This window comes from Salvelinus fontinalis, chromosome 36 (genome assembly GCF_029448725.1).
Source record: "Salvelinus fontinalis isolate EN_2023a chromosome 36, ASM2944872v1, whole genome shotgun sequence".
NCBI lineage: Eukaryota > Metazoa > Chordata > Actinopteri > Salmoniformes > Salmonidae > Salvelinus > Salvelinus fontinalis.
The window spans coordinates 23,535,253-23,607,341 of NC_074700.1; the positions used below are offsets into that span (position 1 = coordinate 23,535,253).

Here is a 72,089-nt window from a genome sequence, read left to right on the forward strand (position 1 = left end):
CTACATCTTTCTATCTAATAACACCTTCCACCCTCCACTTCTACATCTTTCTATCTAATAACTCCTTCCACCCTCCACTTCTACATCTTTCTATGTAATAACTCCTTCCACCCTCCACTTCTACATCTTTCTATCTAATAACTCCTTCCACCCTCCACTTCTACATCTTTCTATGTAATAACTCCTTCCACCCTCCACTTCTACATCTTTCTATCTAATAACTCCTTCCACCCTCCACTTCTACATCTTTCTATCTAATAACTCCTTCCACCCTCCACTTCTACATCTTTCTATCTAATAACTCCTTCTACATCTTTCTATGTAATAACTCCTTCCACCCTCCACTTCTACATCTTTCTATCTAATAACTCCTTCCACCCTCCACTTCTACATCTTTCTATGTAATAACTCCTTCCACCCTCCACTTCTACATCTTTCTATCTAATAACTCCTTCCACCCTCCACTTCTACATCTTTCTATCTAATAACACCTTCCACCCTCCACTTCTACATCTTTCTATGTAATAACTCCTTCCACCCTCCACTTCTACATCTTTCTATGTAATAACTCCTTCCACCCTCCACTTCTACATCTTTCTATCTAATAACTCCTTCTACATCTTTCTATCTAATAACTCCTTCCACCCTCCACTTCTACATCTTTCTATGTAATAACTCCTTCCACCCTCCACTTCTACATCTTTCTATGTAATAACTCCTTCCACCCTCCACTTCTACATCTTTCTATGTAATAACTCCTTCCACCCTCCACTTCTACATCTTTCTATCTAATAACTCCTTCCACCCTCCACTTCTACATCTTTCTATGTAATAACTCCTTCCACCCTCCACTTCTACATCTTTCTATCTAATAACTCCTTCCACCCTCCACTTCTACATCTTTCTATCTAATAACACCTTCCACCCTCCACTTCTACATCTTTCTATGTAATAACTCCTTCCACCCTCCACTTCTACATCTTTCTATGTAATAACTCCTTCCACCCTCCACTTCTACATCTTTCTATCTAATAACTCCTTCTACATCTTTCTATCTAATAACTCCTTCCACCCTCCACTTCTACATCTTTCTATGTAATAACTCCTTCCACCCTCCACTTCTACATCTTTCTATCTAATAACTCCTTCCACCCTCCACTTCTACATCTTTCTATCTAATAACACCTTCCACCCTCCACTTCTACATCTTTCTATGTAATAACTCCTTCCACCCTCCACTTCTACATCTTTCTATGTAATAACTCCTTCAACCCTCCACTTCTACATCTTTCTATCTAATAACTCCTTCTACATCTTTCTATCTAATAACTCCTTCCACCCTCCACTTCTACATCTTTCTATGTAATAACTCCTTCCACCCTCCACTTCTACATCTTTCTATGTAATAACTCCTTCCACCCTCCACTTCTACATCTTTCTATGTAATAACTCCTTCCACCCTCCACTTCTACATCTTTCTATGTAATAACTCCTTCCACCCTCCACTTCTACATCTTTCTATCTAATAACTCCTTCCACCCTCCACTTCTACATCTTTCTATCTAATAACTCCTTCCACCCTCCACTTCTACATCTTTCTATCTAATAACTCCTTCCACCCTCCACTTCTACATCTTTCTATCTAATAACTCCTTCCACCCCTCCACTTCTACATCTTTCTATCTAATAACTCCTTCCACCCTCCACTTCTACATCTTTCTATCTAATAACTCCTTCCACCCTCCACTTCTACATCTTTCTATCTAATAACTCCTTCCACCCTCCACTTCTACATCTTTCTATCTAATAACTCCTTCCACCCTCCACTTCTACATCTTTCTATCTAATAACCCCTTCCACCCTCCACTTCTACATCTTTCTATGTAATAACTCCTTCCATCCCTCCACTTTTACATCTTTCTATCTAATAACTCCTTCTACATCTACCCTATTGTGGCGCCTTCACAGTTTGGTATCCACCCTCAGTTCATGTGAATACTAATGGAAACCAACAGTGCATTAGAAACAAATTAACCTTATTTGTAGCCTATAGCACATTCCATCCACAGGCTCGAAGTGAAAACTGTTCTTAACTGTGTGTGTGTGTGTGTGTGTGTGTGTGTGTGTGTGTGTGTGTGTGTGTGTGTGTGTGTGTGTGTGTGTGTGTGTGTGTGTGTGTGTGTGTGTGTGTGTGTGTGTGTGTGTGTGTGCGTGCGTGCGTGCGTGTGTGCGTGCGTGCACATACATGGCTGTGTGTGAGTTAACAGTACATGTTACTGGACTTGCCACCTTGTAAACTGATGAGATCCTCACCTAAGATATTAATTGAGTGTAACTCTATATGAGTCTGTAGAGTCTGTGTTGTTATGGCTAGCGGTCAGAGACTGTAGAGTCTGTGTTGTTATGGCTGTAGAGTCTGTGTTGCTATGGCCATTGGTCAGAGACTGCAGAGTCTGTGTTGCTATGGCCATTGGTCAGAGACTGTAGAGTCTGTGTTGCTATGGCCAGCGGTAGGAGACTGTAGAGTCTGTGTTGTTATGGCTGTAGAGTCTGTGTTGTTATGGCCATTGGTCAGAGACTGTAGAGTCTGTGTTTCTATGGCTGAAGAGTCTTTGTGCTATGGCCATTGGTCAGTGACTGTAGAGTCTGTGTTGCTATGGCTGAAGAGTCTATGTGCTATGGCCATTGGTCAGAGACTGTAGAGTCTGTGTTGCAATGGCCATTGGTCAGAGACTGTAGAGTCTGTGTTGCAATGGCCATTGGTCAGAGACTGTAGAGTCTGTGTTGCAATGGCCATTGGTCAGAGACTGTAGAGTCTGTGTTGCAATGGCCATTGGTCAGAGACTGTAGAGTCTGTGTTGCAATGGCCATTGGTCAGAGACTGTAGAGTCTGTGTTGCTATGGCTGAAGAGTCTATGTGCTATGGCCATTGGTCAGAGACTGTAGAGTCTGTGTTGCTATGGCCATTGGTCAGAGACTGTAGAGTCTGTGTTGCTATGGCCATTGGTCAGTGACTGTAGAGTCTGTGTTGCTATGGCTGAAGAGTCTATGTGCTATGGCCAGAGGTCAGAGCATTCTTAAATGAAGCTCCACTAAGTGAATCGTAAAAGGTTAAACGTTTTCCCAGTCTTAACAACCCCAGGTACACCCCGAACACCCTCTATAGGCCCCCCAGACAAGGTCCTTGATTCTGAGTGTAGATCTGTGTCTCTGTGTCTCTGTGTGTGTGTGAGTATCAGTGTTTTCTGTGTGGTCTGGCCCAATTAAATCCTCAAACGGAATACTGAATGGCTGTTGCTAATTGCGGGCAGAAAACAAGAGTCTCGTCCCCACAAATACTCTCCAACTTTACCCCCAACCCCCCCTTCCAACACCTACCGTCCCTCACTTCCCAATCTCCCTGTCCCACCCCCCCAAAACACCCATTGATCAAATCAAATTGTATTTGTCACATGAGCTATATACAACGAGTGCAGACTTAACCGTGAAATGCTTGCTTACAAGCCCGTCCCAAAGATGCAGACATACAGGGAGTACCAGTACCAGATCAATGTGGAGCTATATACAAGGGAGTACCAGTACCAGATCAATGTGGAGCTATATACAAGGGAGTACCAGTACCAGATCAATGTGGAGCTATATACAGGGAGTATCAGTACCAGATCAATGTGGAGTTATATACAGGGAGTACCAGTACCTGATCAATGTGCAGAGGTATGAGGTATTTGAAGTAGATATGTAAATGAACGTAGGGTAAAGTGACTAGGCATCAGGATAGATAATAATAAGGTATTTGAGGTAGATATGTACATGAAGGCAGGGTAAAGTGACTAGGCATCAGGATAGATAATAATAAGGTATTTGATGTAGATATGTACATGAAGGCAGGGTAAAGTGACTAGGCATCAGGATAGATAATAATAAGGTATTTGATGTAGATATGTACACGAAGGCAGGGTAAAGTGAATAGGCATCAGGATAGATAATAATAAGGTATTTGAGGTAGATATGTACATGAAGGCAGGGTAAAGTGACTAGGCATCAGGATAGATAATAATAAGGGTAATATAAAGAACAGAGTAGTAGAAGAATATTAAAGTGTGTGAGTGAGTGTGTATATAGTGTGTGCATAGAGTCAGTGCAGATAATCCGGCTAACCATGAATTAACTATTTAGCAGTCTTAATGACTTGGGGGTAGAAGCTGTCTCGGAGCCTGTTGATCCGAGAGCCGATGCTCCGGTACCGTTTGCCGAATGGTACCAAAGTGAACAGCTTGGGTGGCTGGACTCTTCGGCCACTTTTGGGATGACCAAGAATGTATTAGTATTAATGTGACACCTCCGGGTTGATGTTGTAACCATACAATCTGTGTCAATTTATGAAGGATGTGATGATTGGTTAAATTGTTGGACACAGAAGTCTACACACCCAGTGGGCCCCTTGGACTGTCTGGAATTGAAGAACATTTGTCTAAAATCTTTGAGGTGGAACTTGAACCTACAGATGTTTAGCTCTACGGGGGGGTGTTAGGGTCAAGGTTAGGGGAGGACTCTGTCTGTCTTTCTCCAGTGTGTGTGTGTGTGTGTGTGCACGTGTGTGTGTCTGTGGTCTGTGTGTGTGTGTGTGTGTGTGTGTGTGTGTGTGTGTGTGTGTGTGTGTGTGTGTGTGTGTGTGTGTGTGTGTGTGTGTGTGTGTGTGTGTGTATTAGCCGCACCATGGTAGAGGTGGTTGGGTTTAGATTCAGGATTGTGGGAGGGTACTATCTGTCTGTCTTTCCCCAGTGAGGGGCCACCATCTGGGGTCTTGTTTCTAGAGCAGGTGGGGTCAGCGGGCCCTGGTGGATCAGCCCCTTCTAACCCCACCTGTCAAACATGGACACCATTTGTTTTTACTAGAAATAAAACCTAATCTACTGGTTATCCCAACCAGACACCAGTGCCATGCATTTAGAGAGTATAACACTACAGCATTCTATGGCAGCCATGTTAGCTCACATTAATATTACATGGGGAATATTTAAATAACGCTATCTAACTGTATGTTTAGAATTAGAACAAAATAAAACATTCTAAAAAAATGGCCCAACTCTCTAAATCAGGGGTTCTTACACTTTTTCATCTCAAGACCCAAATGACCTACCTCTCACATGCCCAGACCCACTTTGGGTCCCGACCCATAGTTTCTGAAACCCTGCTCTAACTATATGCCCCAGCCATCTTAGAAGAATGTACCTTCTCATGTAGTTTCCTTTCCTCTGTCGCAAAATAAAGCTTTTTCCTTCACTACCTCTTTCTGTTCAAAGATATCCCTCTCTGTCATTCTTCCTCTCTTTCTTTCACTCGTTCTCCATCTCCCTCTCAAGACAGGTGTGTGTGTGTGTGTACGTGTGTGTGTGTGTGTGTGGGTGGGTGGGTGGGAGTGTGATCTCGTCATTGCATGTTGACAAATATTCACAGCCATTTATTGTTCCCTCTAAATCAACCCAACACCTCAGCAGAGAGGATACCATAGGCTATATAGAGAGGCTATATATCCCAAAGCTTTGGATTTCTATTAAACTGCCCACTTGTCCTTAACACGTGGTGTTGTGTTATTTAACTGTGTTATACAGCAGATAGATACCTTCAGATGTGTGGGTGGGTTGTTGTGTTTTAAATAAAGGTAGACACAGAGAGAATTGGATAGAGCTTGACCTGGAGAGAGAAAGAGAAGGAGAGAGACAGTGAAAGAGAGAGAGAGAGGGACAGAGTGAAAGAGAGAGCGAGAGAGAGAAAGAGTGAGAGAGAGAGAAAGAGAGAGGGACAGAGTGAGGGAATTCATGTCACGAAGGCATTGATAAGAGCTCCCCCCCCCCCCCCGCCCACACACACACACACACGCACACACACCCACTGTCCTTATCTCTGTGCTTTGTTTAGTTTTGATGGGGAGAGGGGGTTATTTGTTTACTTTCTGGGTGAGGGAGAGCATAACACACACACACACACCCACACTGATTTTCTTGTCAAAGAAAAAGGGACCGACATTTGACTACCCAAAGTAGCTGGGTAGGTACTGTAGCTACACGACTTTTCAGACAAATACTGACCAACAGCAACACTGCCTAATGGAACCCCTGACTAATGGAACCGCTGACTCATGAAACCCCTGACTAATGCAACCCCTGACTCATGGAACCCCTGACTCATGGAACCCCTGACTCATGGAACTTTCTGACTAATGGAACCCCTGACTCATGGAACCCCTGACTCATGGAACCCCTGACTCATGGAACCCCTGACTCATGGAACTTTCTAACTAATGGAACCCCTGACTAATGGAACCCCTGACTCATGAAACCCCTGATTAATGGAACCCCTGACTCATGGAACCCCTGACTAATGGAACCCCTGACTCATGGAACTTTCTGACTAATGGAACCCCTGACTAATGGAACCCCTTACATACAGTGTGCTAGTATTGCAAACCATAATGACAAGGAAAACCTTGTAACCCTTTGATAACCTCTATATAGCCTGTTATAACCTCTATATAATTATTTATAACATGTTATAACCTATAAGTACCAGTTTGTGCTATATGGTAATTGTGCCATTGTATTGTTGTGTATCGACCACCTCTTTTTTCCATTTGCATTAAACATTGAGTTCCAACATCGACCGTGTCCCTGAGGCATATATACCATTGTGCTTGGCTATACTGTTGTTTAGTAATGGCTCTGTCAAACCCAGTGTTAGGGCCAAGGTTGTGACGCAAATGTGTAAGCGTGTGTGTGCATGCGTGACCCAAAATCCACACCGTATTTTTCATGGTACTTTGATGGGAAAATCCAATCATATTGGTTTTTCATGGTTTCGACCCAACCCTGTGAATCTCTGTAATCTACCACATATTAACTGCTTGAGTAACATTGTCTCCCATTGAAATATCTAAAGTAATTACAATCAGCGCTGGTAGCCTACACTCTTAGGAAAAAAGGTGCCATCTAGAACCTCAAAGGGTTTTTTGGCTATCCCCACAGGAGGACCCTTCAAAGAACCATTTTTGTTCACAGGTAGAACCATTTTTGGGTTCCATGAAGAACCCTTTCTATAGAGGGTTCTACATGGAACCCAAAAGGGTTCTACCTGGAACCAAAAAGGGTTCTCCTATAGCGATAACCTTTTCTCTAAGAGTGTATCGGTTAAAGAGCATTGGGCCAGTAACCAAAAGGTTGCTTGTTCGAATCTGCCAATGTGCCCTTGAGCAAGGCACTTATTAACCTTAATTGCTACTGTAAGTAGCTCTGGATAAGAGTGTCTGCTAAATGACTATAATGTAATGTATCCATCAAGTCCCTTTTCGCTTCAACATTTCAGAAACCATCCACCCATCAAGCCCCTTTAAGTTTCACCATTTCAGACAAGGTTTACAAACGTTTTTACCCAAATGTCAACTTAACGTTGATTCTTACAACCCACACAACATTCTACTGTGTTTGTATGTAAACACACTCTTAAACGTACTTACTATAATTGATATATGTGGCTGTCTCACCTAGCTATCTTATCATAGCTATCTTAAAATGTAAATGTAAAATGTGAAGAAAGAAAGAAAATTATATATGCCAGATTTATGTTCCATGGATAGGCTAGAAGTGCTTGGGGGAAAATTCTGTGTCTGTTTGTGTGTTTGTACATTGCGATGCGTAATAACTCTCATGTTGTATTGGCGTTTTGTTTGTGCCCCTGTAAAACACACACATCTCACCACCCCACCTTTATTTTTCTTGTTTTCTTTTCTTTTTTTTGTCCTTGTAAATTTCCGTAACTCTAACACAAAAAGTGAGCTCTTTTAATATATAGAAAGAGCTTAACATTCTGACATGCACTTGTTGTTTCGTTTTTAAAAAATGTTTTCTTTTTAGCTAACAACACCTAACAAAGGCAGAAATCTGAACAGAGAAAGAAAAAAAGAAATGTAAAAAAAAGGAACAAAAATAATAATAAAGAAACAATCAACAAAGAACTTCTGAAAGCGTCAGTCTGTAGTGCGGAGCTTCATTTTCTAACAATATGCATTTCTGCCATGTTAGTTACTTTCATCATTACTTCATCTCATAATATACTACTACAAAAATACTAATCAAATACTACTACATACATAAACAGCCTGGACTTTTACTGTTATCATCACAACGTTAGAATGACTTCACAATAGCTTCTATAGTTAAACAAAGTTACTGTGTTTTCCACGTCTGTTTTGTCCTTAACAATGTTGCAATATACACTTAATAAGGATTATATGTTTGTAGATGTTAAAATTTCCTTGATTAAACTACTTATCCAGAGAACGGAGAGAAAGGGAGGTATGTTGAAATGTACACATGTTTTTACAGTATTACTACTACTACAACAATATTATATAAACGCAAGCAAAATTTAAAATATATTTTTATCAGTAAATACTACTACTAACCTGTTTGTAGCCATCACTTTATGATTATAAAGCATTCAAAAAATTGTATTCCATGTAAGTATATGGCTAGGTTTACACAAAAAAATCATCTACCCTGTGCCCCATACCTAAGTCTATACTTTCCCCACAAATAATAGTAGCACAAGGTTAATATTTATACAACGTTAATAATACTAGCGAACCTGTCTAGCTTTGACAACTTTAAAAAATGCATAACTCGAACATTAGGTCAAAACAGGAATAAGTACTGCCCTAGACAAAGTAAAAATGCATATCTTATTAATTAGCATCTTACGTATTGTCTTAAGACATTTCTTAGGTATTATGTTGAGTGTGTTTGGACTCTGTGTAAACCTAGCCACATGTTTCTGTGCCATACCCATCGTCACTCCCCAGCATACACACATTTTTGCATCCGAATTGGAGAAAAAAAAAACACATCCCATAGATCTCTCGTAGATTGTAAAGTAGTTTTTTTTAAGTATTGTATTTAAAATAGTTTTGCATCTGTCGCAAAAAAAAAAAATATGCTTCTGAAAACTGAAAAATAATAACAATCAAAAAGCATAATAATACATTTAAAAAACAAAAATGTTTGTTTTTTTCAACATTTAAAAAAAAATCCAAATCACCGCTTGAGAATAAGCAGAGAAAGTTGGGTATAAAATAAAATATTAAAATGAATAGAAGGACCAAGAAAAAAAAAGATAAATATTTTCCAGATTACCAACATACCTTTGAATGGCATGACCACTGTATTTACCACCTCGACAGACACACAGCTGTGAATCCAATAAGAAGCATCACTAAAATGATTTAAAACTGTAAAGTTATGAGATTAATAAATATACATCCTGTCTTTTATCTCACAGGATCTTGTGATTTTAGCATATATCGATCAGTGTAACCTGATTGTAGGTTATAACCTGTTATAACTGTGAGTCAATGACATATAGGCTTCAACACACAATACATTTTACACTGTACGTATATAATTGTGAAACTCTAGGGGATACTCAAAAGCTGCAGTCATATCAAGGAAAATGGGCTAAATGAAAACTCCAGAACCATAACCTTTGCTCTATGACCCTTGACCTTGGTGGTTCTGAGCAGGGGTCAAGGTCTGGGCATTTTCATCTAACCTAAGTCTATATAAGGTATGTATGTTTAATCAGACATTGGTCATTTAGTTGGACCGCTATAGTGAAAGCTTGGCAAGGTAAGTGTGAATATTTTTTGTTGTTGAAAAATAAAGTGGCCATGTCTTTGACCTCAGCTGTCTGTTTGTTTAATTTGATTATTCGGCATATCCAGATATATCTAATCTCAAAATATCTCTAATTATTGTTAAATCTCTTTCAGGATCAGCAGTTATTGGAATCAGTCAACTTTTGCACAGGTACATTTAGGAGAATTTGTATCGTAGGTCGTACAGAGAAGCTGTGTTTGGACCTTGTTATCATAGATAACCAAAGCTGATTCTGATAACAGTAGTATAGAGATTGACAGTTGGGTCTTTGCCGCGTTGCCTGGGAGACCATCTGAGAAGTCTTTGGTACGACTTCAGACCCCAAAACCCCCAGTGTTCAGGTGGATTCCACCTAATAAAGGGAATAATATCATAGTATGCTGTTTCTTTTCTTTACATGTTTGGATGTGAAGAAGAAAGAAATAAGGAAACGGAGTAAGAGTATTCACTCAACATCACCTAAGGAATGAATGTGCTGGTGGACTATTTGATCACAAAGCTCTAATACCTTTGAATTGAATTGAATGAAAACCCACTGAATGACCATGTCTGGTGTTACACAGAAATCTACCCCCCCTTCACATCTGGTGTTACAGAAAAATCATTCCCCATGTAAAACGTTTTCAGAACGTGGGTGTGGAGACGTAACCAGAATCAGTGTTTTACTGTTTGGTTTTTATCTTGCATATAGCATCTAAAATCTCTGTTCAAACATACAAAATTACAATATGCTGTGTCTTGTTTTCTTCCCTTCAGATGGATAGATAGGCTTTTAGGTTATTTACAATGTACACATGAACGTGACCAGACCACATATATTACTTGTCTGTATATGCAGGACAGTCAGATGATAATTTGGGTTGGATAACATGCACGTAGCACGGTTAGCATGATTAGCTATCACAACACTTGGGCTATATGCATGGTCACAGATTGATAGGGTAGAAGGTCCAGTTGCGTTTCTCACCCATCGAAATAGAATTCCTAGAACGGCCATTCCCATTCAAATCAACGGTAACAGCGGCCATGTTTCTATTCCTATGGTTTCTACCACTCCCATGTTCCTTACAGTATGTCACATCAACAGTAACATAAGAGATAATTGCACAAGAGCACAAATACAGTAGTTGTTCACAAAAGAGGCATCGGCATGGTGCAGTATGGCCAAGTAGTAAGATTAGATGTTTTTTTCTTTCACAAGGGTTTTTTCTTCGTTTTTCCCATAAGCAGGGCATTAAGAAGAACATACTTCAAAAGCATGTACCCACTGGTCAATTCCAGCTGCCTTTTCAGTTTTGTTTTGTCTTTCCAGTTTTATTTTCAGTTTTGTTTTGATGGTGGTTTTAGTTGAATTTATAATTTGACAAAGACTTTATATTTGTTCGTAGTCAGGCAATCAAGGGTTCATTTGTGCTTCTCTTCTTGATTCCTTTCCCAGGTTCAGACAAAATGGGGGCACAAAATGATCCTAATCTTTGTCATAGATTAAGATGTGTCTGAATACAGAGGGTTCAAAGAAGGAGAAATAAACAAATAAATGAATGGATGAAAAACCGAGAACAAAATGAAATATAAATTCATCAGCCCTTTCTGAAGTCGACAAGGCCATAATAAAACATGCATTAGGGTCGCTGTTAATACTCATTTAGAAAATATAGAGAAATAGGATTATGAAAAAAATAAATCTGAATGTGTTAAATGTGTTAAATGTGCAAGCGTGTGTGTGTGCGCGTGTGTGTGTGTGTTATATATGGTGCAAGTGCGTGTGTGTGTGTGTGTGTACATCTACATTACTTGTGGCTACTCGATCCCAATGACTGGACGAGACAGCTGCTTGAGTCCATTCCACGCAGTCCTAGATCCTTATTAAACACCCAGCCAAAACCACATTCACCAGCAGCAGCTTCCAACGGCCATAAAACCAGACAGTACTGTAGGTACCCATCTGTCTCTCTCCAAAACCCACAACAAGCATCTGAAAAACTCTCTCTCTCTTTCCCCTAACCTCACCCCCCTTCCCTCTTTTTCCTCTGCCCCTTCCCCCCATTCTCTCTTTCGCAGAGTTGTTGCCCCAAATCTCACCCTATTCCCTATGGGCCCTAGTTAAAAGTAGTACCCTACATTGGTAGCATGGTGCCATTTGGGACACAGGCAGACTTTCCATTCACAACCAGCTGAGAAATCTGTCTGAAAAGGGTCTCTGTGTCTCTCGCCGTGCAACCAGACACTGTGACACATCGACAGATTACACACACAGACACACACTCACATACACCCACACACACACACACACACACACGCACCCACACACACACAAAGCTGAAACTCTAGCTAACTGTCGTCGTAGCCTCTTAAATGTCACTGGCTAAGCAGTAAGCAGTTTAGGAGAGGAATAGACTCTCCTGGCTGTGTATAAAGTGTGTGTGTGTGTGTGTGCGTGTGTGTGAGTGTGTGTTTAAGGGGCCTTACTGTATCATGTATCCTAATATTAGCAGGTGACGGGTCTTCAACTCCATCTCATGTGGAGTTAGTCTATAGATATAAATACAAACCTTGCTGGCTCTCACCTCACCATAGGGGATTCAACGATAAGCCAAATGTATTTTAGCATGGAAAGGACACTGATTGTGCGTCCCAAATGGCACACTATTGCCTAGTGTGCACTATGTAGGGAATAGATGTTCACTCTGAACACAGCCTCAGTCTGCAAACAGAACAGCTTTAACTTGACTTCCTGGTTCTCTAGCTACCCATGGACAGCAGCTGTAAACACTGGTGACAATCTATCACTCACAACACTGACATTGAGACACACTGACTCTAGACCAGGGATCTCCAACGCTGTTCCTGGAGAGCTACCGTCCTCACGGGTTTCACTCCAACTCTAAACCGGCGAACCTGATTCTAATAAGCCAGCTGGTTAATAAGCTAAATCAGGATAGTTACAACTGGGGTTGAATTAAAAGCTACGGGAGGGTAGCTCTCCAGGAACAGGGTTGGAGAGCTCTGGTCTAGTCAGTGTCTCAATGTCAGCGTTGTGAGTGATAAATTGTCATCAGTGTTTTACACCTGCTGTCCATGGGTAGCTAGAGAACCAGGAAGTCATGTGCTCTGCCCTAGACACTAGAAGGGTACATAGTGTGGATACATAACAATGTAGTAGATATAAATAGTTTGACCGGCCTGGTCCTCTATTGTCATTCACCTCTCCCTACTGTTGCTATCTCTGTCTCCCCCACGTTTTTGTCTGAACTTTTACCCACATACTGTGCATGCTGGTTAAAGATCAGACTGTGGAGCTTCATAGAGTGGCTATAAAGCATCTTAGCTTGGCGACAAAGCTTCATATAATTTTTCAGGGTTCTGTAACCTACTGTAACCATCCTCCCCTGGTTTTGCCTCTTAGGTACTGCAATAAGAGACAGAAACTCCCTCATCTCCTCCTCCACAACACCCACACCATCCCTCCTTCCCTCTCTCTCCCTGACCTCTCCTTCCCCCATCCCCCTCATCTTTATGACCTCCACCGCCACCATTTCATAAATGAGGGATGAGGGTTTCGGTTTACTCTCCCCTTCTCCACCACCAAGCATAGCCATAACTACTATTAAGACTAGCCACTATAATGGTCCGAGATCAGTACGTACTTCAGCCAAATTTGTCTGACTATCATAGACAGAGGAGTTGGCTAAAACGCAAACAGATCTGGGATCAGGCTATGTTATCAATACAAGCTCATCTCTGAACTTCCTCCCATCTGTTTCAACCACGTCACCATGGCACCTGGCACACTTTCTGTCAGACAAAATGCTAAGAACTGTAGCACCTCTCTCATTCATCTACTTCATCTCAGCTCCAGCTGTTTATAATACTGTAGGTGTGTCCGTATTCAAAATGACCAAATATAGATTTAAAGAGATTACATGTTGTGGCGGTTTTAAGAACAAAGTGAAAAGCGGTGAGGAATTAAAATGAAAAAAATGGGATGGGTGGAAAACAAGGTATATAAGATGAAATAATTAGTATTTTAAAAAAGACACACAAAGAACCTGCATATATTTGTACAATTAGAGTCACAGCTAAATGATAACCAGCCATCAAATGAAGTACGGTTTGTACATCAAACTAGATCGATAATGTCTTAATTAATAAAAATAAATATTTTGGCGGGGAAAATATGATATTTATGTTTAATCAGCAAATACAGAACTAAGCATGCAATCAGATTCATAACGAGAAATTATTCAATAATAGGGCCAATCTAATGTTTGCTCCATAACCGTGGCTGATTAACATTGACCTTGACGACGATGACAGAGCGACAGAACACATCAGAACACAACAGCTGTTCAGTTAGAACTATGAATGACTGATGGTACATCCTTTCGGTTTCCCTCGCTGCCCTACTGCCCTCCCCGCCATTATCACAGCAGCAGAGAGCCAATGAATCGGCTGAACAAAGTGCTTACTTTACAGCCCTCAGACCGAGCTCCGACTCAATGGCAGCACAGTGCAGTAACAGTAACCTCATTGTGTTAAGAACCCCTCATCAAGGGAGAGCATTAAATACCCTCCTCCTGGTTTAGTATATTACCATACAGTATCTTTCACATGTAAAATGCATGTCACATACTAATACACAGTGCTTTAGGAAACCCTTAAATATAGACCCTGTCCATCATATCTATTCCCAAGGCTGTTGGTTCAACAACATTTTTCTCTCGGCTGTGTTTGTGTGGAATGGGGGACAATGGAGGAAGGAGAGTTCCCATTTTACAACAGTGGATGACTTGTACTGCTACATAATCTTTTAAGAGTGCCCGGAATTATTTAAATTCTGGAATGAGTCCGTAATTATCCGATTTGGAGCACTCTATAACCAATCAAATCTCCTTGGATCTCTACCAAACATTCTCCTTCGAGCTTTCCCTCAAACACACAAAACATACCTTCTGGAACAAGACAAAAGACACCGACAGTACTGCATCTTATTTCAACCTTTCAACCACATCCCCTTGAAATACTGTGCATATATCTGTATGTCAAATATAGAAATATACAATGTAGAAATATACCAGGTGACAGTGACAAACCACCAATTCACCAGACAACAATTAAGATAAAACCATAATGTCTAGTCCGTATGAAGATGGAGTGTAGGGGGAGATAGTCTTTGCTGGATGGGTATGTTGAGGACTGAGGCAGTTTGTACGACAACAACCTTGTCCCTATCGTAGTAGTGGATACAACATTGATTTGAACATGTTGTTGGGTGGGTAAGTAGTGGGCATTTGGGCAATAGATTGCATGGGCGTGGTGAGGCTGTGGGAATAGTTTTTTAGTTTTTAATACATGTCTGTGTGCATCATATCAAAGACTGTGTTCAACCTCAAACCAAATACCCTCCAACCTGTCGTATCCCTGGTTGGCTGTGGTGTACTGGTATCCATTTTAGCCATATGGTCTTGGAAAGCCATTGGATCAGTTGATCTGTGGACTCTGCAGGGTATATTGGCAGTCATACAATACAACACTGTGTGTCTGTGACCATGCAAAGTCCACTAACACCAACACCACCTTGACACTGTGGAATTCTAAAATGACATTCCTCACTCGCACTCAGATGCTTTTAACAACTGAAAGCTCCATCTTTACCATGGCGAGATAAGGAGAACACAAAGTAACAGTAGAACTGCTTTCCATTTGCCAATCGTGCAGACAGACCGTTCCGACACAGATATGGGGTGTGGACTGGACTGGAGTTTTTAAAATGTTAAACAGTATTCTGTCTTATCAGAGAGACAAATTAGCTCATATTCTCCCATCTCAGTGACCTTTTCTAAATACACTGAGCTCTATTCATTAAATGTCCAACCACCACCAAGGTAAATTCAAAACGACTATTCTCGTGTTGTGGCGTAGCCTACGAAGTCAAAATCTGAATTGTTCAAACCAGCTTTAAAATAATAGGGAGAAATTTAACTAGGCGGTTTTCTGAACAATAAGTTTAGTAAATCATCTGGTCTTGTGGGCACACACTAGCAGCAGGAAAGCACGCTCTCTAAGATCATTTACATACACCAGATGGTCGGCATGGATACGACAGTACATCCAGGGAACCTTACCTTTGACCAGCCAATAGTGATGTTTTAAACTCAGTGGCTTTAAATTGGTCTTCAATCTATTCATGAAGAGAGATGGAAAGAGAGAGAGGTTGTATGGGCTTGTGAGGAAAAGCTCCACCTTCCCGTATTATGGAGAATTTCTTAGAAATTATTTGATTGGGGGGGTTCATGTGGGGTTTCGTATGTTGTGTAGGGGAATGCCTTTAGAGACAAGGGTGGGGTGGTGTAGGAATGACTGTGTACTGCTTCTTCTCTTCACCACTGGAGTCAGGCCACTCACATCTTCATCTTCATCTTTGGCTTCCTCACGACTCGCCACAGCAAAAAAGGGGGGTCAGTCCATGTTTGCTTCTTCGATCGGTGAAAAAAAATAGGAAGTGCTTCTCAGAGAACTGAGAAAATCATTGTCAGCCTTGACAAAGCATTGGTTGGTTGTTTTGAAGAATTTGGAATCCGGTATATAATTTGCTTCATTCTTCATTCCACTTTCTCCAGGCATCTCATCCATCGTCCGATATCGATCCAGTCCTAAATCCGTCATTTATCATGGGTGAGTGCGTTCATCCTTTAGAGTCAGAGTCACTGATCAGTCTACCAAAAAATAAAAAGGTATTCTCTTCCTCCGTCCATTTCATCCTTTACAACAAGGTCCCTTTTACAACGAGGGCAGGTTGGAGTCAATGAAGTGGCCAGTAACTGATCTGTAGTGGTTTTAGTTTCAAGTTGGGGGTTGCAATGTAGGCTCGTTCAGTGCTACGTCGTGTCAAGGGCATCATGTCTTAAAGGGAACGTTCAAGAGCCGAAAGCTTATAAAGCTTCTTAGAGTGGCTATGAAGCTTAGTAGAGTGGTTATGAAGCATCTTAGAGTGGCTACGAAGCTTAGTAAAGTGGTTATGAAACCTTCGAGAGCAAAGGGTGTCCCATTTGCTTAGCTGAGCTCTGATCATGTCCCAAAGCGTATGAAGCTTCTTAGGGTAGCTATGGAGCTTCGTAGAGGGGTTATGAAGCATCTTAGAGTGGCTACGAAGCTTAAAATGGTTTCAGAGGGCTGTTTCACAGCATGTCTGATGACTGAGTCTATGTTGATGAGGGACTACAATTCAATCTTTACAAAGGTTGTCAGCTAATATTTGCGATGGTGAAATTTACCATGGAAATATTTCTCTAGCTACTGAACAATGTTGTTAATGTTAAGTCAATCAGAACTATATTAGTTATATTGTTTTAGTCTTTGTGGTATACTGTAAAGTAATAAGTACAGCTCCCTTTTTCACACTATTAGCAATGTACTATAGAGTAAGCTTGGATTGCACATTAAGTATTAGAAAGCCTCCAGAAAGCTTCTGCTGATAATATATTACCTCTTTAGATACTACGGTTGCATTCAAGTACACGAGGAAAAGTAACAATAAATTAGCAATATGATTAAGTGCTTAAAAACATAACAACTGAGCAATTGTTTAAAAAAATGAAATAGTTTTAAAAGCAAAACTGGCCATGTTTTAGTGTTATAAGCGTTCCGTTTCAGTGTAATTATAGCTGTTCCATTTCAGCCATTTTGTGTGAATTATAAGCGTTCAAATGCTCTGTAAGATTCACTGAAGAGCTATTGTTTGTTGGAAAGTATTTTGGGATTTGGTGTTGGATAGAATAGGTCCATAAGGATTTCTACCGTTACCATGGGAGTGATGCGTTCTAAATCAGTTATATTGTTATTTCTAAAAGTGAAACGACTCCTCTCTTCCTCCCGTCATCACTTGCACTTTAGCACAACAGCCCATATGGTTTCATAAAGTGCCTCAAGAGTTGTGCAGACTTATTTGCAATTCAGAATGTGTACATATTTATACTTTATATTTACATTAAAAAGATTGAAAGGCATGATATTCTCCAAGCTAGCTTGCATTTTTCTTTTTTTCTTTTTTAAAGGAACTAACATTAGCATCCTGTTGTTAAGAGCTAGATTTGTGTAAATGACTAAATGGTAAAAAAAACTGTGAGAAACTAATTCAAACTAATTAGTCAAAAGTATTTCATGTAGCTGCCTTTTTTTTTGTAAAATATTTTTGTTAGCGGTAGTGTTCAAATCAAACATATTGCAAATATAATGCAGCTTCTGAGGTGTTTCGCTATAGTTTCTTAGGGAGGTTGTTGCCAATCCTTCTGAAGTTTCTTGGGGAACTTTTCCATTTCATGAGGTTCATTCGTTCATTGGGTCTCTGGAAACTTTTCAAATTTTTTCATGTTTCTTCCTCCGTCTTGTCTCTCCTCTTCCTCATCCTCTTCCTCCTCCCTCTTCCTCCGGGCTACACGACATCCGACTCGACCACGCACTGCTCCGTGTATTCCTTCACCAGCTCCACATTCAGTGTCTGGCAACAGAATTCGGCCATGGGTTTCCACATGGGAGGATCCAGGAACATCTGGCACATGACGTGCCCCTTCAGGGTGGTGGCGTGGCGCCTCAGGTGACTCAGGAACTGATGGAGCACAAGGCCTATGTCCTTGCCAAACACGTCGATGTTGAGGTAGTACGTGTCCGTCCCAACTCCGCGAGGACCTCCGGGAACCCAGAAGGGGTGGGTGCACAGGCTGGCCACAGTGGGGGTGCAGCGGTCGTCCACCATCCAGTCGATGTCCTTGAATTAATCAATTCATTCATTTTATTTGAGAAATTTGAAATACATATAGAGCTGCTTCAGCCATGGGAGTATAACAATACATAAAAACTCATCAATGATTTAAAAACACAAAGTCTTCTGAATGTTTCCAGAATTTTGCAATCCTAAAGCATGATAAAGTCAACTGACTTATTTTCATTGTGTTCCTCCTGTGATTATAATCTTACCTTCTTCAGAAGAATGACCATGTTGCTGGGCACGAGCTTGAACGGCTGCCAGTCCTGGACGATGGTAGCGTTAGGGACCAGGTCGGACATCAGGCCCGAGTTGAGGAACATCTGGTGGGCCTCGTTGAGGTCCAGAAGGACCGGGGGAACCAGAGGGGTGTCAGAACCCTGGGGGGTACCCTCGGAGTAGGTGGGGAGGGTCACAACCGGCCCCAGTTCGGAGAGCCGGAGCTTGAGATCTTCAGCGTTGAAGCGAACCAGCAGTATGCCCTTAGGGAGAGAGGCAGTGGTGAAATGACGTAGGGTAAAGAGTTGTATGGTTGGATAATGGACTGGGAATCAAATGTATCACATAATTAAGCATTGTGAAAGGTTAAATCTGTAATTTTGGTAAAACATGCTTCCCTGACAATTCTTTGTAAACTGCAAAAGTAGATTTGAGCTATAATGGCTTAAATTAAATCTGAGTCTAGTCACAAATATAAGGACTATAGAAATAACTAGAAACAAAATGGACAACTTGGAATACTTGACTTATGGTACAAATCAATCAATTAACCAATCAACGTAGCAATTAACCAATCAACCAAGCAATTAACCAATCAACCAAGCAATTAACCAATCAACCAAGCAATTAAATAATCAACCAATACCTACCTGTTTGGTGATGAGGCGGTACTTCTGGAAGTCCTTGGGCCCCAGCTGGTCATCGCGGGTCAGCCTGGTCACCTTCACCTCAGGCCACTTGGACTTGACCAGTTGGGAGCAGAACCGTAGCAGCACCCCTGCCACGCCCTTCCCTCTCTCCTGGGGGGCCACACGTAACCCCTCCACCAGCATGGTCTCACCATCGTCAATCACACACACCGACTCCAGGGCAATCTGTTGGGGGAAGAGGGGAGAAACGAAGAAGAGAGGGATACAGGAGAAGGAGATGGGGAGGAAAGGGGGGGGGGACAAAGGGAGATTATGAATAACTGAATAAATACATTTTGTGAGTAATTTTCTTGTCATTTTTTCATGGTTGTTTCTAGGTAATAGAACTCTCAATGGTTCCAAAGTAGAACATTTCTCATCTCCAGGTTCCTTTAGAACTCTTCTAACATGGATTCTATTTCTATGGTAACACCCTTGTAATGCTTTTGTCACTCCTTCTCACAACACTTTTCCCTGCTTGTGTGCAAAGCAGTAGTGTGGCGGCAGGTTGGTCTCAGACAGCCAGGCAATGTAGCAGATACTGGTAGCTTCTAATATAGCCCTTATAATGGCCTTATATACATGCTATAACACATTTATAACACTCTTTAATAACCATTTCTCACCACTTTGACCAGCTTACGTGCCAGTATGACGGTGCGGTTGCTCTCGGACAGCCATGCCTGTTAGCGTTCATAACACTCTTATAACACCTTAATAGAACCCTTATACACATGCTATAACAGGTTTATGACACACTTTATAACTTTTTCTTACCACTTTGCCCTGTTTGCGGGCCAGTATGACAGTGCGGTTGGACTCGGATAGCCAGGCGGTGTAGCGGGTCGGTAGGTAGTCCAGCCCTCCGTAGATGTCTTGGCTTATGGCCATGATCTCATCAAAGTCCTCCTCCGTCGCCACGGTGAACTGCAGGCCTGTCTGGGGCGGAGTCTCGGGGAGCTGGGGGCGGGGCAGGCTGTTCTCAATCTTCATCCTTACAGCTGGTGGGGAAGCGAGGGAGGAGGAGGGAGGAGAAAGAAAGGGAGGAGGAGGAAGGAAAGGAAATAGAAAGTGGGGATGGAGGAGAGGAAAAGGGTTAGAGAAGGAAGATGAAGGAGAGAAAGGGAGTGAGAGAGAAAGGTGGAAAAAGGCAAGGGAGAGAGATAGTTCAATGAAGAGATGGGGTAGAGAGAGGATAGGAATGAGGGAGAGTAGATTGAGAGGGAGAGAGATCGATAGAGATGGGGAAGAGAGAGGATAGGAATGAGGGAGAGTAGATTGAGAGGGAGAGAGATCGATAGAGATGGGGAAGAGAGAGGATAGGAATGAGGGAGAGTAGATTGAGAGGGAGAGAGATCGATAGAGATGGGGAAGAGAGAGAAAGATAAAGGTAAAGAGAGTGTTGAATGTCGTCAATACATTATGTGACCCATTTCAGGAAACTAGGCGTATGTCACGGGTCACGTATGTCACGAGAGCCATTTGAACGCAATATTTTTTTAATACATTTTTTTACGTACATAAATGCCTTCTGGAACATGTGAACTTTCATGTGCCTACCTAACAAACTTGTATTCAATCTGTAAATTCGAATAAAATTGTTAAATTAAGGGCCTAGCTGGTTTAGCCACAGAAAAAGTCAGCAACCTTCCCGCTAACCAAGATTGGCTGAGATAATGAGTGGGCTGGACATGCCGAGAGATGAGTTCAGAGTGGTCTGCCATATAGCACGCTTCTGTCTAGTTGAGCTGGTCAGTACGTCTAGGTAATCCTGTCTAATGCAGCTTTTTTTAAATGTATCGTGTAGTAAAACTGCATAAGTGTTGCTCTCCACTTTCTCGAGGAACGAGTTTTGAAATCAGTGGAATTCGAGTATGATAGCTAAGGAGATGGAGAAAACACCTGTTTCCGGATTACATTTTCAAACTAAGGGCAACCATGGCATCTGTGACAGGGAGAAGCATCCAACCATGATGTATACGGGTAAAATAGTCTAGCTAGCTGCATTTTCAGATATTACATGTTTCTAATTTTGACAAAGTCGTTTTCATTTCAAGTTAAATTGTACTGTTAGCTAGCGAGTTAATGTTAGCTGACTAGCTCACTAGCTAACGCTACGTATACAATTTTATTATTCGTATCTCAGAGCCTTGATTCGGTCTTATGTACTATAGAAAAATTTGATATTGTGTTTTTTACATTGGATAAAAGCAGAGACAGAGCTTCAATGGGAAAGCAATTCTGCTTTGAAAGTTGATAACCTTGTAACCTCACTTTTGAGAAAATGGCCTTTGAATATTTTTGGTACCTACTGGAGAGCTCTTCTTTGTCTACACCCATTTAGCATCATTCACACCCTCTTAAGCTCTAGTTCAGCCAATCTCTTTAAGGGTTGATGCGAGCTTCTGTCCTAACAACAGCAGTCAAGCACCCAAGCTAATTGGCTAACAGTTGTCGCAGTGCCATTCTATAACAATGGACACTTGCATAGTGGAGTCTTTTGTTAAGACATGTAGCTAGCTAAACAATGAACCATAATCCCAACTCATGACGTTACTACCCTGCATGAATCTGCAGGTAGCTAACCAACCAGGTTCAATGTTAGCTAGCTAACATTAGACTATAACTAGCAAAGCAAATAGCTCTGAGATACAAGTAATAAGATCATACATGTAACGTTAGCTAGCGAGCCAGCCAGCTAACGTTAGCTAGCTATCTAACAGTACACTTTAACTTGAAATGGAAAGACTTCATGTCAAAATTTGAAACTTGTATTATCTGAAAATGTAGCTAGCTAGACTATCTTACCCGGGGTCGGAAATCGGAGTAGATAGCCAGAGCGAATTTACCAGCTACGTCTATCAACAGTTGTCACAGTGACATTCTATTGAAATGGATACTTGCATAGTGGAGTCTTTTGTTGAGACATGTAGCTAGCTAGCTAGCTAAACAATTAACCATAATCACTCATGACTTTACTACCCTGCATGAATCTGCAGGTAGCTAACCAACCAGGATCAATGTTAGCTAGCTAACATTAGGCTATAATTAGCCAAGCAAAATGTATAACAGTGAATAATCAGTGTGTCCTCTGTCCTTGTACCTCCAGTCTGGCATCAATCACTATCAACAGATATGAGAATGATGCATAACATTCAGCACCAAGTCTAGTGACCATCGACCCGCACCGTGTGTTACGAATAGAAAACTGGAATTCATGTGTATTGCAGAAATAGAAAGCATATAAATATGCTAAACATCGTGTTAATCACTCCAAACTGTATATGAACTTTAGTGGTCTTAAATTTCCCCATTCGAGTCCTGGAGGTTTCTATCACAACCATACACACTGTTTAGATACCTCGGTTCTTTAAGCTTCACGACACTCAACCACATCCCAGTAATTCACATCAATGGATGGACTTTTACATCTATGGGTATTGGTCGGACAGAGTAAGTAGCTTCACAACACTTCAGCCACAATGTATTGTGTATTGGTCACGCAAGACATACACTGTTAGAAAAAAGGGTTCCAAAAGGGTTCTTCGGATGTCCCCGTAGGATAACCATTTTTTGTTCAAGGGAGAATCATTTTTGGTTCCACGTAGGTTCCATGTGGAACCCTCTGTGGAAAGGGTCCTACATGGAAACCAAAAGGGTTCTACCAGGAACCAAAATGGTTCTACCTGGAAGCAAAAAGGGTTGTTCAAATGGTTCTCCTATGGGTTCAGGATAACACCTTTATTTCTAGGAATGTATACCTTTTAACAATCACATCCTAGTGTTTTGACCACAGGGGTTCTTGGTCAGGAAAAATATAGACAACACGACCCTTAACCACACAGACAACATGACCCCTAACCACACAGACAACAGGACCCCTAACCACACAGACAACACAACCCCTAACCACACAGACAACAGGACCCCTAACCACACAGACAACACAACCCCTAACCACACAGACAAGACGACCCCTAACCACAGACAGCACTAGTGTAGTTTCTGGTCTGGTCATTGTCAGGATGCCAGGCCACTTTGCCCGTCCAGTTTGGCACCAGTTTGCATGTGGCACGGAATTAGGAGACTGGCATCTGTCCCCCTCCCACTCCTCTCTACCAACCCCCTACCCCTCTAATCCCTTTGGTAACCTCTTTCGATTCCTCGGAAAACACAGTCTCACTCGGAAAACAAACACATTTCTCCAGGCTTGGGAAAATAACGTGGCGAGACGAGTGATACGGGCGAGAGGAGCGGAGGGCTCAGGTCGTTGGAATGTGATCCCAGAAAGGTGCAGAGAAGCTTGGGCAGTTAAAGACTGTTTGTATGTGTGTGTGCGTGTGTCTCCGTCCATGTGTGTATCTCTGTCTCCGTCTGTGTGTGTGTTCTCAGCCCCACGCATACATGGACAGTTAGTGTTATTTGGCCCCAGGGGGAATGAGGCTTCTAGCTGACGCGGTGAAGCAGTGCCGGACATTTCTGATAATCTGTCAATGGGAGATGAGTCTGAGCTGGAGAAGCGGCGGCAGGGAGGGAGGGAGTGAGGGGGAGAGAGAGAGAAGCCGGACGCCTGCATGAGACAGAGAAAACACTGTCTCGCCCCACCAGACCCCAACTCTCTCTCTCTCTCTCTCTCGCTCTCTCTCTTTTTCTCTCTGGTACTTTTCCATCAACTGGCATGCACAGACATGGTGCCGCCAACAATGTGTATAAACCCAGGATGACTGAATTGAAGCCACTGCGCAGCCATCTTGGTACTCCTCAATTGTAGCTATAGAAAGGCTTTTATAACTCATTCAAGGGTTTTCTTCGTTTTTACTATTTTCTACATTGTAGAATAATAGTGAAGACATCAAAACTATGAAATAACACATATAGTAATTCACATGTAGTAACCCAAAAAAGTGTTTGAAAAAATCAAAATATATTTTATATTTGAGATTCTTCAAATAGCCACCCTTTGCCTTGATAACAGCTTTGCACACTCTTGGCATTCTCTCAACCAGCTTCACCTGGAATGCTTTTCCAACAGTCTTGAAGGAGTTCCGATATATGGTGAGCACTTGTTAGCTGCTTTAACTTAATTCTGCGGTCTGACTCATCCCAAACTATCTCAATTTGGTTGAGGTCGAGGGATTGTGGAGGCAAATAAAAGACACGGCGATTGGAACCAAAAATCTTAAAATTGGACTCCAGACCAAATTTCCACCGGTCTGATGTCCATTGCTTGTGTTTCTTGGCCCAAACAAGTCTCTTCTTCTTATTGGTGTCCTTTAGTAGTGGTTTCGTTGGCCTGATTCACACAGCCTCCTCTGAACAGTTGATGTTGAGATGTGTCTGTTACTCCGTGAAGCATTTATTTGGGCTGCAATTTCTGAGGCTGGTAACTCTAATGAACTTATCCTCTGCAGCAGAGGTAACTATGGGTCTTCCATTCCTGTGGCGGTCCTCATGAGAGTCAGTTTCATTATATCGCTTGATGGTTTTTGCGACTGCACTTGAAGAAACTTTAAAAGTTCTTGAAATGTTCAGGATTGACTGACCTTCATGTCTTAAAATAATGATGGACTGTCATTTCTCTTTGCTTATTTGACATGTTCTTGCCATTATATGGACTGGTCACAACACAACTGAATGGCTCAAATGCATCTGATTCTTCTGCCACAGCTGTCATCCAAACAAAGGGTACCTATTTGAAGAATCTCAAATGTAAAATATATTTTGATTTGTTTAAGACTTTTTTGGTTACTACATGATTCAATATGTGTTATTTCATAGTTTTGATGGCTTCACTATTATTCTACAATGTAGAAATTAGTAAAAATAAAGAAAAACCCTTGAAAGAGTAGGTGTTCTAAAACTTTGGACCGGTAGTGTATGTCACGTTGGATGGGGACTATTTTCACAACTAGCACAACTATTTTCAGGTTTTTAATTTTTAATACATTTGCAAACATTTAAAACCTGTTTTTGCTTATTCATTATGGGGTATTGTGTGTACATTGATGTTTAAAAAAAATCAATTTTAGAATAAGGCTGTAACGTAACAAAATGTGGGAAAAGGGAAAGGGTCTGAATACTTTCTGAATCCACTGTACACACACACACACACACACACACACACACACACACACACACACACACACACACACACACACACACACACACACACACACACACAAACACACACACACACACAAAATCACCAAATGCAACATAACTAGCATCACACCAACACACATCTACCTCTCAGCAGTGCCCTTCTAATCAATCGACCACACAACACGCACGCGCACGCGCACGCGCACACGCACACGCACACGCACACACACACACACACCGCTGTCTACAACCCGTTGTTAAACCCTTCACTCGTTTTCCCTCTGTTATCCTCAGTGAAATGTCAATTCCTCCTCAGGTAAACCTGTCCAGTAAGGAAACTCCATCAGAAAAGCATGATGGGGGATGGAGCAGAAGAGTAGACCGTGGGGTTGTTTCTGCATGATGTTCTTGCTCACGGTTGGATGGTAGAAAAGTTGTTTCTGCATGATTTCTCATAGCCACAGGAAGTAGTTTGGGTTGGAGGTTCTGAAACGGCTATATTGTTCCACTAATACAGGACTAGTAAAGACCCAGTGTTACAACCTGTTACATCGTTCCACTAAAACGGGACTAGTAAAGGCCCAGTGTTACAACCTGCTGTATCGTTCCACTAATACAGGACTAGTAAAGGCCCAGTGTTACAACCTGGTGTATCGTTCCACTAATACAGGACTAGTAAAGGCCCAGTGTTACAACCTGCTGTATCGTTCCACTAATACAGGACTAGTAAAGGCCCAGTGTTACAACCTGCTGTATCGTTCCACTAAAACAGGACTAGTAAAGGCCCAGTGTTACAACCTGCTGTATCGTTCCACTAAAACAGGACTAGTAAAGGCCCAGTGTACAACCTGCTGTATCGTTCCACTAATACAGGACTAGTAAAGGCCCAGTGTTACAACCTGCTGTATCGTTCCACTAATACAGGACTAGTAAAGGCCCAGTGTTACAACCTGCTGTATCGTTCCACTAATACAGGACTAGTAAAGGCCCAGTGTTACAACCTGCTGTATCGTTCCACTAAAACAGGACTAGTAAAGGCCCAGTGTACAACCTGCTGTATCGTTCCACTAAAACAGGACTAGTAAAGGCCCAGTGTACAACCTGCTGTATCGTTCCACTAATACAGGACTAGTAAAGGCCCAGTGTTACAACCTGCTGTATCGTTCCACTAATACAGGACTAGTAAAGGCCCAGTGTTACAACCTGCTGTATCGTTCCACTAATACAGGACTAGTAAAGGCCCAGTGTTACAACCTGCTGTATCGTTCCACTAATACAGGACTAGTAAAGGCCCAGTGTTACAACCTGCTGTATCGTTCCACTAATACAGGACCAGTAATATTCCTGCAAGGTTTCTAATAGATTCTGCTGAGCAAATTGGCCCTTGTATTACGCATATTGTTAATCTCTCTCTTGAACAAGGCACCTTTCCCAGGGACATGAAACAAGCTAAAGTTTTACCTCTGTATAAGAAGAGGATAAAGTCTGACCCTGGGAAGTATAGGCCTGTATATATCCTCTGTGTAGCATCAAAGATCTTGGAGAGAATTGTACATGAGCAAATGTATGAATATGTTAACAAACATGGTCTAATGTATGATTTTCAGTCGGGTTTTAGAAAAACATACTCCACTGATTCATGTCTACTTTACTTGACTGACTTCATCAGGAAAGAGATTGATGAGGGAAATCTGTGTGGAATGGTACTGCTTGACCTACAGAAGGCCTTTGATACAGTTAGCCACTGTCTCCTAATCTCCAAACTGGAGGCACTGGGGTTAAGCAGTATCCCTCTAAGCTGGGTAAAGTCATATTTATCAGGAAGGGAGCAAGTAGTAGAGGTTAATGGTTCACTGTATCAGGCAAAACCAATGAGTTGTGGCGTTCCGCAGGGGAGCGTGCTTGGGCCTCTGCTGTTTTTATTGTATATTAATGATATGAAAGATGCTTATTATTGCCGTCTTTTTCTTTATGCAGATGACTCTACACTTCTGGTGTCTCACAAAAGTAAAACTATGTTGGAGAGCATACTTAGCACAGAGCTTACTAACATTAGCAAATGGCTTGGAGATAATAAGCTATCTCTGCACTTAGGGAAAACTGAAGCAATTCTTTTTGGATCCTGACCTAAATTGTGTAGGTCGTCTGAAATCAGAGTGGAGTTAGGGGGTGAGGTGCTGACTACTAAAACCTCTGTTAGCTACCTGGGATGTATCCTTGATGGAAGCTTGGGAGGTGTGAGCATGGCCAATAAGGTGCTAGGGAAGGTTAATGCCAGGATTAAGTTTTTGGCTAGAAAGTCCAAGCTGCTTGATAAGGACTACATGAAAGTGCTAGCTACTGCCCTCATTCAATGCCATTTTGACTATGCTAGTAATTTCTGGTTTGGGGGCTTATCTAAACGTATGAAGGGGAAGCTCCAGATAGCCCAGAATAAGTTGATCAGGGTAGTATTGAAGGTGAGTCCACGTACTCACATAGGCAGGAGCTGCTTTCAGGAACTAAACTGGCTGCCTGTTGAGGGTGTCCCAGATTAGACTAGGTTTGGTTTACAGGAGTATTTATGGTCCTGCGCCCAGATATCTAAGTGATTACTTTCCTCTTGTTAGGGATGCACACAATCACAGCACCAGATCAGGTGTTGCTGATGTGTGCTTATACAGGTTCAGGAGTAATGCTGGGAAAGGTACTTTCTTGTATACTGGAGCCTCAGAATGGAATGAGTTGCCTCTGCCAATAAAAACAACATCCTCTCTGGACAGCTTTAAAAATAAAGTAAAAATATGTTTGATGTCCTCTGTGCCCATATGAATAACCCCTATGATGTAACTGGAATGATGAGATAGATGTTCTTCTTCTCTGTTTTTGTTGTATTATTTCACTGCCATACTGTGTTGGATCCTGTCTAGCCATCTTGTCTCAAGAGGACCACAATGGAAATAAGTCCCAGACTTTATTGTGTGTTATCCTCGATGATTTTATTCATGTGCATGTATGGCTTTTAAGTTTTATGTGTGCTTGTTTTTTTTTAAATGGTCAAATTAATAAACTAAACTAAACTAAGTAAAGGCCCGGTGTTACAACCTGCTGTATCATTCCACTAATACAGGACTAGTAAAGGCCCAGTGAAATAATAACTCATTTTATTCAGATTTTTCAGGAGGTGCTGTAACAACCTTAAGCACCCCTACTTCCCGCCGCTATGGATGTTCTTGCTCACAGTTGGATGGTCGGCAGGTTGTTTCTGCATGATGTTCTTCCTCACAGTTGGATGGTCGGCAGGTTGTTTCTGCATGATATCCTTGCTCACAGTTGGATGGTCGGCAGGTTGTTTCTGCATGATGTTCTTGCTCACAGTTGGACGGTAGGCAGGTTGTTTCTGCATGATGTTCTTGCTCACAGTTGGATGGTCGGCAGGTTGTTTCTGCATGATGTCCTTGCTCACAGTTGGATGGTCGGCAGGTTATTTCTGCATGATGTTCTTGCTCACAGTTGGATGGTCGGCAGGTTATTTCTGCATGATGTTCTTGCTCACAGTTGGATGGTCGGCAGGTTGTTTCTGCATGATGTTCTTGCTCACAGTTGGACGGTAGGCAGGTTGTTTCTGCATGATGTTCTTGCTCACAGTTGGATGGTCGGCTAAGCCACGGCTCTAGTTTGCTACTGTACGTTAAAATATTAAAGGTTCCTCCAAGAATCGCTCAACTAACCGAATGTGCAAATATGAACCATTGACTAGCAATGGTTCCTTAAGGAACTCCAGGCGTTCTTTGAGGATCTCCAGGTGTTCCTTGAGGAACTCCAGGGTTCTTTGAGGATCTCCAAGTGTTCCTTGAGGAACTCCAGGGTTCTTTGAGGATCTCCAGGGTTCCTTGAGGAACAGGAGATATGGATGCGTCAAACTCAAACGATCATTCCCTATTGAAACATACAGTAAACTATGTCCTTTAACAACATTGGACGGTAGGCAGGCAAAGTAGTGTACAAAGAAGCACTGAGTGATATGCTCAAACCGCATACTGTATACTGTAATATATCAACAGAATGTAATAGAACAGAATATAATCCATCTGCCCCGAATTGTTTCTCTCTTCCTTTGAAACAGCAGTGAAACGGACTAGTAGTCACATGATGTCAACAGAGGAGGACAGCAAAGAGGAGGATTTAGGCTATACAGTGCTGAAGTCACACTGTTGTGGTGCTCTGACTACACACACACACACACACACACACACACACACACACACACACACACACACACACACACACACACACACACACACACACACACACACACACACACACACACACACACACACACACACACACTACTGTCCTGTAATAAACACAGAGGACTTGACAGAGATTAGAACACTATGTTATCCCTTTACGTAATTGAAGGGACACGGCGACAGATGTGTCAAGGTTTGAAATAGATGTCTGCATCCCAATTATTCCCTATTTAGTGCACTACTTTTGACCCTTCCTAACAATGCAGAGAGAAAGAAAATAGAGAAATAATAGAAAAGTAAAACAATAATAAAACTAGTAATATATACATGATAACTGGGCTATATACAACGGGTACCAGTACCAAGTCAATGTTTTTTATTTTATTTTTTATTTTATTTCACCTTTATTTAACCAGGTAGGCTAGTTGAGAACAAGTTCTCATTTGCAACTGCGACCTGGCCAAGATAAAGCATTGCAGTTCAACACATACAATAACACGGAGTTACACATGGAATAAACAAACATACAGTCAATAATACAGTAGAAAAAGAAAACAAAAAGTCTATATACAGTGAGTGCAAATTAGGTAAGATAAGGGAGTTAAGGCAATAAATAGGCCATGGTGGCGAAGTAATTACAATATAGCAAATACACACTGGATTGGTAGATGTGCAGAAGATGAATGTGTAAGTAGAGATACTGTGGTGCAAAGGAGCAAGATAAATAAATAAATACAGTATGGGGATGGGGTAGTTTAGAGCGGGCTATTTACAGATGGGCTATGTACAGGTGCAGTGATCTGTGAGCTGCTCTGACAGCTGGTGCTTAAAGTTAGTGAGGGAGTGATTTTTGCAGTTCATTCCAGTCATTGGCAGCAGAGAACTGAAGGAAAGACGGACAAAGGAGGAATTGGCTTTGGGGGTGACCAGTGAGATATACCTGCTGGAGCGCGTGCTACGAGTGGGTGCTGCTATGGTGACCAGTGAGCTGAGATAAGGCGGGGCTTTACCTAGCAGAGACTGTAGATGACCTAGAGCCAGTGGGTTTGGCGACGAGAGTGAAGCGAGGGCCAGCCAACGAGAGCGTACAGGTCGCAGTGTTGGGTAGTATATGGGGCTTTGGTGACAAAACGGATGGCACTGTGATAGACTGCATCCAATTTGTTGAGTAGAGTATTGGAGGCTATTTTATAAATGACATCGCCGAAGTCGAGGATCGGTAGGATGGTTAGTTTTACAAGGGTATGTTTGGCAGCATGAGTGAAGGATGCTATGTTGCGAAATAGGAAGCTGATTCTAGATTTAATTTAGGATTGGAGATGCTTATGTGAGTCTGGAAGGAGACTTTACAGTCTAACCAGCTACCTAGGTATTTGTAGTTGTCCACATATTCTAAGTCAGAGGGACGTCGGGCAGGTGCGGGCAGCGATCAGATGAAGAGCATGCATTTAGTTTTACTAGCATTTAAGAGCAGTTGGAGGCCACGGAAGGAGAGTTGTATGGCATTGAAGCTCGTCTGGAGGTTAGTTAACAGTGTCCAACGAAGGGCCAGAGGTATACAGAATGGTGTCGTCTGCGTAGAGGTGGATCAGAGAATCACCAGCAGCAAGAGCGACATCATTGATGTATACAGAGAAGAGAGTCGACCCGAGAATTGAACCCTGTGGCACCCCCATAGAGACTGCCAGAGGTCCGAACAACAGGCCCTCCGATTTGACACACTGAACTCTATCAGAGAAGTAGTTGGTAAACCAGGCGAGGCAATCATTTGAGAAATCAAGGCTGTTGAGTCTGCCAATAAGAATGTGGTGATTGACAGAGTTGAAAGCCTTGGCCAGGTCGATGAATACGGCTGCACAGTAATGTCTCTTATCGATGGCGGTTATGATATAATTTAGGACCTTGATCGTGGCTGAGGTGCACCCATGACCAGCTCTGAAACCAGATTGCATAGCTGAGAAGGTACGGTGAGATTCGAAATGGTCGGTAATCTGTTCGTTAACTTGGCTTTCGAAGACCTTAGGGTCTAGGATAGATATAGGTCTGTAGCAGTTTGGGTCTAGAGTGTCTCCCCCTTTGAAGAGGGGGATGACCCCTGCAGCTTTCCAATCTTTGGGAATCTCAGACGATACGAAAGAGAGGTTGAACAGGCTAGTGATGTGCAGGGGTATGAGGTAATCATGGTAGATACATATAACTAGGAATAAAGTGACAGATAGTAAACAGTAGCAGCAGCGTATGTGATGAGTTAAAAGTGTTAGTGCAAAACAGGTCAATGCAGATAGTCCGAGTAGCTATTTGGTTAACTATTTACCGACCTATTGATCAGTCTTATGGCTTGGGGGTAGAAGCTGTTCAGGGTCCCGTTATTTCCAGACTTGTTAATCGGTACCGCTGAGAGAACAGTCTATGACTTGGGTGGCTGGAATCTTTGACAAGTTTTAGGGCCTTCCTCTGACACCGCCTGGTATAGAGGTCCTGGATGGCAGGGAGCTTGGCCCCAGTGATGTCCTTGGCTGTCCACACTACCCTCTGTATCGCTTTGCAGTCGAATGCCAAGCAGTTGCAAAACCGAGGGCTGTGGCAGTCATGAAATTTTGTCAGCCGGTGATTGTCAAGCAATTAACTTCCGTCTCACAGTAAATTACCATTAATTAACATAAACACATTTAGCATCTCTAGGCTTCCACGCATAGCCAACAAGCCACTGATGCAAACCTTTGGAACAGGTCTAAATAAACATGATATGAAGAAAATGTAGTCTATTTCAGAAGAACAGAATAGCATACACTGAGTTGTCCTTATGTTAGGCCGTGAGCTGGCTATGCCATATGGCTGTTCACTAGTTCAGACAAATGTTCCTTAGAATTCTGTGGCATTATTTTATATTATTTATAGTATAAATAATACAATTGACTGAATAAAATAGCAAGGATATTTTCTCCCAAAAATAGTGTGTGCACATGGGGCTATTTTGTGTTAAGCGCTTAACAAAGAAACTGGTCCTCCTAAATGCTTAATTTAGAGTTATTTATGCAACTTTAGTTGTGATACAAACGTTGGGCTATATTTTTTTTATTTTGAAAACATTCGAAGGCTGCATGATGTGACTCTAATGATGATATGAAAAAAGTCACATGAAAGACATGAGCTCTGATATGTTTCTTACGCAGGCTACACACACTTCATCAGTCTCTCATTCACAATTTGAGATGCACTTGATAATGCCTAGAATTTCACGGCGGCATCCCCTTTGTATGGCTGTAATGCCCCTAGCCTTTTGCGGCTAGTGGCCGTTGTACCCTTGGGCAAAATATAATAATTAGAATTCCCTTCTCCCGGCTGCCTCTCGAATCACCTCTCACTCACATGGCTTTCTCAGATATCTCAATTCTTATTAGCCAATGCCAATGCCCATCACGTGATTGGGTCCTTCTCACAGGCTCCAATTGAAGACATGTACATCTTGGACCTTATTGAATTCCGAGGTGCATATTGAAGATGTTGGAAGAACTATCCAGATTTACTTTTCGTCAGCCAACAAGATGATTAGGCCTAACGAACAGCAAAAGTACTAGCCTATATCAATCTACTCTCCCCCATAGTAAAAAGTTGACCTATTCTAGTGGTCAACTTGTCCTTCTGTGCAAGAAATAAATATTCCAAGCATAGTCTGGGATTGTTGTGGGATGCGATAGATCTCAAATGAATACAACCACTAGCATAAAAAACAGGCTGATGCAACAGATCAGAATGTTTAGCTTAAAATGTTGATAAACTATACTCAGCAAAAAATGAAACGGCCCTTTTTCAGGACCCTGTCTTTCAAAGACAATTTGTAAAAATCCAAATAACCTCACAGATCTTCATTCCCATGCTTGTTCAATGAACCATAAACAATTAATGAACACGCACCTGTGGAACGGTCGTTAAGACACTCACAGTTATGAAAACTTAGGACACGAAAGAGGCCTTTCTACTGACTCTGAAAAACACCAAAATAAAGATGCCCAGCGTCCCTGCTCATCTGCTTGAATGTGCCTTGGGCATGCTGCAAGGAGGCATGAGGACTGCAGATATGGCCAGGACAATAAATTGCAATGTCCGTACTGTGAGATGCCTAAGACAGCGCTACAGGGAGACAAGACGGACAGCTGATCGTCCTCGCAGTGGCAGACCATGTGTAACAACACCTGCACAGGATCGGTACATCCGAACATCACACCTGCGGGACAGGTACAGGATGGCAACAACAACTGCCCGAGTTACACCAGGAATGCACAATCGCTCCATCAGTGCTCAGACTGTCCGCAATAGGCTGAGAGAGGCTGGACTGATGATTAGTAGGCCTGTTGTAAGGCAGGTCCTCACCAGACATCACCGGCAACAATGTCGCCTATGGGCACAAACCCACCGTCGCTGGACCAGACAGGACTGGCAAAAAGTTCACTTCACTGACGAGTTGCAGTTTTGTCTCACAAATCGGATTCGCGTTTATCGTCGAAGGAATGAGCATTACACCGAGGCCTGTACTCTGGAGCGGGATTGATTTGGAGGTGGAGGGTCCGTCATGGTCTGGGGCGGTGTGTCAGAGCATCATCGGACTGAGCATGTTGTCATTGCATGCAATCTCAACGCTGTGCGTTACAGGGAAGACATCCTCCTCCCTCATGTGGTACCCTTCCTGCAGGCTCATCCTGACATGACCCTCCAGCATGACAATGCCACCAGCCATACTGCTTGTTCTGTGTGTGATTTCCTGCAAGACAGGGATGTCAGTGTTCTGCCATGGCCAGCGAAGATCCCGGATCTCAATCCCATTGAGCACGTCTGGGACCTGTTGGATCGGAGGGTGAGGGGTAGGGCCATTTCCCCCAGAAATGTCCAGGAACTTGCAGGTGCCATGGTGGAAGAGTGGGGTAACATCTCACAGCAAGAACTGGCTAATCTGGTGCAGCCCATGAGGAGGAGATGCACTGCAGTACTTAATGCAGCTGGTGGCCACACCAGATACTGACTGCTACTTTTGATTTTGACCCCACCCCCCCCCCCCCCCTTTTGTTCAGGGACACATTATTCAATTTCTGTTAGTCTGTGGAACTTGTTCAGTTTATGTCTCAGTTGTTGAATCTTGTTATGTTCATACAAATATTTACACATGTTAAGTTTGCTGAAAATAAACGCAGTTGACAGTGAGAGGACGTTTCTTTTTTTGCTGAGTTTATTAGGCTCTTTCTTCACATTATAAGCGCAGCGGTGCGCACATGGCAGTAGGCTATAAGCGCGAATGTTCCTAAATGCAATCAATTAGCAGGAAACCGCCATTCTCAAAAGTGACCACAAATGCAATTATGCATTATGCATTATTATAATGGTGCATTTATATGGTGAAAATTATCTTCCCCAAACTTGAAACTCAAGCGCCGCCTATGCATGCCAGTTAGGGTCTACACCGGTTGTAAAGTGGATTAATGTGCTTCATTTCAAGAAGTTATTTGGCCACTTTAGTTGTGATACAAACCTTATCAAAACATACAGTGCATTCGGAAAGTATTCAGACCCCTTGACTTTTTCCACATTTTGTTACGTTACAGCCTTATTCTAAAATGGATTAAATTGTTTTTTTCCCTGATCAATATACACACAATACCCCATAATAACTAAGCAAAACAGGTTTTCAGACATTTTTTGCAAATGTGTAAATAAAAAAGATTTATTTGTAAATCACATTTACATAAGTATTCAGACCCTTTACTCAGTACTTTCTTGAAGCACCATTGGCAGCGATTACAGCCTCTTCTTGGGTATGACGATATAAGCTTGGCACATCTGTATTTCGGGAGTTTCTCCCATTATTCTCTGCAGATCCTCTCAATCTCTGTCAGGTTGGATGGGGAGCGTCGCTGCACAGCTATTTTCAGGTCTCTCCAGAGATGTTTGATCAGGTTCAAGTCTGGGCTCTGGCTGGGCCAGTCAAGGACATTCAGAGACTTGTCTCGAAGCCACGACTGAGTTGTCTTGGCTGTGTGCTTAGGGTCATTGTCCTGTTGGAAGGTGAACCTTCTCCCCAGTCTGAGGTCCTGAGCGCTCTGGAGCAGGTTTTCATCAAGGATCTCTTTGTACTTTGCTCCATTCAGCTTTTCCTCGATCCTGACTAGTCTCCCAATCCCTGCTGCTGAAAAACATCCCCACAGCATGATGCTGCCACCACCATGCTTCACCGTAGGGATGGTGCCAGGTTTCCTCCAGACGTGACGCTTGGCATTCAGTCCAAAGTGTTCAATCTTGGTTTCATCAGACCAAAGAATCTTGTTTCTCATTGTCCAAGAGTCCTTTAGGTACCTTTTGGCAAACTCCAGGCGGGCTGTCATGTGCCTTTTACTGAGGAGTGGCTTCCGTCTGGCCACTCTACCAGAAAGGCCTGATTGGTGGAGCGCAGCAGAGATGGTTGTCCTTCTGGAAGGTTCTCCCATTTCCACAGACGAACTCTGGAGCTCTGTCAGAGTGACAATTGGATTCTTGGTCACCTCCCTGACCAAGGACCTTCACCCCCGATTGATCAGTTTGGCCGGGCGGCCAGCTCTAGGAAGAGTCTTGGTGGTTCCAAACTTCTTCCATTTAAGAATGATGGAGGCCACTATGCTCTTGGTGATCTTCAAGGCTACAGACATTTGTTGGTACCCTTCCCCAGATCTGTGCCTCGACACAATCCTGTCTAAGAGCTCTACGGGCAATTCCTTCGACCTCATGGCTTAGTTTTTACTCTGAAATGCACTGTCAACTGTGAGACCTTATATAGACAGATGTGTGCCTTTCCAAATTATGTCAAATCAATTAAATTTATTAATTAATTAATTTATATTAATTAATTTACAATCAAGTTGAAGAAACATCTCAAGGATGATCATTGGAAACGGGATGCACCTTAGCTCACTTTCAAGTCTAATAGCAAAGGGTCTGTTTTTTTAATATATTGCTACAATTTATAAAAACCTATTTTCACTTTGTCATTATGGTGTATTGTGTGTAGATTGATGAGGAAACAAACTCATTTAATCCATGTTAGAATAAGGCTGTTACATAACAAAATGTGGAAAAAGGGAAGTGGTCTCAATACTTTCCGAATGCACTGTATAGGCCTGTGCCACTATGATTTGAAAAATTCACAAAGAAAAGGCATGCGCTCTTTCTTGCCTTACTGCACAAAAGCTGGGCATGATTCACAACCGATAGGCTAATATTGTCACTCATCAGACTATTCTTAATTTAATTTTGTCTTTACATATACTAAATAATAAATGTGTTAAATTTGTTTTTATTTAGAACGGACCATTATCGTGCGCATGTCTCGAAACAGGGGCAGGGGGTGGAAAAATGTAATCTCTGCACTTAAATAGCGAATGGAGGACGCTGTTTCCTGTGTTTCCTTTTCAAGCCAGACAGGTAGGCTATACTCCTGTTGTAAAGTGAAGAAATGTGCTTAATATTAGGAAAGTTGAGAAATAAATATAGTAGGCTTAGCCTATTTAAAGCTGATGGGATCCTCCTCTTTTTAATAGAGGCCATCACCCTGTTTTCTCACGCAATTGCATAGCCTATAGAAATGTTGCGCAACATGAGCTCATGGGCTTTCATGAAGTGTTCGATTAGATTTCCCATCACATTTGCATTGATGTCAGATTTATTAGATGGACAATAGAGTGCTGAGTACCAGGCAGTTAGCAAGTTTGGTAGGCTATTAATGACCAGCAGCAGCATCAGAGTTTGGAGAAGCCTAGTACCGTGACTAAACGGTCACATGGAATTTGACTGCCTTCATGACTCGTGATCGCCGGTGTGGCTGTAATACGAACACTGTAACAGCCCTAACCATACCAGTCGTGGGTGAACAGGGAGTACAGGAAGGGATTAAGCCGTTTCCCTGAGGGGCCCCCATGTTGAGGGTCAGCGTGGCGGGTGTGTTGTTGCCTACCTTCACCACCTGGGGGAGTCACATCTGAAAGTCCAGGACCCAGTTGCAGAGGCAGGTCCCAGGGTCCTGAACTTAGTGATGAGCTTGGAGGTCACTATGGTGTTGAACGCTGAGCTGTAGTCAATGAACAGCATTCTCACCTAGGTGTTCCTTTTGTCCAGGTGGGAAAGGGCGGTGTGGAGTGCAAAAGAGATTGCATCATCTGTGGATCTATTGGAGCGATATGCGAATTGGAGTGGGTCCAAGGTGTCTGGGATGATGGTGTTGATGTGAGCCATGACCAGCCTTTCAAAACATTTAATGGCTACAGATGTGAGTGCTACGGGGCGATAGTCACTAGGCAAGTTACCATGGCATTCTTGGGCTGCTTCAAACATGTTGGCATTACAGACTTGGTCAGGGACAGTTTGAAAATGTTAGTGAAGACACGTGCGTGTTTGGTTTATTCGGATCCCCATTCGATTTTGCCGAAGCAGCAGCGATAGACAAGGACAGACACACACATTAAAAATACAACGCTAATTATAATAATACTGTGTCTGTGTGTGTCTCCTCACAGTCCCTATGAAATGTTGTTTCATCTTTTAAGGTCATTTCGCTGTTTGCTTGAGTAATTGGAGATGGGAGGGAGTTTCAAGGCGATCACGGCTCTGGCCATGTGTGTGCGTGCGTGTGCATGTGTGTGTGTGTGGGTGTGGGTGTGCATGCGTGTGTGTGTGCATGCGTGTGGGAGTGGGAGTGGGAGATATCCATTGTTTTCATATATTTTATCCCGTGGGCAACAAGGGACAGATCAATTACAGATCAATTAACCTATTACACCGAACAAAAATATAAATGCAACATGCAACAATTTCAAAGATTTTCCTGAGTTACAGTTCACAGAAGGAAATCAGTCAATTGAAATCAATTCATTAGACAATTCTCTCTCTTCTCATCTGAACAGAACGGACCAATCAACATGATCTAAAAGGAGATTACAGTAAATGTCCATATACTAAACATCAGTCCTGATTCCTGAATTAGGCTACATTGAAGAATCTCGCATTTAAATAAATCTCTCTTCCTCTTTTGCTGCAGTGACTCTCTCACTCTTTCTCCCTCCTCCCTCCTTCCTCCCCCCCCCCTCTCTTTCCCGCCCTCTCTCTCTATCTCTTTCTCCCTCCTTCTCTACCTCCCTTTCTCTCCCCCCTCCCTCCCTACCTCCAGATCTAGTCCATGTGTTCATGCTTGTGTGTTTACATAACTCTCAGTGGTAAAATCCCATGACATATTTATACACTTGTCCTCTGGATTTCACCTGTACAGTATTTCACTCCTATAGCTGCTGATCTGAGGTCAGTTTTGTCCCGCCTGCCACCCTCGCTCTCTCTCTCTCTTTCTCCCTCCTTCCTTCCCACCCTCTCTCGCTCTTTCTCCCTCCCTCCACCCTCTCTACCTCCCTCTCTCTCTCTTTCTCATTCCTCCCTCTCTACCACCCTCCCTCTCTCTCTTTCTCCCCCCTCCCTCTCTACCTCCCTCCCTCCCTCTCTCCTCCCTCTACCTCCCTCCCTCTCTCTCTTTCTCCCTCCTCCCTCTCTACTTCCCTCTCTCTCTCTTTCTCCCTCCTCCCTGTCTACCTCCCTCTATCTCTCTCTTTCTCCCTCTCTCTCTCTCCTCCCTCTCTACTTCACTCTCTCTCTCACTTTCTCCCTGTCTACCTCCCTCTATCTCTCTCTTTCTCCCTCCTCCCTCTCTACCTCCCTCTCTCTCTCTTTCTCCATCCTCCCTGTCTACCTCGCTCCCTCTCTCTCTTTCTCCCTCCTCCCTCTCTACTTCCCTCTCTCTCTTTCTCCCTCCTCCCTGTCTACCTCCCTCTATCTCTCTCTTTCTCCCTCTCTCTCTTTCTGTAACGGTCCTGACCTGTTTTATGTTGTTTTTGTATGTGTTTATGGTCAGGGCGTGTGTTTTGGGTGGGCAGTCTATGTTTTCTGTTTCTATGTTGGTTTTGGGTTGCCTGGTATGGCTCTTAATTAGAGGCAGGTGTTTTGCGTTTTCCTCTAATTGAGAGTCATATTTAGGTAGGGTGTTCTCACTGTTTGTTTGTGGGTGATTGTCTTCCGTGTTCGTATATGTATGTACCATACGGGACTGTTTGGCTGTTCGTTTCGTTTTGATGTAGTCTGTTCCTGTCCGTGAGTTTTACGTTAGTTAAGTAAGTTCAAGTTCAGGTTTTCGTCTACGTCGTTTTCTTGTTTTGTATTTTGAAAGTGTTTTGTTTTTCGTGTTGCCATCGTCGTTACAAATAAAGAGATGGCTTATTTCCCTAATGCTGCATTTTGGTCTACTGATCCTTCTCTCCTCTCCTCGTCCGAGGAGGAGGAGAGCGACAGCCCTTACACTTTCTCCCTCCTCCCTCTCTACTTCCCTCTCTCTCTCTCTCTCTTTCTCCCTCCTCCCTCTATCTCTCTCTTTCTCCCTCTCTCTCTCTTTCTCTCTCCTCCCTCTCTACTTCCCTCTCTCTCTCTTTCTCCCTGTCTACCTCCCTCCCTCCCTCCCTTCTCACTCGCTCTCTATCTCTCTCCCTCCCTATCTCCCTTTCTCGCTCGCTCTCTGTCTCCCTCCCTCCCTACCTCCAGATCTAGTCCATGTGTTCATGCTTGTGTGTTTACATAACTCTCTGTGGTAAAATCCCATGACATATTTATACACTTGTCCTCTGGATTTCACCTGTACAGTATTTCACTCCTATAGCTGCTGATCTGAGGTCAGTTTTGGCTTCCCCCCTCTAATGGTTAAGGTTAGTATTGGGGGAGGGTGCGCTGATCCTAGATCTGTTCTTTTGGCAGCTTGTACCCGGAACTCTCATTCGTGTAATGGTTAATCAGTCGGAGTTAGATCATTTCTCCGCTAGAGAATATCACACACGTTATGGGACATCGCATTTAACTGTCATCAATATGTGGCCTAGTTTTAGAGCTTTTTCAGGGCATCATCAGCAAACACGAGTGCAGTAAATCTCACTCTCTTTCTACCTCTTTTTACTGTATTTCTCTATCACCCCATCTTTAGCTCTCTCTCTCTCTCTCTCTCTCTCTCTCTCTCTTTCCCCTACTCTCTCTCTCTCTCTCTCTCTCTCTCACTCTCTCTCTCTCTCTCTCTCTCTATCTTTCCCTTACTCTCTCTATCTCTCTCTCTCTCTGACTCTCTCTCTCGCGCTCTCTCTCTAGCTCTCTATCTCTCTCTCTCTCTCTCTCTATCTATATCTCTCTATTGCTCTCTCTCTCTCTCACTCTCTCTCTCTCTCTCTCTATCTCTCTCTCTCGCTGTCTCTATCTCTCTACCTCTCTCTCTCTCTCTCTCTTGCTCTCTCTATCTCTCTCTCTCTCTCTCTCTCTCTTATCCTATCATTATCTTTTTGTCACTATCCCAAACTTACTATCCTGATATCTGGCATAATTTCAAAAGACTAAATTCCCCTTCCATGTCTCTCTCTGATTTTTAAGGGCGATTACAAACAATGACCTTGGTTTAGGTTAGGCACCTTCAAAAACCAGAAATATAGATGTACATAATCCTAGAGCTGCAGAAATATAGGCATACATCATACTAGAGCTGGAGAAATATAGACATACATAATTCTAGAGCTGCAGAAATATAGACATACATCATACTAGAGATGCATTGGACCAAGTAAACACTAACACACAAACATAACCATAAACAAAACAGACACCCATTTGATGAGCTGGGATGGGATGGGGGAAGAGAGTGAAACAAAACATTACAAGTGCGTACACCTTTTATTCTTATCATTATGTAGATAAAAATAAAAAAACTCTTATAAAACAGTTCTGAAACTAACAATCCTGTTGTTATCTAGGTGTGAATGATGAAGGCATGAGTCTGTCTCCCTAGAGATCCATTAAACAAGAAAGATGGCTCATCCTTTTCAGTAGGACACGCAACGGAAAATAAAATGAGCGTTTATTTTTGTTTCAGTCTTTTGTCTTCTGTTTCTGTCTTCAATCAACACGACCCTTTAGGTCGGCATCAAGAACAAGCAAACGCAGCAAGAGACTGAACAGCTGATGGTTATCATGTTGATGACTGCACTGATCTCATCACTGCTTTTACCTTTCTCTATCTGTCACTCACTCCGGGAAGAGAGTTAGCCCATCCACACAGATCTAGGATCAGCTTAACCTCCACCTCCACCTAACCTTAACTATTACGGTGGAAAAATACAGAACTTTTCTTGGATCAGTATGTAGGCTATGCATGAGGACCAACTGTGTGTGTGTGTGTGTGTGTGTGTGTGTGTGTGTGTGTGTGTGTGTGTGTGTGTGTGTGTGTGTGTGTGTGTGTGTGTGTGTGTGTGTGTGTGTGTGTGTGTGTGCGTGCGCGCGTGCGTGCGTGCGCGGGTGTTTGTGTATGCGTGTGTGTACTGCAGGGTCAGTACTCAGTACTGTGTGGATATAGAGGGCACCCCAGTGAGTCTGAATCAATGAGCTTCACCAGAATTGCTTTTGGGTGAAAAAGGACGGGAGGGGGGGGGGTAGGGGTGGATGAATGTGACCAGGCGAATGAAAATCGGGTGGAGAGTGGGTGGTGATTGAGTGTTTATAGAGGTATGGGTGTGTGCTGTGTGCACGTGTGTGTAACAGAGGGGGTGAATGGATAAAAAAGAGAACGGATGAAGGGGGGAGCAGATGTAAGTGTGTGTGTGTGTGTGTGTGTGTGTGTGTGTGTGTGTGTGTGTGTGTGTGTGTGTGTGTGTGTGTGTGTGTGTGTGTGTGTGTGTGTGTGTGTGTGTGTGTGTGTGTGTGTGTGTGTGTGTGTGTGTGTGTGTGTGTGTGTGTGTGTGTATAGCTTTACTCCCTAGATGACTTTGCAGTTGCCCCTATCAGGGGGTCCCTTCATAATAAAACATAAAACCGCTCAGGCGGGACAATGGTGCAAGGCTCTCCACCTCCTCCCCTTCACCTCTGCTCCCCACCTCTTCCCCTCTGCCTCACCAGCACCTATAGACTGAATAATCTCCCAGGCTACGTCCCAAATAGCATCCTATACCCTATGTAGTGCACTACTTTTCACCAGAACCCCCATGGACCATCGTCAAAGTAGTGCATAGGGAATATGGCACCATTTGTGCCACACTCCCACTCCCTCGGGCATGGTCTTTGAAAATACTTTAGGCTAATGTCCCAAACAGCTTACTTACTCTGAGTCTATCAGGCTACTTGTTACGGAGCCTCTGTTAAAAGCTGCTTTGCTATATTTTCATAGACGATTTTCATAGATGGAAGGATGCTAGCACAGAAGAGACTTGCTAGAAAGTTGTAAATGTGCAAGGTGCAGAGGGATGGAAGGATGGAGGATGCTACAAGGTGTTAATACATTTGTCTGACTGACACAGCATTGGAGGAGAGAGAAAGACATACAGGAGAGACAGATAGATAGATATATACAATAAAAGTGAGAGAAAAAGAGAGATAGAAACAGAACGAGAGTGAAAGAGAGAGAGGCAGGAGATAGAGAGAGAGAGGGGGGCATAGAGGGAGAGATGGTGGGAGATAGAGAGAGGGGAGGAGATAGAGAGCGAGAGAGAGGGGGGAGATAGAGAGAGAGAGAGGGGTTGGAAATAGAGAAAGATGTGGAGATAGAGAGAGGGGGAGATAGAGAGTGAGATGAGGCGAGATAGAGAGAGAGAGAGGGGAGATAGAGAGAGCGAAAGAGTGAGAGAATGCATAAGAGTAAAGGGAGAGAGGTCGAGAGAGAGCGAGAGGATGAACAACAGCGACAGAGTGGGATGAAAGAGAAACGTGTCTATCTATAAAATGTTGGGCAGTTGATGCTCCGAATCTGCTCTCATCTTCCAACTGTCCCTTGATGCGTCTAATCATGAGTACACAGTCACGTCTCCCCTCTTTCATTCCCGAATTCCAAACTGCCAAGTGGAATCAGATCACAAAGCAGGGAAGGAGCAGACACGCGAGCGCACGCACACGCGCTCTTTGGCGCACAGCATGCGCACTGTATGGGCAGGTTGGATAGAAGAATAAGTCTCACTCCGTCTCCAGCACTCACCTCCTCGTGCTGCCCTTGACCGAGTATCTCAACCCCAATGGAATGTGGAGAAATAAAACCCGCCATAGGCTAGAAAATAACCATTGTCCATAATGCATGCATAAAATGTGCGCCTATACATTTTCTTTACAATTGAAGGTAAACTTATACCTAGAATTAGAGGAATTGCTGTTATAGGTCATTTCTGAGAAATAGCCTAAGTTTATAGGCCTACCTAGGGACCTACGTAAATGGCACCACACGTGCACCAGCGTATAGAGAACCTCACAATTGTAGTTGTCACGACTCTTCTAACCAAGCACATGCTGTATGCAGACACACTGGAGGCGGGCGTACCGCTCAGAGGCTCCCTTACCGCTGCCATGGCATTGCGCACATACGTTTTCATAGAACACATGTACGCACCCGAAATTTAAGGAATACTCCGAATCAATGTTGTGGATAAAGGAATTATTCATCATAACTTGGCAACTCTGCCCCCTTATATCCCCCGATTCCGCCCGCACCCATCTGTCCGTGTGGGACTGCTTTTGCCGGGGCTTTCGGCGTTCCACATTGACTGCATAGCTATCATTGGATATAAGAAACAAATATCACAAAAGTGATGCCGCAAGGTGATATCTGATAAACATATGTGTGTTTTCTTTTTCGTTTCAGACTATGCATTTATTAAATTAGTCTGAGGCGCTGTCAGGTACAGGATTGCATCCTCAACGGTGATTGGATGAATCTTTGATCATATCAATATTTAATCATATGGGCTACCGGCATCACTCATCCCTACGCATTGCATATAGGCCTAGAACACAGACAGACACACAATGCCATAATGCTATACAGTAGAATATCAAACCTACATTAGGCTACAAATGTGGAGTATGAACCCGTTTCCTTAGACTATCCATCGAATCATTGTGTTGGCTGTACCATCCCGTTACTCAGTCTGATAAATTCCTTAAATTGGACACAAAATGGCGGATAAGAATAGGATGGTGGGACAATCGGTTCCTAATATGAGAATAGGCTTGGTACAAAAACTGAAGGTTATGCAGAAAACCCGACCACACGGTGGCTATAGGCTACATTGCCTCTATGAAAACAGTATTTAGAAGTGAGAAAAAAAATATTCGTTAGAATATTGTTTAAAAAATATTACGAAATCATAATGATCGATCATAGATGGATACCGTTATCGTAAGTGATCGATAGGCTAGACTATGTTCACAGCCGACAACGTGCTCCAAATATCTAGCGCTGCCGGCCGGTGGATTTATTCCCCCTCTTACCGTTAGTGAAGCCCGGAGGTCTCGTGCGGGTGTTGACGGTAACAACAGGCAGGTGTATTGCCAGGTGCGAGAGGTGGATGGTTACAGCGGCTACTGTTCAGTTTCAGGATAAAATAAAAATTATCCCAGCCACTGGCTCGAACTTTCAATATAAGAGATGTATAAGTTTAAGCCCCTCCTACAAACCCTCTCCCCCTCGTAGTAGGCTAGGCTAGGCTATCCTGTCTAACCTCACACCATCATCTCCAGTATAGCCCTCTCTCTCTCTCTCTCTCTCTCTCTCTCTCTCTCTCTCTCTCTCTCTCTCTCTCTCTCTGTCTCTCTGTCTCTCTCTCTCGCTCGCTCTCTCTCTCTCTCTCTGTGAATTCAATTCAATTCAATTCAATTGACTTTATTGACATGGCAAGTTCGTTATTACTTAGATTGTCAAAGTATACATATCGAAAAATAAAAATCAAATATATATGTATATATATACAAAATATATATATATTTATATATAAATAAATGGTGGGACCAACAGCAATAATAACAGTAGTAGTGGACATGGGATTACCATTAACAACAACTACAACAACAATATTAATCAGAACAACAATAAATTAAAGCAACAGTAGTAGACCAGTGTCAATATGACTTGAGAGGACATATGACCTGGTATGAAAGACAAAACAAAACTAAGCTAAATGGGAAATATTATCAACATTACTTTGCATTTTTCACTGGCTGTCCCTCAGGTTGTGGCAGGAGGACACATATTTGGCTGCACATTTTGGCTTTTCACCCAATAAATATTTGATTTTTTCTTCATCTTTTATAGTTTCAAATTCTTTGTATTGAGTTATAATTTTGGGAAAGAAATATGCTCTTAGGTCTGAGTATTTGTCACAGTGTAGTAGGAAATGCACCTCTGTCTCTACCTCTCCTCTAGGGCAGAGTGAGCACAGCCTGTCCTCTCTGGGCAGCCAGGTTTGTCTGTGACGACCGGTCTCTATAGCCAGACGGTGCTCACTGAGTCTGTACCTAGTCAATGTTTTCCTCAGTTTTCTATCAGTCTCTCTCTCTGTCTCTCTCTCTCGCTCTCTCTCGCTCTCTCTCTCTCTCTCTCTCTCTCTGTCTCTCTCTCGCTCTCTCTCTCTCTCTCTCTCTCTCTCTCTCTCTCTCTCTCTGTCTCTCTCTGTCTCTGTCTCTCTCTCTCTCTCGCTCTCTCTCGCAATCTGAATTGAATACATTGCTAATGTAGGCCTAGAAACATGACAATATGAACATTTAATATCGAACACAATTAAAAAGAAAAAATGATTAGGCTATACAGTAGTATAAATTAATTTGTAGTTCATGTTTACTACACAGTATGGAATAGAATAGAAATGGCATGCATACCCTAATTTAATACTAATTGCTTTGTAATTAATGTAATCATATGCATTAAATGATGGATCCCAAAGTTAGGAAAGGCTATGATCTTTCTTTGTCATATCATATGGATGAACAGTGGATTCGTGATGGCAGAATGCTTATGTTATGTCATAGGGTAACGCCTGACTTAAGGGAATGTCTATGGCATAAAAAAGGCAACGTTTGGTAAGATTTAGATACAGTATGTGTACACTGGCTATCCTTAAGCAAACACATGTTGAAGGGAAAAAAGAATTCATCTATTATTTATTTTTTATTATTCAATAAAAACATAAACTTAAGAAAGGGGGTGTTTTGTCGTGGGCAAAACGACCCACTCTATGGGGTAAAATGCTCCCTGAAGATTAGTTTGTTAAAAACCAATTTTATATGTTTTATTTTCGAATTTCAGAGTCATTGAACCTTAAAAGCTCAAGTCTAGGTATCTTATTTCAATAAAATAAATCAAATATCGGAACAAAATTACTTGCACAATATTAAAATACTCACTATGATGAGGTTTTGATGTACTCTTTTATTCTCGCCCTTCCTATCCAAATCATCCTAAAGTATCTCAACATCTATTGTGTAACTCAAAGAAGTTACTTATAGATCATTTGGAAAATGCTAATAATAAGTATCATTGATTGCCCTGAGGGCAGTTTGCCCCATTAGGGGGGGGGGGGGGGGGGGGGGGGGGGGTTGGGGTTACTACTTGAATCAAAAACAGATCAAAATATTGTTCTCTAACCAAGTGGATCATTTATCTTTAGGCTCCCCTACTGCTTTAAATAACAACGTTTATACATCTAAGTTCAATTGATTATATATATATATATATATATATATATATATATATATATATATATATATATATAGTTCAGTGGAGGCTGCTGAGGGGAGGACGGCTCATAATAATGGCTTGAAAGGTGTCAATAGAATGGCATCACACACATGGAAACCATGGAAACCATGTGTTTGATGTATTTGATACCATTCCACCTATTCCGCTCCAGCCATTACCATGAGCCTGCCCCCCCCCCCCCCCCCCCCCCCCAATTAAGGTGCCACCAACCACCTGTGATATATATATTTTCTAAATGACAAATTATTAGATCAATGTACCTCAAAATCGTTTTGAGAACGCAATGTGTTTTTTTGTCAGAATGCCAGCATGGCAGCTGGATGTGGGATGGTTGGATGACTCGGGTCTCGTATCAGCGGATCAGAGCGACTCGTCTTGGAAGTAGTGGGAATAACAGCAGTTATCGTGAGGGAGGGGTGTCATATGAATGTAGCAGTTATCGTGAGGGAGGGGTGTCATATGAATGTAGCAGTTATCGTTAGGGAGGGGTGTCATATGAATGTAGCAGTTATCGTGAGGGAGGGGTGTCATATGAATGCAGCAGTTATCGTGAGGGAGGGGTGTCATATGAATGCAGCAGTTATCGTTAGGGAGGGGTGTCATATGAATGTAGCAGTTATCGTTAGGGAGGGGTGTCATATGAATGCAGCAGTTATCGTTAGGGAGGGGTGTCATATGAATGCAGCAGTTATCGTGAGGGAGGGGTGTCATATGAATGCAGCAGTTATCGTGAGGGAGGGGTGTCATATGAATGCAGCAGTTATCGTGAGGGAGGGGTGTCATATGAATGCAGCAGTTATCCCCGGCAGCATTACCCATTTGCCCTTTTATAGTGCACACTGCTTTAACAGGGGCCATAGGGTTCTAGTCAATAATGCACTAGTGGCCTATATAGTGAATAGGGTGCCATTTGGGAGTCCGGCCGGTAATCTCTTTGATCTTCAGAGATTTGGGGAAGTCATCGGGTTTCCGCTGTCCCCAGATTACAACATGTTCTAGTCAGACAACACATTCTAGGTTATGCCTGAACGTGTGGATGAAGTAGATTAAAGGGACATTTTGATGTAAATGGGGTAATGATCATTCACAGCCACAGTCTACATGATCAGATCATTGGGTTTTCATGACACCTTGTGACAGATAGAGATGATGCTTTTATCAGAGGGATATAGCAGTGGTTATAGTTACCCCTGATCTATGGTAAACTAGGGAGTGCAGGGTTTTACTCTAGCCCAGCCTTAATAGCGCAAGTGTAGTCTGTTCTGTTAAAATGTGTCTGGAACTACAACATAGACCCACACCCTCTAGTCCTGGGCCAGAGTCGGTGACCACTGGGTTATGGATTGATTTAGTGGTGCTTTTCCATCTACTTACAACAGTGTCGCCAGTGTTTTATGTTAACGTAAGTTCTTGTGTCATTGTCTTTCCATCAGGAGTGTGACACTAAAGACTTGGGCGAGCAGAATCAACAACCTCTGCATCATTCAAGACTGTCGTTTTGTGAGAAGGTAAGCCTGGGCTTGCCCCCAAATCAGAGCAGGTCCGCCAGAGCCATGGCCCAGTGAGACACGGGTGACAGTTCGTGTAGATGGGTAAAATGCCAGTGTAAATCCTCATTGTGCACTATCTTATGCTCAGGCTGAGGATAAAGCGTTACGTTTATCCTACAAGGTTATTGAGTCACAAATAATGTTACGTGATTACTTGATTATTAATAACTACTGCATCAGTATGTATCATATTAACAAGCTGTTCTGGCTGCAGAAATATCTAGTTTTCCTAATTTAAGGTTGTTGTGTTGTTAGTTCACATTGTTTCGTTTAGGCACAACGAGATAACACTTAGACATCATCAAGTTTCATCATCATTTATAGATCGGCAGGTAACGGTTCTGTCGAGCGGCTAGATGTTCTTTACCATTCGGGCCATCAGATTTGCCAACAATGCTCCTTATAGGACACATCTCTGCACTCTAAACTACTCTGTAAACTGGTCATCTCTGCATACCCGTCGCAAGACCCACTGGTTGATGCTTATTTATAAAATCCTCTTAGGCCTCACTCCCCCCTATCTGAGATACCTACTGCAGGCCTCATCCTCCACATACAACACCCGTTCTGCCAGTCACATTCTGTTAAAGGTTCCCAAAGCACACACATCCCTGGGTCGCTCCTCTTTTCAGTTCGCTGCAGCTAGTGACTGGAACGAGCTGCAACCAACACTCAAACTAGACAGTTTTATCTCAATCTCTTCATTCAAAGACTCAATCATGGACACTCTTACTGACAGTTGTGGCTGCTTCATGTGATTTATTGTTGTCTCTACCTTCTTGCCCTTGGTGCTGTTGTCTGTGCCCAATAATGTTAGTACCATGTTTTGATCTGCTACAATGTTGTGCTTCTGCCATGTTGTGTTGCTACCATGCTGTTGTAATGCTGTGTTGCTGCCATGCTGGGTTTTCATGTGTTGCTGCCATGCTATGTTGTTGTCTTAAGCCTCTCTTTTAGTGTTGTGGTGTCTATCTTTTAGTGTCGTGGTGTCTCTCTTTTAGTGTTGTGGTGTCTCTCTTTTCATGATGTGGCTTTGTTTCTTATTTTATTTTTAATCCCAGCCCCCGTCCCCGTAGGAGGCCTTTTGATAGGCCGTCATTGTAAATAATAATTTGTTCTTAACTGACATGCCTTTTTAAATAAAGGTTAAATAAAAATAAATACAAAATAAAAAGTTGACCTTGCCCGATTGGTGCGTGATAGTTATTGCACTGCCTCTTCAACCAGTAGAGGGCGGTAGTGTACAGGGTTGGTGTGTCTGCGTTCTGAATAAACACACGTTTTCAGTACCATTGGGAGATAACTAGTGCGACAAGTCTACTGATTTTGAAGTGATAGTCAGACGAATTAAAACTTTTCCATCAAATAAACCATTAAGTAGAAATATATTCCCCTCTTTGGCTAAGTTAAAAGCCCTAACACATCACATATCTCCTATCGGTAGCGTGGCCGAGCGGTCTAAGGCGCTGGATTAAGGCTCCAGTCTCTTCGGAGGCGCGGGTTCGAATCCCGCCGCTGCCAGGTGATTTTTTTTGTTATAAATTTTGAAAAAATACTTATATAGTTACTACATAATCAATTATATTTAATGTGCATACGTCACGCACTTCAATACAAAATGTAGAACGTGTTTCTCCAGTGGTGCATTGTCCAGACTTTTTAAACCTGCGGTACTCCGTGGTGTATTGATTCTTAAGCAGTACATTTAAATGTGTTGTCAACGCTAGGCACAGAAACATAATTCACTTCTGCCCGGAGAAAGTGCAACATTTAGACATTTAAAGATATCTACGAACCATATTAGCTAGCTATAGCTATGTGAGACACGTTATTTGTACGTTGGCACGTAGATAACTACCTATAAACGGAGGGACAAATAGTTTTAACTAGCTCTGGTCTTTCGTGCTACAGACAACGAGTTGCCTCTGCATTCTGTCGTTATTCCATGTATCCTTTCATAGAGGATATACTTTAGTAGCTAACTCGCCGAAGTAACGATGTGGCTAGAGTGCTGGATAATTTGTATATGTGTGTGAAGGGTGTAATTTTTCCAAAATAGGAAAAAGACCTTTGGCCACTTTTCTGAGAAGGGTAGCTACAGCTCAATATGGCAAGTGGGTGTGTCGAAATCGCTCCGCTATAGGTTAGACAAAATATATTTATAACTAAGCCAAGATAGTTCATCTGTGTTGTATACAGTAGAAGAACATGAAGCATACTGGGCAGAACCAGGAAGCAGATGGGCAAAGCCAAGCCCGAGATAGCGAGATGCTATTGGCAAGTTGTAGCATGTATTTGCATATTTCTATTAGGGAACGCCTCTTGGGAAGTACGCGTGTGCACAAACTCCATTCGCCCTTGCACTCCTTCTAGTGAGAAAACTTTCTAAACTGGCTTTTATAGCCCCTGTGATGTGCATGGGTTTCCCCTTCTGTCTGTGGTTAGACGTTTTTGTTTAAGCTGTGTTTATTTCTTCAGTTTCTTACCACGCAACTACAACTACCGTACATTATACTGCGAGAGTTTGCACTTGTGTTTTGAAGCCAGAGAATGAGTCTGAGTCGTATTTCACAAATCATTTTACATTTTCACTTATGAAAAATACGATTAAAAAAAAATAAAAGTACTGATGGGTGCACTGTTGCTTCATGCGGTGTATGAGTGTGCTTACTGTGACCCTGATACTAGGTACTTTAGCTACTTTCCTAGCCGTTGCCGGTGTTGTGCTGAAAAGCTCCTCCTACCAGAATTCTCCCCCACCCCGGACTTGCTTGAACGCGCACGCACTCAATTATTCATTGCTGCGATTTGCTTGCTAGTTGAGATTTCTGATTACGTTGGGCTGCCTGCCTTTCATTTGATTTTTGTATGTCGGTTTGATAGCGGGGTAGGCACTAGTAATGTCTGCAGTTTTCGGTTTGGCTATTTGTTTCAAGTGTTTTAAACTATAAATGCATCTCTTTGACAAAATTCGCCATCTCTCCCATTTCTTATTCGACTAGTAGTTGTTCTGAAATGTTTATTGCCTACATTTTACTCCCGGCTCTATGTGCAAACGCATTATGCAAAAAAGTCGGTTAGGACATCTACTTTGTGCATGACACAAGTAATTTTTCCAACAATTGTTTATTTCACTTATAATTCACTGTATCACAATTCCAGTGGGTCAGAAGTTTACATACACTAAGTTGACTGTGCCTTTAAACAGCTTGGAAAATTCCAGAAAATTATGTCATGGCTTTAGAAGCTTCTGATAGGCTAATTCACAAATTTGAGTCAATTGGAGGTGTACCTGTGGATGTATTTAAAGGCCTACCTTCAAACTCCGTGCCTCTTTGCTTGACATGGGAAAATCAAAACAAATCAGCCAAGACATCAGAATAAAATTGAAGACCTCCACAAGTCTGGTTCATCCTTGGGAACAATTTCCAAACACCTGAAGGTGCCACATTCATCAGTACAAACAATAGTACGCAAGTATAAACACCATGGGACCATGCAGCCGTCATACCGCTCAGGAAGGAGACGCATTCTGTCTCCTAGAGATGAACGTACTTTGGTGCGAAAAGTGCAAATCAATCCCAGAACAACAGCAAAGGACCCTGTGAAGATGCTGGAGGAAACGGGTACAAAATTATCTATATCCACAGTAAAACGAGTCCTATATCGACATAACCTGAAAGGCCACTCAGCAAGGAAGAAGCCACTGCTCCAAAACCGCCATAAAAAAGCCAGGCTACGGTTTGCAACTGCACATGGGGACAAAGATCATACTTTTTGGAGACATGTCCTCTGGTCTGAAAATAGAACTGTTTGGCCATAATGACTATGGTTATGTTTGGAGGAAAAAGGGGGACGCTTGCAAGCTGAAGAACAACATCCCAACCGTGAAGCACGGGGGTGGCAGCATCATGTTGTGGGGGTGCTTTGCTGCAGGAGGGACTGGTGCACTTCACAAAATAGATGGCATCATGAGGGAGGAACATTTTGTGGATATATTGAAGCAACATCTCAAGACATCAGTCAGGAAGTTAAAGCTTGGTCGCAAATAGATCTTCCAAATGGACAATGACCCCAAGCCTACTTCCAAAGTTGTAGCAAAATGGCTTAAGGACAACAAAGTGAAGGTATTGGAGTGGCCATCACAAAGCCCTGACCTCAATCTTATAGAATTTTTTGGGGCAGAACTGAAAAAGCTTGTGCGAGCAAGGAGGCCTACAAACCTGACTCAGTTACACCAGCTCTGTCAGGAGGAATGGGCCAAAATTCCCCCAACTTATTGTGGGAAGCTTGTGGAAGGCTACCCGAAACGTTTGACCCAAGTTAAATCATTTAAAGGCAATGCTACCAAATACTAATTGAGTGTATGTAAACTTCTGACCCACTTCTGATGTGATGAAAGAAATTCAAGCTGAAATAAATCATTCTCTCTACTATTAGTCTGACATTTCACATTCTTAAAATAAAGTGGTGATCCTAACTGACCTAAGACAGGTAATTTTTACTAGGATTAAATGTCAGGAATTGTGAAAAACTGAGTTAAAATGAATTTGCCTAAGGTGTATGTAAACTTCCGACTTCAACTGCATTGTTGGTTAAGGGCATGTGACAAAAAACATTTGATTTGATAATATAATTACATACATTTTCCATCTCAGATCATGTCAAAGGATTAATGAGCACTGAGCAGTTAGCTGAACTCCTTTGACATTTTTCCACTGGTTAATTTTATTGCCGTTTCAAAGTATGTTGCAACATACAAGGTTATATGGCTATGAAAGCTGCTGAAACAAAACTCTAGAAGTCTAGAGTTCCATGTAAATGCCACTCCCGTTCTCCTAACAGCGAAATCCTACCGAATTACTTTTGTCGTCGCTATAAAAATTACTTATTGACAGTAATTGAAAGTAATTCGGTAGACTTTTATGGATATACAACTAAGTTCTCTATACAACTAAGTTCTCTCTGATAAGACGGAATTACTCTTATCGTCATTTTAAAAATTACTTTTTAACATTTGCTCATAGCATTAGATGACTTGTAGCACAACTGTCTTAAGATTGTCTACAAGTCCACTGTCCTACTACAGAAACAGAGGTTCTTGCCCTATGGGTTGTTCTGGCTCGGACAAGGCTTACTTTAATGACTGCTATATGTTTGCCTATAGTTTGACTATAAATTGGAATTACTGCAATTTGACTATTCACTTTGCAAGTTTTTCACAAATTCTCAGGTCATATAAACGTTTCCATAATTTGCCAGTTCACTCACAGATACTCTTCGCATTCACAATAAATACCGTGCATATATTTGAGTGTGTTTTTCGGAAGTTCAATACGTTTGGTTTTGAGCATCATTGCAGTGTTGCAATATGTTGTATACTATATTTTACCTCACAAATGCACTGAAAATGGACGTATTTACACATCTTGTAGTGTCCGTGAGTTACATTAAATAAAATGCTGTATTAGAACTGTATTCTTATTATTTCAATGTAAAAACATTCTGAAAACGAAATGCCATGTAAAACACACTCCAGGGCCTGTATTCACAAATTGTCTCAGAGTACGGGTGCTGATTTAGGATCAGGTCCCCCATATCTTGTTCCTTATGATCTGAAAGGAAAACCTGTTCCTAGATCAGCACTAAACCAAACCTAAATTCCAGGTGAGATATTTCAAAGATTATTCAAGATTTTCTTTTCAGTTTTAAGAGTCAAATGTGCTATCCATACCAGCAAATGAGTTTTAATATTAATTTCATTCATCTATTTTCATTACATAAAATGCATAATAAAAGTAATTCTATAACAATAACGTACTCATTTAACAGCTTTAATATTTTTCAAATTCTCACCATGTACAAATGTTAAACAGAATGGTTGCTCCTTAGCAATCATGGGTTTCCTGGGAGACCATGCTATGGATATACTATGGAGTTTTCTAATATTGATGGCTCTTATAGGTAAGACCCGATTCAAATGTTTAGTATTATGTTTTCTGAATGGTAGATGTGATTTTAAACTGCATTTAACAGTTGGTAACTTAAGTTAGTATTAGTCATCAGCAATGCACATGCAATGGATATACAACTAAGTTCTCTCTTATTGATCGCTGCAAAATCCCATACTTAATGGATATACAACTAAGTTCTCTCTTATTGATCGCTGTCAGACCCCGTACTTAATGGTTATACAACTAAGTTCTCTCTTATTGATCGATGCAAAATCCCATACTTAATGGATATACAACTAAGCTCTCTCTTATTGATTGCTGCAAAATCCCGTACTTAATGGTTAGGCTAATCAAGTTGCATGGAATATTCTGTTATCATAGGTGTGGTTATAAAATGCATTTGACTGCTGGAGAAATTATAGTCAGCAATATAATATATATATATATATATATATATATATATATACACTGTTTAATATATGTATGCTCTATAAAATATACTGTATAATATATATACTGTACTTATGATTATTTTAATAGGTATTTATGATACAATTACATTTGTATGTCTTTGTAATTAATGCATGTATGTATTGTAATGTATGTAGTAATGTATTTATCAGTTGATGCTTGTAATCAATATCTAGTGAAAACGTGTTTTAAATGTTTTCCAACTCTGTGCAATAAGACAAATGGTAGACAGGGAGTATAGGTAATGGTAAGGGGTTAAATGATGTTCAACAAGACCTGAGACACATATGATACTTTATATTCAATGACAAAGTGACTACAGGGAGGTTGTCCGGGTCAAACAGGCTGTTACGTGTTTCAATGTTCAGCCACTTGAGTTGAGTTTATTTTATTTTTTACAGGAATAGTGCACATTAATCAACGTTTCAGTAAAAGTGACGGTTTTAGCCAGCCGGCTAATTTTCAAACGCAGTCCCTGGGCAGGTTATTAAAAACAATTACAATATAGACAATCATTGAGCAGTGAGCACATGCAGAGCAACATAGGACAAGCAAGACATAGCATACAGACAGAGCAACATAGAACAAAAAGCAGCAAGACAAAATAAAAATAAACAACAAAGTGTTTCCACACCTCACAAGCTACAGACAACAGACAACATGGAAAGCGGCAATACACAGCTAGGGATTATGTTTGCAAATCTGATTGAACTTTAGCCATGTCTTCATGCATTTTGTGAAAGTGTGATATGTGGTGCAGTTGTGTGTGTCTGATGGCAGTGTATTCCAGCCATGGGAAGCTCTCACAGAGAAAGCAGATTGACTAAAGGTGCTTTTCCTTAAGGGAACTATACAGTCACCTCTCATGGCAGACCTTGTGGATCTGCTGCCATATGTTTGGGCTTTCTGTTTAACAAAAATACTGAGTGGAGGTCAGGTCATTTAGGATCTTGAATACAAGACAAGCGTCGGTGTATTGCACAAGATTTTCCCAACTCAGGAGCTCATGCTTTCTGAGGATGTAACAGTGATGATGGCTATTGGGCTTCCTATCAAGCACTTTGAGAGCCTGTTTGTAGACAGACTGAATGGGTTTTAATGTTGTACAGCAAGCTTGGGCCAAACTAGTCAAGCAGTATGTTAAGTGGGGGAGTATCATAGATTTGAAGTACAGTTTTGGTACCTCTGTAGTCAAACAATTTCGTATAAATCGGAAATTAGCTAGGTTGAATTTGTTTATCTGAATTACCTTTTTAACATGCTTTTTAAAAGAGAGGTTGGAATCAAGTATGATGCCAAGGTACTTAAAATCAGATACCACCTGGAGCTTCTCCCCTGACAAATAGACATCTGGCTCAGTAGCATCTGTTGCCCTCTTTGTGAAGAACATGCAAACAGTTTTTTTCACATTGAGATGCAAACACGAGTCACTGTGCCACTTTGTAACCTGGACCATTACAGTAGTGAGTTCTTGTGCAGCTTGTTGTTTGCTCTTTACATGCACATATATCACTGTATCATCTGCATACATTTGAATTTCAGACCCAGTACAGACAGAAGGCAGATCATTAATGTACTTAGCTATCAGCTCTCTATGAGCTCTAGAATATTTATTATAGCCGTTGTGTAAGTTCACGAGGGCACTGTAATGAAGGCAAAGGCATCACAGTCAGAGATAAGAGATCATAGGTGTGATGGCACTCCCATTGTAAAAAGATGACAAAGGATTGTAAATATCAACGCAAATAATATTTTTTAACATTCCAGGGGCTGCAATAAATATGATGTATTTTTTTTATCCTACTGACAATGATTGACTTAATTTCTTCTTGCAACAGAAGGATCAAACCAATACAAACTGCGGAATCCATCTGTAGTGTACAAGTACACAAGATAGAGATATTGTATATTTTGCTCAATCAAAGATATAGCATTTCACCATCATTATCCCATTAACACTATCCTCAGTATCCACTTGCTGTAGATATCATATCGATGGATAGGTTTGAACATTGAACATATTTCAGACTCTTACCCCACAGAGTTGATTGATAACCTATTAGAATTCCAACTCCTGTTGCATAAGTAACTGATTATGATGGAGGGGTCAGTGAGGGCTATATGACATTGATTTTGCTGGTAACTAGATGCATCATGCTACTATCTTCAACTAACCAACTGCCATGGTCACATTTGAGCATGTTCTGCAATGTTTGATCAGGACCTATCCCTAGTGTTTGCTGTTCTCTTGTGACGGTAATAAAAATGAAATAATAATTTAATGTACACATTTAAAGATATATTCTGCGATAAAAAAACAGCAAACTGGCCACCCCCCTTACAAAAACAAACACATCACAATGTCTTTACATGTGAAATTCTCACAGATTGCACATGTGAAATCATGTGGCTTTAGAACACTTCACATGTGATGATATTTCACATTAAGTTTCACATCTCACAAGTGGATTTTCATGTGATCACAACCTTTCACATGTGAAATTATGTGGTTTTGGAACAAGTTCGCAGGTGCGGATATTTCACACGTGGATTTTCACATTTGTTCACACATCCTTTCACATGTGATTCACATTTTCACATGATGCCCTGCAAACATTCTGGATCCGTTATGCGCATTTCACAGCTACGTTGAGACAATGACTTATCAGTGACCCAAGCACTGCTCAGATAATCCCTACCATTGTGTCACAGAGTTGTCGTAGTGCTGCTGAAAATGTACATTGTCCCAGGGTTGTTGGCAGTAAGTAACCTAATGTATGTCCCTCCAACTCCCCTGAATGCCTGTCAGTCATACAACTATCGTATTTTATTTATTTATTTGACTTCTGCTTAACTAGGCAAGTCAGTTAAGAACAAATTCTTATTTACAATGCCGGCCTACCAAAAGGCAAAAAGCCTCCTGCAGGAACGGGGGATTAAGCAGTAATCATCCGCCTATGAACCTGAGTTATACTTAGCACTGAGGCAGTTTGCCGTAGTAGGAAGTCCACTGTGTGCAGCTTACCCTGCACTATCGGCTCAAACATATTGTCATGTCTACCTCTGATAAGCCTCCCAGTAAAGCCCACATTAACATACACTATGTAGCCTAAGAAAGAAGGTTCATGAAATCGATAACTTGCTAGTAACAGACATCACTCATATACTGACTATCTCTGAAACTCACTTAGATAATACCTTTGATGATACAGTGGTAGCAATACATGTTTTCAATATCATCAGAAGATACAGGAATGCCAATGGTGGAGGTGTTGCCATTGATGTTCAGTCATATTCCTGTAAAACTTAGCGAGGATCTCTTGTCAAATGCTGTTGAAGTAACATGGATAGAGGTTCACATGTCTCACCTACAGTCTGCTATAAACCACCAAGTGCTAACAGAAAGTATCTAGATAATATGTGTGAAATGCTTGAAAATCTACACTACATGTATGTGTACACCTGTTGGTCGAACATCTCATTCCAAAATCATGGGCATTAATATGGAGTTGGTCCCCCCTTTGCTGCTATAACAGCCTCCACTCTTCTGGGAAGACTTTCCACTAGATGTTGGAACATTGCTGCGGGGACTGGCTTCCATTCAGCCACAAGAGCATTTGTGATGTCGGGGCACTGATGTTGGGCCATTAGGCCTGGCTCGCAGTCGGCGTTCCAATTCATCCCAAAGGGTGTTCAATGAGGTTGAGGTCAGGGCTGTGTGCAGGCCAGTCAAGTTATTCCACACCGATCTCGACAAACCATTTCTGTATGGACCTCGCTTTGTGCACAGTGGCATTATCATGCTGAAACAGGAAAGGGCCTTCCCCATGCTCTTGCCACAAAGTCGGAAACACAGTATCGTCTAGAACAGGCCTAGGCAATTCCATTATTCAGGGGCCTGATTGGTGTCACACTTTTCCTCAATCCCTAGCAAACACACCTGATTTAAACTAATGCATTTTTAACTGAAGATCATGATTAGTTGATCATTGAAGTCAGGTGTGTTAGCTGAGGCTGGGACAAAAGTGTGACACCAATCAGGCCCCCGAGGACGAGAGTTGCCCAGGCTTGGTCTAGAATGTCAAGGTATGCTGCAGCTTTATGATTTCCCTTCACTGGAACTAAGGGACCTAGGCCGAACCATGAAAAACAACCCCAGAACATTGTTCCTCCTCCACCAAACGTTACAGTTGACACTATGCATTGGGGCAGGTAGCGTTCTCCTGGCATCTGCCAAACGCAGATTCATCCATCGGACTGCCATTTTGTGATGCATGATTTATCACTCCAGAGAACGCGTTTCTACTGCTCCGGAGTCCAATGGCGGCGAGCTTTACAACACTCCAGCCAACGCTTGGCATTGAGCATGGTGATCGTAGACTTGTGTGCGTGCGGCTGCTCGGCAATGGAAACCCGTTTCATGAAGCTCCCGACGAACTAACAGTTCTTGTGCTGACCTTGCTTCCAGAAGCAGTGTGGAACTCAGTAGTGAGTGTTGCAACCAAGGACAGACAATGTTTATGCGCTTTAGCACTCAGTGGTCCCGTTCTGTGAGCTTGTGTGACCTACCACTTCGCAGCTGAGCCATTGATGCTCCTGGACGTTTCAGTTGACCGGGGCAGCTCGAGAGGCTGCCTGGATCTTTAATTTAAAGACCCTTGCTCTGTTCGGTCTTAACGCAGACTTTGATCTGAAGCCATTCTTGTGATTTTTCTATTTATTGTTAATGTTTGTAGGCCTATGTAGCCAAATTGTATCTATGATCGTATGATATCCATTCATGTTTTTCTATGTTCTTATATCTGAGAATTAACCAATGATATCAGGCCACACCCGGCCATGATTACAGACACCTGTGTGTCCTTTGACACTATATAAACTAGTCACCCCGCAGAGTTTGTCATTATACCCTGATGAAGACAGCTTGTCTGTCGAAACGTTGGTTATTAGGTTATTAAATTATTGCATCTGAGCTTCTAGAGTGTGCGGCTCTCCTTTAATTTTTCAAGTGTTCTACTCCGCTAGCCAGCACCTCGCCTAAATAGGTGTGTTTATTTTGCCTCTAGTTTGACCGGGGCAGCTCTATAGCAGGGCAGAAATGTGTTGAACTGACTAGTTGGGATTGAGGCATCCTATGACGGTGCCATGTTTACAGTCCCTAAGCTCTTCAGTAAGGCCATTCTACTGACAATGTTTGTCTATGGAGATTGCATGGATGTGTGCTTGATTTTTATATACCTGTAAGCAACGGGTGTGGCTGAAATAGCCAAATCCACTCATTTGAAGGGGTGCCAACATACTTTTGTATATATAGTGTATGTGACATCAACAGAGAGGTATTTTTTCTGAGTGATCTAAATATTGCCTGGCTTTCATCAAGCTGCCAATCAAGAAAAAGCTTCAAACTCTAACCAGTGCCTCAAACCTGGTTCAGTCAAGCTACCAGGGTATTAACAAACAGCACAGGAATGAAATCATCCACATGTATTGATTACATCTTTACTATTGTTGCAGACATCTGCTCTAAAGCAGTGTCCAAATGTATCAGATGGAGTCATCATAATATAGTAGCCATATCTGGGAAAAGCAAAGTTCCAAAGGCCTAGTATAGTGTATAAGAGCTCATATAATACGTTTTATAGTGATTCCTATGTTAAAGATGTAAAGAATATTTGTTGGTCTGGGGTGTGTAATGAGGAGGAACCAGATGCTGCACTTGACACATTTATGAAATTGCTGTTTCCAGTTACTTATAGGTATGCACCCAACAAGAAAATGACTGTAAAACCTGTTAAATCCCCGTGGATTGATGAATAATTGTATGGTTGAGAGGGATGAGGCAAAAAGAATGGCAGATAAGTCTGGCTGCACTGCCGATTGGCAAACTTACTGCAAATTGAGAAATACATCTGACTAAACTGAATATATAGAATAAACTATACTATAAAACAAAGATACATTTTATAAAGAATGATAGTAAAAAGCTTTGGAGCACCTTAAATTACATTTTTGCCAAAAAGGCAAACTCGGCTCCATCATTCATTGAATCAGATGGCTTATTTATCACAAAACCCACTGAAATAGCCAACTAATTAAATACTTTTTTTATTGGCATGATTAGCAAACTTGGGCATGACATGCCAACAACAAGTTCTGAACCTACACATCCATCCATAACTGACCTGTTACAGGTTTTTGTTCTTCCATTAATATTTAGAGGTTGGACGTTAGCGGGTTAACACGTGAGACCTTCCCTTTTGTTTTGGGTGTTGTTAGTGACTCTTTGTTAGTTCCCCCTTCTGTTTGAGTGAAACGTTTTGGTTTCTTGCTGGGGAACGTAACAAAATGGGGGCTCATCCGGGATCTTGTTTCCTGTGATAGTTGCTCTAATCTCCGACTGTGAAGCTCTGCTGTGCCCAGATATTTGAGTGTTCAAAATACACTTTTGTGGTAGAGTTGCTGTCACTGACATCCCCCCTAATGGGTTATAAGATTGGTGGAATAATTTTATAAGCTGCAATATCACACAGGCTAGTTGGAAGCATTTGTGGAAAACCCTACATGGGAGATGATAGATAAATGTACGAAGGCAAATCTGCTCATCATCGCAAAGAATTATGACATCAAAGTGGCATCTGGCGATCCAAAAGCAGTAGTCAAAGCGCTGATCGGTGGATGAGGAAATCTTTACGGAGAGGACTGATGAAAAAGGTGCTACGGGTAGTGGGGTGAGTCCCGTTGACGTGCAACCGAGGGAGTTAGAACCAAAGGCAAAGTAGGAGTAACATAAATTAGAGCTTGAGCACAGGGAAAGACGAGATGAGCGAACAACCAAAGAACAAGAACGTTGAACATGCAGCCAAACAACGAGATCAAGAGCGTGAGCATGCGCCACTGACTAGAAATGGCTCACTCTGGCCTTCATTCATTGTTCATTCATTGTTCATTTGACTGCCAATTTCATCAGTTGCGTTTATTGTTCTATTTATGTGTGAACGCCATATTTTTTTAACAGAATTTGCAATTTTATTTATTGGTTTAACATTATTCAGTTTACAAAAATGAGTTGGGAAATAACTTAGTTTTTTGTAGACATTTTAAATATGTTTTGTTTGTATAAGAACTACCACAGTGCAATATCTGTTCTGTATACAGACAGATTGTTAGGACATATTATTATATACATGTGATATTACAACATTAGTTAAATTCATTTGTTGTGGTACCAAAGTGCAAAACAAGCCATGTTAATTGGCCAACTATTATAAGTTACATATATCATTGTTCAGACTTATTGTAAACATGCATCACTGAAGTACAGCATATAAAACATGTTGTTTCCTTAGATATCCTGATAGGTAATAGATTTGAGAGCAGATTATTCCATGAATGAATCGGAGGTTGGGTTTCACGTCCTCCTGTATCAGTGAGTTCATGGAAACCAAACTGCTTTGGACAATCCTGTGTAGTGTTAATAAAGCATTGTCCCACAACTGTTATTCAGGCTTCGCTCCCAAAGAGGAGACTGTCCGTTAGAGATCCTTTTTCTGTCTGTTTTATTCCGTTGGTCGATGAGAAACACTTCTTTAAATGTATTATCCTCTTCTTTGTCCAGTTCTGTTTAAGACTTGAGGATTTCCCACTAGATCTCAGAGTCAGTCCTTATCTCCGGTATGCTGATCCTGAGCTGTCAGGGAATATTTAAAACAGGTATTTGAGTATGGAATAGGTTTCTAAAGTGATCACTAGCTCCTCTGTGTGTCCTCAATCATGTAGTAATCTACTTGGAAAGTGCACACCCAGAAGGCTGAAACAGTTTACGAGGGGCACCCATACCTATTACATACATATTTGACAGCATTATGATGAACATTCCGTTCCCACCTCTGATTGGCTGCCAGGGTCACTCAATGTAAAATGCTGCCCTGATGAGGTGGCAGTAGTCTGTATGACTTGAATGGCGTCCCTATCAGCGCCCCAGGAGCTGTAGTCATAGCAGATGGTCTCAGACCTCCTCCTGGACACCTTTTGAAGAAGAAAAAGAAGACTTGATTGTCCATTGTCATTTTCAGATCATGGAATTTCCTTTTTGATGTTGCTTTTGAACCCTTTAAGTAACATGCACTCGTCTCCCACACACACACACAGAGACGGAGGGGTCGGAAACAAGGGTGAGCCATGGGTTAAGTCAAGTGCCTTGCTCAAAGGCACCACAGCAGGAGATGGCATCTAGGATACCTAAAATAGATCCCCACCTGTGCCTGTGTTCCATGGTAGGGAGACGGAAGCCTTGTACTGGAGGATGACAGGGAATCTCCCTCTGCGTCGTACTGCAAGCCCACTCGGCCACCATAAGGTGGGTTAGGCTCATTCTCTGTATAATCGGGAACAAAAATGATACTTAGAAACGGTCCTCTGAAGATACTCATGTTTTAAAACATGCCAAGGTACTCTACAGATAAAATTATTTTAAAATACATTTTTCGGGAAGGGGGCAGCATTATGCCACACTTTTTAAAGTAAAATGAAATCAAAGTTTACGTTTTATGTGCACAGGATACAGCAGGTGGAAACAGTACAGAGAAATGCTCACTGACAAGCTGTTCTTCAGCAATACAGTGTTCAATATCAAACAGTAAGAAATAGGACATCCAGAATAGGATCATGAAAGAGCACGGAATCAAAACTAGGTCAGATAAAAGTAAAACACTGCATAACAATGGCATATTATAAATGTACCCCTTAAAACACAATTCTAGCAATAACCTATGACAGGTGAGGCAGAGTAGGTTTTAGACAGTGTACCTGTTAGGACTGTTGTACTACTTGAACCAACCAAGTGGCCACCTGTATTTGGCCTGTTGGGCCATTCAAAGTCTTCCTCCAGCCACTGGTTAACTTGTTTTGTATGGATGTCTTTCACCCTGAAAGAAAAGGGGAGAGAGGAAACTTACTTTATGAGCTTACATTACTGATCATCGCAGTATGATCATTGTTTTGAGAATAATTATTGGTTAGTGTCATTGATTGCTACAAAAAAAATGTACATCCTCAACCAGGTTTCAAAGTTCCAACTTCTTACACAGTTATATATGTGTTGGAGGTCAGAGTTCATCATATCCAAATTCTATACAAGTGCATAGCTTTGTAATACATTTTTTGTGTTTCACCTCCAGGCTTGTTGTCTGTGCCAACATCTTACTCCTGTTGTTTTATCTTTACAAATCCACACATTAGCTTCTCTCATGACTAGATGGTGAAGGGTTCTCTCGTGACTAGATGGTGAAGGGTTCTCTCGTGACTAGATGGTGAAGGGTTCTCTCGTGACTAGATGGTGAAGGGTTCTCTCGTGACTAGATGGTGAAGGGTTCTCTCGTGACTAGATGGTTTAAGAGTTCTCTCGTGACTAGATGGTGAAGGGTTCTCTCATGACTAGATGGTGAAGGGTTCTCTCATGACTAGATGGTGAAGGGTTCTCTCGTGACTAGATGGTGAAGGGTTCTCTCATGACTAGATGGTGAAGGGTTCTCTCGTGACTAGATGGTTTAAGAGTTCTTTCATGACTAGATGGTGAAGGCTTCTCTCGTGACTAGATGGTGAAGGGTTCTCTCGTGACTAGATGGTGAAGGGTTCTCTCGTGACTAGATGGTGAAGGGTTCTCTCGTGACTAGATGGTGAAGGGTTCTCTCGTGACTAGATGGTGAAGGGTTCTCTCATGACTAGATGGTGAAGGCTTCTCTCGTGACTAGATGGTGAAGGCTTCTCTCGTGACTAGATGGTGAAGGGTTCTCTCATGACTAGATGGTGAAGGCTTCTCTCGTGACTAGATGGTGAAGGCTTCTCTCGTGACTAGATGGTGAAGGCTTCTCTCGTGACTAGATGGTGAAGGGTTCTCTCGTGACTAGATGGTGAAGGGTTCTCTCATGACTAGATGGTGAAGGGTTCTCTCATGACTAGATGGTGAAGGGTTCTCTCGTGACTAGATGGTTTAAGAGTTCTTTCATGACTAGATGGTGAAGGCTTCTCTCATGACTAGATGGTGAAGGGTTCTCTCATGACTAGATGGTGAAGGGTTCTCTCATGACTAGATGGTGAAGGGTTCTCTCATGACTAGATGGTGAAGGGTTCTCTCATGACTAGATGGTGAAGGCTTCTCTCATGACTAGATGGTTTAAGAGTTCTTTCATGACTAGATGGTGAAGGGTTCTCTCATGACTAGATGGTTTAAGAGTTCTTTCATGACTAGATGGTGAAGGGTTCTCTCATGACTAGATGGTGAAGGCTTCTCTCATGACTAGATGGTTTAAGAGTTCTTTCATGACTAGATGGTGAAGGGTTCTCTCATGACTAGATGGTTTAAGAGTTCTTTCATGACTAGATGGTGAAGGCTTCTCTCATGACTAGATGGTGAAGGGTTCTCTCATGACTAGATGGTTTAAGAGTTCTTTCATGACTAGATGGTGAAGGGTTCTCTCATGACTAGATGGTGAAGGGTTCTCTCATGACTAGATGGTGAAGGGTTCTCTCATGACTAGATGGTGAAGGCTTCTCTCATGACTAGATGGTTTAAGAGTTCTTTCATGACTAGATGGTGAAGGGTTCTCTCATGACTAGATGGTTTAAGAGTTCTTTCATGACTAGATGGTGAAGGGTTCTCTCATGACTAGATGGTGAAGGCTTCTCTCATGACTAGATGGTGAAGGGTTCTCTCATGACTAGATGGTTTAAGAGTTCTTTCATGACTAGATGGTGAAGGGTTCTCTCATGACTAGATGGTTTAAGAGTTCTTTCATGACTAGATGGTGAAGGCTTCTCTCATGACTAGATGGTGAAGGGTTCTCTCATGACTAGATGGTGAAGGCTTCACTTACTGCACGTAAACATTTATGTCACTCTTTGTGTTGTCCCTGATATTTGTAGCTGCTGTGTTGATCTGTAGTCAGTCTCACCTATGTAATTGTCGTCTATGCCAGGGCACATAGACCACCATGACCCCCACGGCTGCTATCACCAGTCCTGCCAGGGTCAGTAGCGCGGCAAAGAGGTCCCTCTTCAGGATAGGACCGTAGCAATCGGAGTCTAGGTACCAGTAGTCCTGGTTACATCTGTGTGGGTGGTGGATGGGACACAGAAGGATGGAGGGTTAAGTGGAGTCATTGTGCTGGTTTCATGTTGGTTATACCGTATGTAGTATGTTGGCTATATGCTATATGTTGTATGTGTTATATGTTGGCTATATGTTGTATGTTGGATATATGTTATATGTTGGCTATATGTTATATGTTGGCTATATGCTGTATGTTGGCTATATGTTATATTTTGGCTATATGTAGTATGTTGGCTATATGCTGTATGTTGGCTATATGTTGTATGTTGGCTATATGTTATATGTTGGCTATATGTTATATGTTGGCTATATGTTATATGTTGGCTATATGTAGTATGTTGGCTATATGCTGTATGTTGGCTATATGTTATATGTTGGCTATATGCTGTATGTTGGCTATATGCTGTATGTTGGCTATATGTTATATGTTGGCTATATGTTATATGTTGCCTATATGTTGTATGTTGGCTATATGTTGTATGTTGGCTATATGTTGTATGTTGGCTATATGTTGTATGTTGGCTATATGTTATATGTTGGCTATATGTTGTATGTTGGCTATATGTTGTATGTTGGCTATATGTTGGCTATATGTTGTATGTTGACTATATGTTGTATGTTGGCTATATGTTATATGTTGGCTATATGTTATATGTCGGATATATGTTGTATGTGTTGTATGTTGGCTATATGTTGTATGTTGGCTATATGTTATATGTTGGCTATATGTTATATGTTGGCTATGTGTTATATGTTGGCTATAAATTATATGTTGGCTATATGTTGTATGTTGGCTATATGTTGTATGTTGGCTATATGTTGTATGTTGGCTATATGTTGTATGTTGGCTATATGTTGTATGTTGGCTATATGTTGTATGTTGGCTATATGTTGTATGATGGGTATATGTTGTATGTTGGGTATATGTTGTATGTTGGCTATATGTTGTATGTTGGCTATATGTTGTATGTTGGCTATATGTTGTATGTTGGCTATATGTTGTATGTTGGCTATATGTTGTATGTTGGCTATATGTTGTATGTTGGCTATATGTTGTATGTTGGCTATATGTTGTATGTTGGCTATATGTTGTATGTTGGCTATATGTTTTATGTTGGCTATATGTTGTATGTTGGCTATATGTTGTATCTTGGCTATATGTTATATGTTGGCTATATGTTATATGTTGGCTATATGTTTTATGTTGGCTATATGTTGTATGTTGGCTATATGTTGTATGTTGGCTATATGTTGTATGTTGGCTATATGTTGTATGTTGGCTATATGTTGTATGTTGGCTATATGTTGTATGTTGGCTATATGTTGTATGTTGGCTATATGTTATATGTTGGCTATATGTTGTATGTTGGCTATATGTTTTATGTTGGCTATATGTTGTATGTTGGCTATATGTTGTATGTTGGCTATATGTTGTATGTTGGCTATATGTTATATGTTGGCTATATGTTATATGTTGGCTATATGTTATATGTTGGCTATATGTTTTATGTTGGCTATATGTTGTATGTTGGCTATATGTTGTATGTTGGCTATATGTTTTATGTTGGCTATATGTTGTATGTTGGCTATATGTTGTATGTTGGCTATATGTTGTATGTTGGCTATATGTTTTATGTTGGCTATATGTTGTATGTTGGCTATATGTTGTATGTTGGCTATATGTTGTATGTTGTCTATATGTTATATGTTGGCTATATGTTGTATGTTGGCTATATGTTGTATGTTGTCTATATGTTATATGTTGGCTATATGTTATATGTTGGCTATATGTTATATGTTGGCTATATGTTTTATGTTGGCTATATGTTGTATGTTGGCTATATGTTGTATGTTGGGTATATGTTGTATGTTGGGTATATGTTGTATGTTGGCTATATGTTGTATGTTGGCTATATGTTTTATGTTGGGTATATGTTGTATGTTGGCTATATGTTATATGCTGGCTATATGTTGTATGTTGGCTCTATGTTGTATGTTGGCTATATGTTGTATGTTGGCTATATGTTATATGTTGGCTATATGTTATATGTTGGCTATATGTTATATGTTGGCTATATGTTGTATGTTGGCTATATGTTGTATGTTGGCTATATGTTTTATGTTGGCTATATGTTGTATGTTGGCTATATGTTGTATGTTGGCTATATGTTGTATGTTGGCTATATGTTGTATGTTGGCTATATGTTGTATGTTGGCTATATGTTGTATGTTGGCTATATGTTATATGTTGGCTATATGTTGTATGTTGGCTATATGTTGTATGTTGGTTATATGTTGGCTATATGTTTTATGTTGGCTATATGTTGTATGTGTTACATGTTGGCTATATGTTGTATGATGGATATATGTTGTATGTGTTATATGTTGGCTATTTGTTGTATGTTGGATATATGTTGTATGTGTTATATGTTGGCTATATGTTGTATGTTGGCTATATGTTGTATGTGTTATATGTTGGCTATATGTTGGCTATATGCTCTGTTATGTTATAAGAAGTCATAAGAGGTCTTACCTGCAGACCGGGCCGTCCCTTGACATACTACAGGTGCCGGTGTTGCAGTTCTTTTCCCTGTTGTGTCCGGAGGCACAGGGAGAGACACAGACCAGTCGCCCATCTATTTGTGCTGCATGGTAGTATATCCTCAAGTCCTTATCTAGTTTGGCCGGGTCGCATACCGCTACACAAAGATGATGGTAAGTTAAAAAGAATATTAAGTTCAAAGTTCAAAAGTATGTTATGTTAAAAGTCAATGCAGGAGATTAATTGGAATTTTTCAATACACTATAGCCAATTAAACAATACATATATATACACAATACCAAGGTTTGGACACACCTACTCATTCAAGGGTTTTTCATTATTTGTACTATTTTCTACATTGTTGAATAATAGTGAAGACATCAAAACCATGAAATAACACATATGGAATAATGTAGTAACCAAAAAGTGTTAAACAATTCAAAATATGTTATATTTTCAATTCTTGAAAGTAGCCATCCTTTGCCTTGGTGACAGCTTTGCACACTCTTGGCATTCTGAATTACAGTAACTGACCCCAACCCTGGTAGGAACAGCTTTACAGTATAACCTCATTCACTAAAATGTGTTGAAAGGTTATCCATAGACTCACAAATATAGGCTTTAGTGTACTTACATTCTTTATCGAATGTGGAATTTTTTACTATGACATCTCCAATTATGTCCACCCCAATACAGCCTACTTGACCTGTGAATGCAACAGAAATGTTTGTTATACAAAACAAATTATTTGACACGTGATTTGTCAATAATACCATCTTTTAATAACGCAGTAGATTTTTTTTGTCAATGTAAAGTTTACAAGTGGTAAATTCTTACTTTAAAAAAAATTAATACGCATTGGTCAGCTAACCCAGGACTAATATTTGATTTTAACAACGGTGGGTCTGATCGTAAATTCAAATCTGGAGTGCCAGAGTGTGCTCTGGGCGTTTGGAAATTCAGAACATTGACAGATTGTCCATTCATAAATTCAGAGTGTTTCGCTCTCGGGGCAAACACTGGACGCTCTGGCTGAGGAGTAGGGTTGACCTCGCAAAGGCAGTCAAGCACCCAAACTAACTGGCTAATATTGGCTAGCTACTTCCAGACACAAATGAGAGAACACCTCACTCTGACCATTTTACTCGCCCTAGCAAAGCTAGTTAGGCTGTTTTCATCTTATCCAGAGCGTTGGTGACTGTAACATGCCGACCAGACCACTCGCGCCTGCACCATCCCATGCATGTTGATTCTGCCCACCCCACACCAGATGCGATCAGGACACGCAGGTTGAAATATCTAAACGAACTCTGAATCATATATATTAATTTGGGGACAGGTCGAAAGGAATTAAACACTTATGGCAATTTAGCTAGCTAGCTTGCTGTTGCTAGCGTATTTTTCCTGGTAGATAAAAATTGGCTTGTTATTTTACCTGAAATGCACAAGTTCCTCTACTCTGACAATGAATCCGCAGATAAAAGGGTAAACTGAGTTAGTTTCTAGTCATCTCTCCTTCTTCAGGCTTCTTCTTCTTCTTTGTACTTTATATTGCTGTTAGCAACTAACTTTAATTAAGGTGTATTACCATTACCAACTGGACTGGAGTGTGGACCTCAGTTCATGTTTCAATCACCCACGTGGGTATATGCTCCTAAAAACCAATGAGGAAATGGGAGAGGCGGGATTTGCATCGCTTCGAGCATCACGAATAGAACCAAGTTCCATTTTAGCTCCTGGCTATGAAGACTTGCTGCAATGATTGAATAACATGTATGCGTACCTTTATTATGCAACGCTCACGCACGCCACCGGTGTGGTCAGCATGAAACTGTGCTGCTGGGAACAATTTAATTAAGCTTTTTTTGCCGACGTCTACTTACACAGGCCATATTCAACTGGTGTTGAGCGTTCCTAAATTCATCAGTTATTCTGCGCTCTGGCACACTCAGACGAGAGTGCTCTAAAATCGGACTAGCTAGCCAGAGCGAATTTACAAACGCTAGCTCAGTGGGCAATAACAAGGCTCTAGCAAGGCCAGGGTGGCCGCTTCATTTCCCACTGGGGCTACCCATACCACATTGTTTGCGCTCACTGTCATAAGTTGCTTTGGATAAAACCGTCTGCTAAATGGCAAATGTAAAATGGCACACACAGCAGATCATGGATTGGCCAAAATGGTCTACTTAACAACCGGTTTCTAATATCGTAAGTGTCTGTAGTCGGTTACTGACCTGTGGTGCAGTTTTTGGCCGTGTTGAGAATGTCCTTGATCTGTTGTTCTGACTCAGCAATCTCATGACTTAAATTCTTCCCATTCTCTATGCGCAGTAGAACCACATGCTCCACCACGACACTGCCATTCCTAATAGAGAGAAGAGATTCCAAAAAAAGGTTCCACATTTTAAATAGACGTTCTAAAAAGAGGTTCAACTAACCTTTTAAAGTAAGTGTTTAATGTACATGCGTACTACCTCTTTCTTGCGAAGTTTCCTCAAATGTTCACATACCTGAGTCCTATTATTACTATGCCGATAAAATTGTTCATAGTGCGGTTGTACAGTAAGGTCATCTGGAAAACATAAGTTGTTATAGCTCAGTTAGTTACTATTAATGAGCTCATTAAGATTATACATGTGTCATTAAAAAATAGTTTGTATGTAAATTAGGCACTTACGTCGTTAGTGAAATTTTCTGTAAAATCTTGGTATTCCTGTGTTAATGGGTCACTGTATTCCTTTTTAAATGTTTTGTTGAGTCTAACAGTGACGTCTGTTGATACTTCAATGGTGTCTGTAGTTCATTGACATGAATAGGACGATAAGGAACAAGAATTAGACCATTTATGGACCAGTAGTAGTTAGATAAACCAGGACAGTATATTCCATAGGACTGGCAGTTTTTTACTGACAAAAAACCTCCAAGCCCTAGTAGTATCAGAGTATTATGTGAGCACTCACCCACAGTTACAAATATCGGAGGTCCAGTTGTTGAGAGTGAAGGTGACGTCAATGAAGGAGATGCAGTTGTAGAAGTTGGAGTGGGTGCAGTAGAAGGGTTAGTTGGGGTAGGTGTAGTAGAAGGGGTAGTTGAAGTTGGTGTAGTAGAAGGGGTAGTTGTATTAGAAGGGGTAGTTGGGGTAGGTGTAGTAGAAGGGGTAGTTGG

The 72,089-nt window shown here is 41.6% G+C and overlaps 2 protein-coding genes and 1 non-coding gene across 3 annotated transcripts in view; 1 reads left to right on the top strand and 2 right to left on the bottom strand.

Moving 5' to 3' along the window:
* Positions 1 to 7,746: 7,746 nt before the first annotated feature.
* On the bottom strand, positions 7,747 to 45,294 carry LOC129835483 (histidine N-acetyltransferase-like). The gene is made up of 5 exons (XM_055901121.1): positions 45,038 to 45,294; positions 20,154 to 20,377; positions 19,338 to 19,562; positions 18,681 to 18,950; positions 7,747 to 18,471 (listed from the first exon to the last, which is right to left on the bottom strand). The coding sequence occupies exons 2-5, from the start codon at positions 20,367 to 20,369 to the stop codon at positions 18,139 to 18,141; spliced, it is 1,044 nt and encodes a 347-aa protein (XP_055757096.1). The 5' UTR covers positions 20,370 to 20,377; positions 45,038 to 45,294; the 3' UTR covers positions 7,747 to 18,138.
* A 4,995-nt stretch (positions 45,295 to 50,289) lies between these two features.
* trnal-aag (transfer RNA leucine (anticodon AAG)) lies at positions 50,290 to 50,371 on the top strand. Its single transcript has one exon. It is a non-coding gene; the product is annotated as a tRNA-Leu (tRNA).
* An 11,010-nt stretch (positions 50,372 to 61,381) lies between these two features.
* The window catches only part of LOC129835485 (mucin-3B-like), an 11,511-nt gene continuing 803 nt past the window's right edge, over positions 61,382 to 72,089 (bottom strand). Inside the window, exons 1-11 of the mRNA XM_055901122.1 lie at positions 71,885 to 72,089; positions 71,602 to 71,717; positions 71,435 to 71,496; positions 71,159 to 71,289; positions 69,559 to 69,630; positions 68,916 to 69,081; positions 66,225 to 66,380; positions 64,081 to 64,199; positions 63,531 to 63,649; positions 63,160 to 63,300; positions 61,382 to 62,962 (exon numbers count right to left, since the gene is read on the bottom strand). The exon at positions 71,885 to 72,089 is cut by the window's right edge and continues 803 nt beyond it. Of these exons, the coding sequence (XP_055757097.1) occupies positions 62,918 to 62,962; positions 63,160 to 63,300; positions 63,531 to 63,649; positions 64,081 to 64,199; positions 66,225 to 66,380; positions 68,916 to 69,081; positions 69,559 to 69,630; positions 71,159 to 71,289; positions 71,435 to 71,496; positions 71,602 to 71,717; positions 71,885 to 72,089 (1,332 nt within the window). The 3' untranslated portion in view covers positions 61,382 to 62,917. The remainder of the gene's footprint in view (positions 62,963 to 63,159; positions 63,301 to 63,530; positions 63,650 to 64,080; positions 64,200 to 66,224; positions 66,381 to 68,915; positions 69,082 to 69,558; positions 69,631 to 71,158; positions 71,290 to 71,434; positions 71,497 to 71,601; positions 71,718 to 71,884) is intronic.

Coding starts and splice junctions, on each gene's coding strand:
- LOC129835483 (XM_055901121.1), bottom strand. CDS start 20,369: ATGAAGATTGAGAACAGCCTGCCCCGCCCCCAGCTCCCCGAGACTCCG. Junction 19,563..20,153: donor CCCGCAAACAGGGCAAAGTG/GTAAGAAAAAGT, acceptor TTCCCCCAACAG/ATTGCCCTGGAGTCGGTGTG. Junction 18,951..19,337: donor ACCGCCTCATCACCAAACAG/GTAGGTATTGGT, acceptor TCTCTCCCTAAG/GGCATACTGCTGGTTCGCTT.